This window comes from Pholcus phalangioides, unplaced genomic scaffold, assembly GCF_987345545.1.
Source record: "Pholcus phalangioides strain wild (caught in Gottingen) unplaced genomic scaffold, Ppha-v1.0 ptg000007l_1, whole genome shotgun sequence".
NCBI lineage: Eukaryota > Metazoa > Arthropoda > Arachnida > Araneae > Pholcidae > Pholcus > Pholcus phalangioides.
The window spans coordinates 10,630,263-10,702,351 of NW_028301600.1; the positions used below are offsets into that span (position 1 = coordinate 10,630,263).

The 72,089-nt window shown below is 36.1% G+C and overlaps 2 protein-coding genes across 3 annotated transcripts; one reads left to right on the plus strand and one right to left on the minus strand.

The window, feature by feature from the left end:
• Positions 1 to 11,974: 11,974 nt before the first annotated feature.
• On the plus strand, positions 11,975 to 30,916 carry LOC149084907 (uncharacterized). 2 transcript variants are annotated; one of them, XM_089232641.1, is made up of 6 exons: positions 11,975 to 12,500; positions 21,855 to 22,531; positions 22,670 to 22,833; positions 26,801 to 26,958; positions 27,290 to 27,562; positions 27,887 to 30,916. In XM_089232641.1, the coding sequence occupies exons 1-6, from the start codon at positions 12,356 to 12,358 to the stop codon at positions 27,892 to 27,894; spliced, it is 1,425 nt and encodes a 474-aa protein (XP_089088767.1). In that variant the 5' UTR covers positions 11,975 to 12,355; the 3' UTR covers positions 27,895 to 30,916. The 2 variants fall into 2 exon arrangements, with proteins under 2 accessions (XP_089088767.1, XP_089088766.1); XM_089232640.1 differs by having other exon boundaries at positions 27,290 to 30,916.
• A 15,005-nt stretch (positions 30,917 to 45,921) lies between these two features.
• On the minus strand, positions 45,922 to 53,087 carry Mp20 (muscle-specific protein 20 transgelin). Its single transcript, XM_089232643.1, has 4 exons — positions 52,961 to 53,087; positions 48,779 to 48,903; positions 48,274 to 48,478; positions 45,922 to 46,766 (listed from the first exon to the last, which is right to left on the minus strand). Exons 1-4 carry the CDS (start codon positions 53,009 to 53,011, stop codon positions 46,587 to 46,589), a joined length of 561 nt encoding a protein of 186 aa, XP_089088769.1. The 5' UTR covers positions 53,012 to 53,087; the 3' UTR covers positions 45,922 to 46,586.
• Positions 53,088 to 72,089: the final 19,002 nt, after the last annotated feature.

Consider the following 72,089-nt stretch of genomic DNA (forward strand, 5'->3'; position numbering starts at 1 on the left):
AAAAGTCTCCCATCAATAGCTATTGATGTATTGTAAAGCATTACCAGCAAATTTATTTGATCGCCGATGACCATTGATGATTACCCAAGGAATTTCTTAGTCGACGAATACAATGATGGCATAGATTGGAAAAAGAATACCATTGAATAATGAAAAAATAGGAAAAGAAACGTTGCCTTCTGGTTTGATGGAGTGTGAAGTGTCGCGTGTGTGTGCTATTTTCTAAGAAAAAAGTCTTCTTCTCTTTACCCCTTTTTTCTTTTTAGTGAAAGTCTTCTATTTGCAAATCAATGTCAAGGGCGATTGCATCATTACAAATCGCTGAAAAAGAATAACAACAACAAGTATTACCACTGTCGTAATACTTGCTTTTTTTTTTTGTTATGGAAATTTCCACTGGCTTTTTCAAATTCTAGTCGCGCGCGACGTTGAAACTAAAACATTTTCCAGGTTTTAAAAAAATATATTTTTTTTTTAAATTTTATTTTACCTTGAAATATATTGAGTCATAGTTGTGAAAAATTCGGAGAGATTTTTCAGTATTCCGTCTTTGTAGAATTCGGATGGTTTGAAGACAAACCGGACTTCCCGTTCCTTCTGAGGCTTTCGTCAGCATCACTTCAGTGAGTGATTTTTCACATGAAACATTTTAATGGGAGCGTAACATAATGAAATTGAGAAGATGCAGTGTTTGGTCGGTATGGTGAATGGAATTCGTTTTGGGTGTCAAGAAAAAGTTGGAAACTAATCTCACGCACCGATTACCGATCCATACTGTTTTTCCCCGAATACTTTCAGGAAAAAGTTGCGAACTATTCCTTTAAAAATGTTAAAAATCTCGAGTGGTCAATTCAGAGTTTTGTCCGATATTTCCGTGCCAAGAATTTTTTTTTCGCAGAAAAAAAAAATACTATAAATTTAATAAATAAACTGAAATAAAATATCGATAATATGCTAAAAAATGAATCGCCAGGAGGAGGAGGGATCAGTGTGACATATGAGCCCTATTGGTGTTTTTTAATATGATACATATGTCCTAGTGATATTGTAATAATGATTGAAAATGCCCGCGGGGCGTCATTCTCAGGTTTAAAACTTCCTATAACGGTCAAACATCTAGTTCACATAAAGTATCCTCTCTTTAGACTTCAAGAATATTTCTAAAAAATTTAGCAGTACTATCTTCATTACTCCCCCACGAGCATTAAATCTAACTTTTGATCAGCCATATTAAACACCGTGTAAAAATATATATCAAAAATACATTGATTACGATAAAGACTATACTGAATATTGCGTAAACCTTCTTGTGTATCGCCACATAATTCTTAGCGTTTAATTATATGATAAAATAACATGGCAACAGAGTTGAAGCATGGACCTACAAATAACACTCAGACGTTTCGGCACAACGTAATATATAACCACTATGAAATCGAATCGAGTGGTTGAAGAATATATGTTTATGTGTGGTGTGTGTGTGTCCCACACGATTTAAGATTATATTTCCTACAACCTCCAATTCCCAAGTGCCTTGACATACAATCCACTCCAAACACAGTATATAAAATCTTTAACACAAACATTGACTTGGCTGTATAAAGGACAAGAAACATACATCTGGTAGAAGCCATTGACCCTTCATGGCCCATAGATGGGGAAAAAAAACCCATAAAAAGAACGGGACGAATTGTAAAACGTTCTAAATAACAGACAAGAAATTACGTGACACAAGACCTATCAGTGATATAAATGATAAAAATATTCTCCTACTATCTAAAAGAAAAATGCATATCTAAATGAAACTCTTCAGCTGTTAGGTTCACCGGTTGAATCCTTTATCGTACAACATGAGAAGACATTTTCTCAATCAGGGAGATAATAGACTTGATCGAGGTTAGGGAACTTCCTCACGTGACTGATATCTAGTCACTATATATTTGCGTTTCCCATCCCCTCTTTTATCAGACCAGTTTATTCTACTTCAGTTTCTCTATATCTTCAAGTGAGGATAATGAAAGAAAAAAAAAAACAATCTCTTCAATTCCGAACGATTGAAGACGCTAAAATATCAAAATTAAAAGTCCAATGGCCGTTTGTTGGTCACGAATTTTCAGTGCATCGATCTTTTGAGAGGAAATAAATTTTTCTTTCAACATTTTTCCCTCTCTTCCCTGCACATGCAACGGTAGCGGTTCAGATGCAGTCGGGAGTTTTGCAGTCAAGCAAAAAAATGAGTAATTGCGCTCTTGCCAAATTCTGCCAGAGCTTCACCGTAATAATTTTATTTCTCATTTTCCAGTGAGCTGATCAGATTGAATAGTACAGGGTGATTCTAAATTCATTGGACAAACTTTAGAAAGTGATATAAGACACCTAAAAGTATTTTTTTCATAGAATGTGTGGTAGAGTCAAAGGTGTTTTTAGAGAGTGAACAACAGCACTTCGCCAATACAAATATCATATTTTCCGACGGATTTGCTGCAATGTGCGCTATAAACCATTCGAGGGGTGCATATGCACCTTTGGAATGGATTGAAGTTTGTTTTTTATTAGTGCAAGGACCATCAAGGTTATACTGCGCCAAACAATGATGAAGCGGTATAATGACTTGTGGTAGAATTTGCTTTACCTAGGTTACACAATGAGAAGGCCTACCACATTACAATACCCTGCACCTTCAAATGGTTGATTGCACTTATTGCGTCAGAAAAATATGACATTTACTTTTGGTGAAGTGCTGTTGTGTACTCTCTGAAGACACCCTCTACCGCCTTTGCACTTGCTATTCGACCGCACATTCTATGACCAAAAATGCTTGGCTATGAGTCTGAGACCGTCCATCCCTTCGGGAAAGAGCGCAAACCATCCCAAGATGGTCTTTCTGGGCGGTCAGCTGTCATGTCTGTCTACTATATTATCTCCATGAATTTAGAACCACTCTGTATAAATATATTTGAAAGTAAAAGTTTCCCTCTATGCAACAGCGATTTTCTACGTTTTCACCTCAATGGCATGCCTAAAATATCGCGCTTACTTAAAGATATATCATAAACGTTAACTTATCATATGGTATCAAATAAAATGCTATATAAAAATAAATGTACAAAAATATTTACTTGAGACAACATATAACTATGGACAACATCACGAAAAAAATAAATAGAAAAATTTGAATTGGATTTGGAGTTTTAGCAGAAACAGGGTGATTTTAAGCAGCAACATGGCTTTCTACCTGAAAAAGAAAGTATTCAGTGAGTAGGATAATTAGAGACACAGAAAATGAATCACTTGGATGTGAAGCCAAACAGAGGTATGTCCCGGAGAAAATAAAAGGAGCTGGACACGTCGCTCAAAGACAGGACAATAGATGAACTACGATACATTTGGAATTGGTACCTTTTAAAGGTAAAACTTTTGCTGACTATTCCATAAGCAGTTATTTATTGGAAAACATATTAAATTGATTTCGGGTAAAACGCAAACCTTTCCTTCAGGAATTAAATCTTTGGCGCTCGTACCTAGGAGCTTATAAAGATCTGTAGTCATTAATGGGAGTAGTTAGTGGATTAGCTGAAACTGGCAAGCAGCCTTGATGTTATCTGAAGTTCTAATATTAAATCTGATGTTCATTTATGATTCTTCTCAACAGTTCGTGTTTCCGTATACAGTATTTGTTCTTAACCCTTCCTACGGCATAGCCGAGAAAGAGAGAAACCACTGAATCCCCTGTGTAAAGCGTCACATAATTCTTCATGAAATAGAACATAATTCTCATAAACATAAAGTAAAGATATAAAATAATTATATAAACATAAAGTAAAGATATAAAATAATTATATAAACATAAAGTAAAGATATAAAATAATTATATAAACATAATAAAATTATATACAAACATAGTAAACATAAGTCACGTAAGTCTTCCGATTTTAAGAAGGTGAGATAGAAAAAACACGTTCCTCTGTAAAATCAGCTTTACAAAATATCTTGGCTAGTCATTGCTAAAATAAAAGGCCTTTAAGAAGGCGAGATATCTCGTCAATGGAAGTGAGAGGGTTTAAGTGAGCTGAATTTAGGTTTTGTCATGTAGGTACACTACTTTCTTGTCCTTAACGAAAAATCAGTCCTAAGCCCTTGGTAGTGTTCAGCTGAGAAAGAAAAATTACTTGCGAAATTCTAATTGCCTTATGAAGTTCGGACGAAGAGCTTGCTCTTGGTATATTTCCTGGACCCTGACTTTGTTGGATTTGTATCAATCTTGATGAGTGTAATTTTTGTGTAGAGAGAACTTTGAGAGAGAGGGGGGGGGGATATAATTCATTTACAGGGGTAAAAAAAAAGAAATCAATTTTTTTTTCTCTTGAACAATACGAATTATATCGAATACGTCAATAACAAATCGAGTCTTGATTATTTGATAAGTTTCGAGTTTTTTGAGTATTTTTGTTTTCTAAACTATTATTAATTTATTTTTCGAGCGGGGGGGGGGATATCAAAAATCGATCTCTTTTTCAGTTGCTTATGTAAATTTAAAAACAAAATTGAAATGGAATGATATTGCATATGAAATGGACTTGATAAACAAATGAAAAGGGAGGGCTTTTTTGAAAACGGGTTCCTCGAACTTTGCACTTATATGACGGACGGACGGCCTTAGAATATTGAATGCATCGCTAGAACGATAAAAGGAGGTTCTTCTTTCGGAAAATGCCGCTATGAATGAGAAAATCTCTTGTAAAGAAAGACACAGCCAGAACCGGTTCACCCGTTTTTTCAAAACTTTCGGTCGTTCAACCTCATCCAGATTTTCAGAAAAACGTAATCTTTTAAAAATATATATATATGTATACACACATATTATCGTTATTATCAGAGAACATACACTCGAAGAAGAGAGAGAGAGAGAGAATTTTTCTGATTTTCACTTCATATTTCATCAAATTTATTTCCATTCCTAAATTTCCAGTTCAATGCATTTCATATGATTTCTATCTTTTTCAAACTTCCAATGAACTCCATGAATTGTGATGCTATTACACTGATATTCATTTTTTGGAAATCATTATATTCTTTAATGCATCGAATTTATTTACTTTTTTTGAATACAATATTTTTTGAGTATTTGTGGTTTTTTTTTTTATTGATACTTTTTACTGGTTCGTTTCTGATTTTAGTTCACTTGCCTTTCTTTATACATTACATGGGAAAGTATAAAATACAGTTAAGCGCAACGAGATAGACATAAATGATACAGTTTTGGATTTAACGGCTCATTTATGATGTCATGAATAGATTCTTAGAATTTCCAGCGTCCTCAGAGAGCGTGTGTGTGCATCAAAAAATTCAAACTTTCAAAACTCACGAGAGCTTGTCAGCGCATCTCAAAACTAATAATATTCATCGTTCTCGTGATAATTATAAGATGCGTCCTGGATGAGGTGAAAAAAAACCCATAAATATGATGTGGCCATATTTCATCGATAAAATTATGGAACACTTCCACTCGTGAGCACTAATTATCCCCCCATCATCAGAAAAGAGCACTCACGTAATATTCGACATATGCTCAAAATCAGACCAACAAGACAATTCAATTGAGTGTCAATCAAGACCTAGGTGGTGGCTTAGAATAGGACGCAAAAGCCGATCACTCTCAAATATTTCAGCGAACACTGAGGTGCTCCATGTTGAAAATGCACTGAGTGATTCATAAGATATCACGTTATAAAGCAAATAATATTGAAATTTAATTGAAATAAACTAAAAAATTGAATTGAAACGAAGATGAAATTGATTTATATATGAAACAAAGATAACATTGAGATTTAAAACAAAGATGGCATTGAGATTTAAAACAAAGATGAAATTGATGTAAAACAAAGATGAAATTGATTTAAAACAAAGATGGAATTGATTTAAAACAAAGATGGAATTGATTTAAAACAAAGATGAAATTGATTTAAAACTAGTTGCAATTGATTTAAAACTAGTTGCAATTGATTTAAAACAAAGATGAAATTGATTTAAAACAAAGATGAAATTGATTTAAAACAAAGATGAAATTGATTTAAAACAAAGATGAAATTGATTTAAAACAAAGATGAAATTGATTTAAAACAAAGATGAAATTGATTGAGATAAAATTGAGATAAAAACTGAGATAAAATTGACTGTGGTGGAAGAAATTGATATAAAACTAAAGTAGATGAAATTGATTTAAAATTAAGGTAAAATCGATTTAAAAAACTAAGATGAAATTGATCGTAAACTGAATCGATATTGGTCTAAATCGTTAAATAGTCTAAAAATTAATTATATAAATGTAAATGAGGAAACACGTGGGACATCGCAAAAATTGATTGTTACTAAAGATGTCTGAATACGCTAACCAAGACTAAGAAAATCTCGAACAACAGAAAATAATGCGCCTAATTATAATAAAAAAATTCTTTTTTTTTAATTCAGACCTACTGTAGCATAAGTGTGGAAAAAATCTGCAGTGAATTATAATGTATATTTTATAAAATAATGTTAAATTAATGAGTTTTTTGGAAGAGGCAATTAAATAGAATAATTAATGGTCGATTTATTGTAGCATTGAAGGATTTTATTGGAACTTATATTTAGTTTTATGTATCCATGGTTATATAATGAAAATAGCGAATTCAAATGAGCTTTATTGAAAACACGGGGCGTTTTTATTAAAATGTCAGGCAAGTGACAAGTATGGCAAAAATGTAAAAAATACGAATCGAAAGATTACCTTACCCATAAACAACAGTATACATAACTGATATTAAATGGTTTTGTTGACACTGATTGATTATCGGCAACTGATAATGAACCGATAAATTTTTTTTCTATTATTCGACAGTTCGGTTCATAATTAGTTTTGCGTAGCTTATCAGGTACATGATGCATATTTGTTGTTAGAAAATTATGTAAATTATCCGCATCAAATATTACACTGTAGATAACGAATTCAAATACTGTAATTTTCTGCGTGTGATATGCAAATTTCATTCATCAATAATCTTGAGGAATTAAAAATATTGTTAGCACACGTTTCTGGAAGAAAAAAAAAATTGGCGCGTTTTTCTATTTGCATATATACGACGTACATAAATCTTTGAAAACCTATATTTCACACATGAATAAAATTTTAAAAAATATATTATTTCTATTCCGACTTATCGGGAAAAAAGCGGCAGATAATAAAATGGTCTAATCCACTCTAATATTCCGATGCTTTTTTTTAACGTATAATCCAAGGAATAGGCATTCGAAAATGTGGTAATATTCGTTGAAAAAAAATGGGTACATTTTTTTTACATATTAAAATTTTAAGACGGCAAAAAATGCGAAAATTGGTAACTAACCGATATATATTGTTCTATTTTTCGGCAATATTCTATCAAATAAAAATTCTCCAGTACATGAATCAAGTATACGCTAGAATTCTATTGACCTCATTAGGTGATTATAAATTCTAAAAATCATTGTGCCACACAATGATTTGATCATTGTCACACAATGAATAATTTCAATTTAATTAATATCGAAATCAAAATATTCTAGTTACGTACACACCATGCAAATAACGAAAACAATGTCATTGCATATAATTATTCTGTAAATAAATTTCAATTAAATTCACGTGATATATGATTGAATATTATAAACGAAATCCCGAAAAGACAAATGAAAAACGAGAAAGTAAAATGAAATAGATGGAAAAAATAGAAAGAAAGCGGCAGAGGAAACGAAATGGTTTATAAAAATTCGTACTAATGAATTCGATGTTTTTTTAACGTATAATTCACGGAATAGAAGTAGGAAAATATTTTTATATTCTTTGAAAAAAATGGGGCATTTTTATTAAAATTTTAAGACGCAAAAAAATTCGAAAATTGATAATTTACCGATATATTTTTGTTCTTTTTTTCGGCGATTTTCTAACAAAAAAACTTCTCCAGTGCATTAATCACATATAGCCTACATTAGAGTTCTAGTGGCCTTATGCAGTATCTATAAATGCAGAAAATGGTTATTACAGGGCTGAAAATTAAATTAATATCAAAATATATTAAAATATCCTATTTATCGTTAATGCAAATATCAAAACAAAAACGTCATTATATATGATCATTCTGTGAATATATATACATTTCAATTAAATTCACGTGATATGGATTTAATATTATGACCGAAATCCCCCCAAAGGACAAACTGAAATAAAATAGATGGCCTTGCGTGGAAGTAGAGGCCCATCTTCAAGGTATCGGCAAGAAAATCCGCTATCGTTGCATTGCAAAATAGAGTTTTCGTGGAAATTGTGCAATATTTTGACATCGCTTTTTCTCTATCATCAATCTTAAAAGAAAAAAAAGGTCGAACTTGGTATTTGGCCCAATATTATTTGTTCACTTTCTCTGGCGTATGAGTCGCTTGTTCCACTTTCTCCTTGCTGATCTGGCTTGTTTTCAAGTTGAAGGCCAGTAGAGCAAGCAACAACAATATCCCCGACAGACAAGGCAGTTCCGCTCCAGGAAACAAACCACGTTTTCGAGCTGGTTCGTTTGGTTACTTGTTGTTATATTAAGTCGGAAGGGCGCTAAAAACTATCAAAAAAAAAAAAAAACCTACAGACTCATTTGATGGGTTAAAAATAAATGAAAAAAAAACAAAAAACAAGCTGGAAACGAGTTCTTCCACCGCCATCATTATTATATCCGAGGGAATAACAACCATCCCTCGTATATACTGAATGTGCGCGTGTCACTGCCCGACAGTTTTGAATAGAGAAAAAAGACGAGGAAAAAAATACATATTATGTATGCAAATGAAGGATAGAACAAACCCGGCAGCGAAACGTCGTTCATGCAAGGAAATGTAGTGTGTGTGCTCTCTACTTCTTTCTATATATCTCTTATTATTACTTTTGAATGTTTTTCTCTGATTAGTTGATTTGAGAATTTTAAAATTTCTTAAATTATTTTAAAATGTTGTTTCAATTATCGGGAATATTTTGGGCAGTTAGTTACGACGTATCAGTCGAACAATATGTTCGAAGTTTTAATTAAGTATTAGGCCGGTATTACACTATAAAATAGTTCTATAAAAATTATTTTGTTAAACATATCAAATGCAGGGCGCGGTAGCCCAGGTCGATACATCGATACTCGCCTAAAGTACCAAAGGATGTTTAGAGGTGTCGCGAGTTCGATACCCGGTTTGTTCTTGTCAGAAAACTTTCCTGACACAGGGGTACAACAGAAACGACGACTTGACCGCAGAAAAAATTGCTACCGCAGGGAGTCTCCCATCGTGGGGTTAGCGCACCAACCTCTCGATGAGTATAAAAAACAAGCCTGCCGTTCGGAATTGGCAATAAATTGTAGGTCCCGGTCTAAAAATAATTAGTCCTCATGTGCAGAAAATGACCGTGGTGCGACAAAAATGATCAAACGATCATAACAAATGCAAGTAATAATCTTCTCTGTTTCATTTGCTCGAAAACATTCGCGCAAATGAAAACAGATAAGATTACTAGTTGCATTCGCCCCAAATGTTATAAAATAACTTTTCTAAATCTTTTATAATATAACCCTCCCGGCCTTAGACCAGGGTTGCACTACAAAAGTTTGATAAAAGATCCTTTACAAAACTTCAAAAAAAAGAAACAGCCAATAAGCTTGTTGGTTGCATTTACTCGATGTAACCGATATGAATATTGATTGTTTTTTTCAAGTTTCGCAAAAGTTTGATAAAATCTCTCGTATAAAAGTTAAAAAATCCAACCAATAAAGCTCATAGGTTACATTCGAGCAAATGCAACCGGTAAGCTTATTGGTTGAATTTTTCACGTTTTATAAAAGAAATTTTATAAAACTTTTATAGTGTAATCTCCGCCTAAGGCACATTATTATTATTTTTATTAGTTTATTAATTTCAATTTCAATTTTATACTTTGTCAATCTCGATTTTTTTTTAGTTAGTCAATTTTGATTCGTGTTTTGTAGATTTAGATCCCATTTTTTCTCAATTTCTATTTCATAATTTGTCATTATCAATTTCGTGGTTTCATTGTTTCTGAATTTTAATATAAATCTTTCTCAATTTCAATAATCGATTTACATTTTTGAGGTTTGTTAGTTTACTTCACATTGTGTCAATTTTCTAGGGTGGTCCGTTTCAATTTTATCATAATGTGTCAATTTCAGTTTCATAATGTATCAATTTCAATTTCATATTGTGTCAATTTCAGTGTTATAGTGTGCCAAATTCGATGTTATAGTGTGCCAAATTCAATGTTATAGTGTGTCAAATTCAATGTTATAGTATGTCAATTTCAATTTTATGCTATCTCAGTTTTAATTCAATAGTTTCAAATTTCGATTTTACATTTCATTAATTTTGAACCACAATTGGCAGTTGCAATTTCGTAGTTTCTCAATATCGATTCCATATTTTGTAGATTTCAATTTTATGGATTTTTAATTCAATTCCATAGTTTTTTTTTTCTATTTCATAGTTTGTCAATTTCAGTCTCATTGGGGGAGGGGGGTCAATCTCAATTTTATAGTGCGTCAATTTCAATTGCCTAGTTTACATATTACAATTCCAAATTTTGTCAATTTACATTCAAACTTTTGTATATTTCAGTTCCAAATTTTGTCCATTTCATCAGTTTTGACTTCAAACTTCATTAATTTTGATTCCCTGATTTCTATCGTAAATTGCGACAGTTTCGGTTTTAAATTTCATGAATTGGTGCGTCAATTTCAATCCCCTAGTTTGCATATTACAATTCCAAATTTTGTCGATTTCAATCCCCTAGTTTGCATATTACAATTCCAAATTTTGTCGATTTCAATCCCCTAGTTTGCATATTACAATTCCAAATTTTGTCGATTTCAATCCCTTCATTTGTGGACTGCAATTCCAAATGTTGTCAATTTCAGTTCCAAATTTTGTCAATTTCATCAGTTTTGACTTTAAACTTCATTAATTTTGATTCTCTGATTTCTATCCTAAATTTCGACGGTTCTGATATTAACAATTTCATGAATTTCTCAATCCCACATTTTTTTTTTCTAATTTCCGTTCCATAGTTCTTCAATTTCAGTTCATAATCCACCTATTCCAATATTAGAATCATTAAAATTCAAGTTTCAAATCAGAAAAGACCGCAGTTAATATGCCAAATCCCGTCCAAAATTTAAATAATACGTGTGTGTGTGTCCTATAACTATTTTTTTTTTCAGGTTTCTCATCAAAAAGAAAAAAGATCGATCGTTAATTGGAGCAAATTGACTCATTATGCACGCCAAACTAAATACTTATAATTCCTAACCCACAAAAAAAAATTCGTTTAAATGATGACAAAAAAATCAAATTAGACATTACACAAAGGGGCTTTGACTTCTAAAAGGTCGATAATCACAATAAGATTTCCGCTGGACTGAATAGCTAATAAATATGCAAAGCGAGTATTTCAGTTATTGCATTCCTAATCCCGATAGAGATTTTTCTCATTGAAAGACAGTCGATAAAACTTCATGAGAAAAAAATTCATGAGAGAAAAATGTTTTCGTGTCTCGATGAGACTTGCCATGGTTATGATCAAATCTCAACCAACTAACCAACCATCCGTTGTCTTGAATCCGAACATTTTCTCTTCAAGAAATACAGTTGATATTTTCTGCGCTCACCTGGAGCCGGTTGTTGGCGATTTTTTTTTTTTCCTTTCTGTAATAATTTTTTATATCATGTCGATTTAGTTAAGAGGTAGGCCGCGCGTGCGCAAAAAACCTAGTAACTCTACTAGGCAAAGAAAAAAAACTACCACCACCAACCACATTTTCACGGCCACCTGATTCTCTTTTGAGACTACTTTCTCTATTATAGGTTGTTGCTTTTTTTTTGGTGGTGGCCGGCCACCCTACACTAGTTGTGACGTCACGGATCTTCCTCAACCAGTCACTTTCGCTGGTCGGGATCTCCTCAAACTGCTCTCTCTTACCAGTGGTATACTAGCCCACATTCGCACAATCGCTCCAACGCGTAGGTCGCATCATCTCCAGTCTCTCTCTCTCTCTCTCTTGAGATAGTTTCTATTTTTATATAAATATACGAATCTATTTTCTGGACTTAGAAAAATTTTTTGTATGTGATCATCTTTTTACTATTGATTTTTTTTGTGCTCGCGTGTTTCGTCGTGTGTTTGAAGTTTTTATTATAAATGTGTGTTGATATCAAGAGACTCTAAATTTTTAAGGACTTGAACTTTGAAAAAAATTAGATTGACCAATTTAAGGTCAGAAAAAAAATATATTTTTAAACTTGAATCATGCCGAAAGCTTTTCTCATCCGAAAACGAATTCATTGTAGAACTGGACCGTGTGGCACAGTCACACCGCCACCAAGTCCTGAACAGTCACCGTCAGTATCGTCACAGTCAAAATCTGAAGAAAGACATTCTCCATTATTGACTGGTAAGTTGAATTCGAAAATATTATTTTTTTCGCAGAATTTTTATCATATTTGTTGAAGAAAAACGTGGTAATGATAATAGGATAAAAAATTATTTTACTTATGACTGATAATTTTTAAAAGATTTGTTATTTTCAAAAAGGTTTTAAATGCTTTTATATTCTTATAATAAAGCTTAGATTATTTGACGATTTATATCAATTTCATTTCAGTATTAAAATCGGTCCTGCCAAATTAAATAAATTATCTATATCATTTCAGTGTTCAATCAATTTCACTTAAGTTTTGAATCGATTTCAATTTAGTTTAAAATAAATTTCATCTCACTTCCAAATCAATTTATTTCACTTTTAAATCAATTTCATTTTTGGTTTAGATTAATTTTATTTTTGGTTTAAATGAATTCATCTCACTTTTAGATCAATTTCATCTCTTTTAAATTAATTCCATCTCATTTTTAGATTAATTCCATCTCACTTTTAGATTAATTCCATCTCACTTTTAGATTAATTCCATCTCACTTTTAGATTAATTCCATCTCACTTTTAGATTAATTCCATCTCACTTTTAGATTAATTCCATCTCACTTTTAGATTAATTCCATCTCACTTTTAGATTAATTCCATCTCACTTTTAGATCAATTTCATGTTAGGTTTATATCAATTTCGACTGAGAGTTGCTCTAAAACGTAATATCTTATGAGACATTCAAGCGCGTTCTCCAGGCATCTTTAACCTGGATCATCGCAGTGTTTGCTGAAGTATTTTAAGAGTGCTCGGTTCTTTTTTGTTTCCTATTTCATGACCAGCTCATAATTAATTGACGCTCCATTTGATTGACGCTTTGATTGACGTCTATGGTGGTATGAGTTTGCGCATATGACAGTTATCTTGAGATTGCTTTTTTTCTGATGATGGGCATAATTAGTGCTCACGGTTAGAAAAAGGTTGAAGACCTTCTGTATAGTTTATATCTGGTGTTTTTCAATTAGCTCTTGTGCCTTAATCAAATACCTTGAACAGAGTTTTGCGATGTTTGAGTTCGCGCGGAACTCTTGATGGCTACGTGTGTTCGAGGAATCTAAACAAATATAAATATTTTTCTAATATAGATATTTTTATTGCAACACGAATGAAAATTTTTATAGCTGTTCATGTAGGTTAGAAAATTATGACGTTAGGAACTAAGGATAGTAAAAGTTATAGCCACTTCTTTTTCTAAAATGCATCTCATAGGCCCTTTTTAGAAAAACTCTGTGGACCCACGGGGATATTTTCGAAAACGGCTGATCTATACAAAATCGAACTTTAGATATATTTAGACCGAATGTTTAGATATCGGTCAAAAATAAATAGGTACGTTTTAGTTCGATATTTGACCGATCACATGGGTATGACATTGACATGAACGAAAGTTTGTTTGGCGCTTTGATGCGAGTTGATGTCCTTTTTCCCTTCAAGGGCTCGGCTTGTTTTTCCTGATTGGTCTATGAAGAGTCTTCCTCATACCTTAGAATATATAGATTGCGCAACGGAATTTGCGTCACACATTATCTTTTTAACCAAATCATTATGCTATCATGTCTACCGTTGGATTTCTTGTCTTGAGGTTTGACGCAACTCTAAAAAAACCGCTTTTTCTTCATGCATTTACGAATTTTGCGAGTCATGAAATATTTGTTTGAGAAGTAATTGTTTTTTAAATTTTTTTAGCCTAGATCTTAACGATTAGGATTAACAAGAATCGTGTTGTTATTATTATTATTATATGCAAATCAGATACAAAACAAAGAGCAAAATGAAAAATAATGGAAAAGAAAGCGAAAAGAACGGTCAAGTTCAAAACCAAGGCCACGTTATGAAATATCATGTTGGTGTGTTTATTATTATTATTCTTATTATCTATCTCTTAAACTTGTCAGAACTGTTGTAATTCTGCGGTTAGGACGTTGTATTATTTTTTTTATTTTTTAAACAGGATGTCCGATGTCATTCCTTGTTGATGAAATTTTCTAATAATTTTATAATTATGTTTTTGTCCTCAAGTTTGGTCGAAAAAACATTCTACTACGCCATTGTAGATTCTATCCTTCAGAAAAAAAAATATCGTCTTCTGTAATAATGCTTACAGGATGGGCAATGATTTAGGACATATCTAGATGAATCGGAAACAAACTCATTGTTGAATTATGGTCAGTACTTAAGTCCCACCGAGAAAAGAAAATGTCCACTTCCGTCCGTTGGACATTTGGTATATTCATTGTAGTTGTTCGGTCATTCTTATATGACGACTTGCGTTGTATAAGAGACAGGAAACGTTGAGGAGGTATCTGAAAAGAGTTGGACAAGAGTCACATGGAGGGGGACCATGAGAATTGTTGGGGATTGGGAAATTGTGTACAGAGCGTAGGTGCTGCTGCTACTGGGTCTAGGTACCGTGAGAATACGTAATCGATGGTACCAGGGGGGAAGGATCGTGTGAAAAACGTTTCTCTTCAGTAAGAGTGAAGTTCATGTTATTGTTGTCCAATGTCAAGGTAACTCAAGGAAAAGCCTCCCCCACCCCCAGTCTTCGAAGAACGACCCTATTTCTAGGTCATGAACTTGATTTTCCTTGGGATTTACTGACCGTCCTTTTCATAACGTATCGCCTTTCGTTCAGTACCTGCTTTCCTGGATTAGTTTCCCAGACAAATGTGGGACAGTGAAAGTTTTTTCACAGGAGGGTTGAATTGGTTGGTTGGTTTATGAACGGATAGCGTTCGTTATTGTTCAACTTCCAACGTCTGCATACATATTCTTAGTACCTTTTTCCTGTACGTTCATATTTTGTCCAACATTTTCTGAGGATATGTTATTACTGGTCCATGACGACGAACGAATTCGTCGTTTTGAATCTCTGAAGAGAGGGCGTTACCATTTCACTCAACCGAGTAGCCGTACGGACGGACGATCATATCAGATTTGGACATGAAATTAATATACACATGTTACATCATATTTACGAGTATCAAGTTATACTGGTGATATGATTTTTCCATCAAATGCGGCTGGGACATCGATAATTTTTGGTCAATTTTTTTCCTGAATCGTTTTTACACAATATCAATGTTATCAAGACCAAACTTTAGCAAGTGCGTATAGTCACATCTAATAAATAATGTGTCTGGTTTGAAAGATGTCCCCTCAAAGAAGCTATAGGCCACAAAACGAGATTCAAATAAATTGAATATATATTTTTACTTATCGGCAGCTTAAAATTTCATCAATTTATAGATATTTCAAATTAACAATGCCATATTGTCTTTTTAACTAACGCACATGTGGAGAAGGACCCGCAAGCCATTGTGACTTCTAGTGAGTCTCCTACATTGGTTTTCCAGTAAATACCAAAAAATAATACGGTAATAAGTTTTATCCGTAGTCCTCCACAGGCCTTATCAGCCTCTTCCTAGTAAAAGCATGTGATTCAAAGCTCAAAGTACAAACTTTTAGTGGAGGTAGAAAACACAAGAATGCCAAACAGAATCACAGGAATGTATGGCCGGAAATCTCAACCTGATCAGCTGGAGGATGAACGAAAATGTAGAAATGACAAGCCAATAATAGGTGGAAAAACTCTTTATTTAGCGATACTTTACACGAGGACAGTACACGATACGTTTCACAAGTGCTTAAAATTCTTACCATCCACATCGCAAGAATCTCCGTCGCATATGCAAAAGTTCGAGAAATACCGGGTATTGCGTGTATAACTGTGGATGGTAAGAATTTTAAGCACTTGTTTTGTGAAACGTAACGTGTACTGTCCTCGTGTAAAGTATCGCTAAATAAAGAGTTTTTTCCATCCATTATTGGCTTGTCATTTCTGCATCTTCTTTTATCCTCCAGCTGATCAGGTTACTCAGGTGCCCGAGTGGCATGGTGGTAAGATGCTCGTCTACCATCGTGAAGGTTGTTGTAAGGGCACCGGGTTCGAACCCAAGGGAGGATATAGATAAGATATTTTCCCAAACGAACTCGAGGCGACCACCGATAGACAGCACTTTCACTTCCAACCTATCTCACTAATGGCAGTAAATAGCGATATGGCCAGAGTTGGTGTTTGGTGAAGTAGCTGATCAGGTTGGGGTTTCCGGTCATACATTCCTACGTGATCCTGTTTTGTTTTCGTGTTTCTACCTCCCCTAAAAGATGGTACGCTGAGTTTTGAATCACCCTGTATACAGATATTGCAACTAGAGTGCCGCCAAAAAAAAAAATTCCGCACCCGGCTGCAAAATACCAAATGGTCTTTGACAATTTTTAGACCGAGATTTTGAACTTGAAAACGGATATAAGATGACATATAATTACGTGATCTTAGTTTATTAATTGCTCGAAAAATATAATCTGATGCGATCAAAACACTGCGTAAAGTTGTTATTTCAATATCACTCGGCTGATCATGTTGGATCGAAGGAAAATACAGGAAATCGGGATCATAAATACGGGTCATTGTAAATTCTTCCTGAAAATGTCGCGAATTGCCGGTGAAACTGCCAAATATTGCTTATAAATGACCCTCAACGAGAAACATGCAGCAAATCTGCTAAAATTTATTTCGCAAGGGAAAAAAAATTAACATGACAAATATGCGAGATTAATATTTATTGTCATATTCATAACAGAATTTATAAATTATGAAAATTACCTTCACCTCCGATTCTAGCAAAGATTATAAATTGAAGAAAACTTTGTTTTAAAAAATTAGACATTATTCTCAAGAAAAAAGTCGGGAAGGCAATTTACATGAATGTTCCGCATACGGAACACGTCAATCTTCAAGTCGGAACGTCGTACATGTAATATATAATTATTATATTAGCATTTGGCATGATAGAACGACAGACAAGCATCGCCTTAATAGGCTGAGCTCTAATTTAAAAAAAAATGGAGAAAACGCCGTATAAATACAAGAAAAAACCGGCAAAAAAATTCATCGCTATATCCGAGGTCGTCGCATTTTCATCGACGTTATAGGCAAGATTCATTAACATTATTCTCTATGGAAATCAGCCGGGACCACTAATTATTGATGTTACAACCGAGGTGTCGTGAAAACCGAGTTTGACTGTATTTTTGCGTCTAAGATTTTTTTTAAGAAGAACCATCGGAATTGATGGATTCCATACACGTACTTTGCCCTGTTTTTTTTTTGTTCCTTTTGTGTACAGTGGCACTTGCCAAATAGGGCAAGATTCGGAGGATGTAGGTAAGCTCACCACATCGAAAAAGGTGAAGGTGCAAAAGATTTTGAATAGCCCAGGAAAAGAAAGACCAAAAAGAAAAATTTCCCCCAACTTATTTCTTATTCTATATTATTCCCTCTCACCCTCAGAGAAAGTCTCAAAGTACAGCCAGTGACTTTGAATTCAATGTCTCGGAAAGTGATCGTTTTGAGTGTTCACAAATGATTCTCAGTCGCCGATTCCCCCCAATTTCAATAGGACATGGTATTAGTAATGGCATTGGAAGAAATACTTTAGATCTCTCTCGCAATAATTTATGGCCAAGGAGGGTTTAGTATGTCAAGGAAGGAAAGTAGTATTCTCTAACTTTAACAAACGACCAGAAATCCAAGATGGTCAAGCTCTGTTTCGGTCCAACGTGGGATGTAAATGGGAACATCGGGCTGACCAGTGACATAAGGACATAAATCAGACATATGCTACTAGTGTCGGTACACGGACCTTGGTACTTCAATGTGTCGTTACAAACGAGATCGTTTCAGAAATCCGATGCCGTAAATGACCCGTTTCCGTTTCTTTAAGAGCGGTCGTGTATTTTATACTATTCAGGGGTCTGTCCAGTCGAACTTTGGGTCCGGAAAACGGACCCTTCACAAAATTCCGGATCTGAAAAAAAGGACCTTTCACCCATTTTTCAAAATACAAATTAACGAAACTATAAATTTGGCATTTCATTTCCTTTCTGATGAATGAACTAGATCAAGGTTGCTCAACCTTTCGGAGATGGCGGGTCACTTCATTGGCTAGAAAACGAGTCGCGGGCTACTTGAGTGATCTGTACATGTGCCGCGGGTGATTTTAGTGATCCGCAAATATTCCGCAGGTCACCTGAGTGATCTTTAAATGTGCCGCTTTGTTCATTTTTACAAAATTAAGTTTTCTCCTTAATTATTAAAGCCGAGGCCCATATCAGATGACTCCGAGGGCCGCATTTAGCCAGCGAAACATAGATTGAACATGTATGAACTAGATTATGGGGCTTCCCAGAAAAAACTACTTACTTTCCACAAAATTAATGACCATTTTCACAAAAACAAAGAAAAATGTTTCACAAACACTGAAACTTACAAAATAGTCTGACCAGACCCCTACTATCATTGTTGGATGATTCGAAACTAACCAGCAATCTGTTGTCTGGTTGCGGATCACCAAATCAAAAATGTCTTCAACATTATTCGAGAATCTTCTTTAAAATTAAGTTATCGTGATGCAATCAGTTGTGGTCATCTTTACCACGATCTATTTTAAACACTAGGTTTTCGGCAAAAAAAAAACAGGTTGGATATAGCATATATAACATGTTGTGCAATCTTCTGATAATCTTCTAGATGCCGTTATTTTTCCCATTGAGCTGGTTCCTTCGATAACTCGTTTAACTTGCTGTTTCCTCGTTAGCTCCCTTCTTTTTAAATGGAAAAAACCATCACTTTCACTTTATACTTTTTCTTACTGTCAAGTCATTAGGGACCGTGTAAGAATTGAAAAACATTTTTTAGTCATTTTTTCGTTTTATTCGTCCAATTTCTAAATACGAACTGATGATCAGTTATGGTTATTGGTAGGTGGTGATACTCAAACTACTATATTACAAGGTGTTTGAAAAACAAAGTGGTTTTCATATAGAATAAATATTTTTTTAAATATATTACATTACTCTACACTAGGTCGTCTTATTGTATTCGGTGGTCTTTTGGAGCTTTTTTGCAACTTGTGGGAACGTTTCTCTTACCTGACATTGATTCGAAGAGCAAAGAATAAATAAAATATTAAAGCAATTTTAATTGAGAAAAATAATAGAAAATTTTTTGGAATGTGGTGTGAAGGAGACGAGAAGGAAGGGCTATTTAATCGTATTAGCTCACCCATTAAGATATCTCTGGATGCACAGTACGTTTTGAGTATTACAAGATTGTCAGTTCAGCTTGATAGTCTTCCGATGACCATTTCCCAGACATCATCCGCAAAATAAAATAAAAACAATCAACTAAACATTCGATTCGACAAACGTTGAAAAATCTGCTATGAAGACTGTAAAATTGGTGATTTAATCTAAAATTCTGCCAAGCTTCGCAAGATTTGCGCATGTCAAATTCGTTGGCACTTGCAGACAACATTACTGTTTCTAATACCAGACAGCTACGTACTTAAATAACAAATTAAATATGCACCTTGATTTATTAATTAAAATGGATGTACCCATAGTGTGTAATTAGAGGCTAATTGGCTAATTCATTGCTGAGTCCGATCATGGTTTGAAACTTTTTTAAACATTTCCTCAGTCTCCGTTACGGAAAATAGGCTGGTTCTTGTCCAGGACTTTTGCGATTTTACATGGATAAGTCTTTAATCATTTTTAGGGAAAAGAAAAGCGATGGGGGAGAATCTCGTCCCGTAATTGCCACTAAATTTGACGTATCTGGATGTTCCACTACCACAAAACCGAGAGTAGAAACAAAACAGAAAGTCATTGTCAAGAACTAAGAGACCTGTAAGAAAACAAATGCGAGTAAACCAGACAATCCCCCCCGTAGGTTTGAGGTGACGAGCGGAATCTCTCATTCAGCTCTCGGAAGGTGACCTGTTATTACATATATAAAAAAAAGGAAAAAAAAAAGCAAGCCCCGAGCAAAAAAAAACAGAAAAGAAAGCAGCAAACGTCGCGGAAAGTTTTGAAGCAAAAAGAATGAAAACAGTAGTATGAGTGTTTGTGTTGTAACGGATTACGTGTTTGAATTGCTTCTTTCTGTTCAAGGAAGCTGTGGCTCTTTGCCAACTAAACAAAAACAAAAAATTATTTCAAGACGACGGACGCGGTATAAGAGACATAAAAGAAATCGACTAAATGCGTCGTAAAATTCTTTGTGGGATTCGCCACGAGGCAGGATGATACGCTGTTTAATGCGTACATCATAACAATGAGAACACATAACAATGAATATAACGATACGAGAAAAAATTTCCATACTTTTCCTCGCCGTCCGACTATACTCGCAATTGTTATAGTATATTTCTTGGAAATAAAATTCACACTATTTCTGTAGCCCCCTTGTCTACAGAAACGATTTCGCGAAAGAAAAAAAGTACCGTTTTTTTTTCTTATCCTTACAATTAATGGTAGGGAGGGATTGAAAAGTGAGAAGAAAAGAATTATTAGTGACTAATCACGATGTGATGAAGAATACGCAGTTTCCTTAATAGTTATGCAAAGAAGTGTCCGCGTGAAAACGCACCTGCATCGTGCAATCCAGCGCGCTTGTGTCATACATAGCAGGTTGTTGCACAACCAACCCTTTGCCAGAGGGAATTCGCCTACTCTTTTTTGCATTTTTTTTTTTTTTTAATGTTGAATTTCCCAAATCCACCACGTCCTTGGCCATGACTGGTGGGGTTAGAAACTAAGGCGTTACTTGCTGGCACACATAACCGCTGATTTCGGAAACGTTTTCAATTTTTGTCTTTTCTTCTGCCTCTTTTTTGCGAGTTCTGTTCAAGAAAAAGTGAGAAAAAGAAAGGACTGATTATCATTCAACAAAGTTTTTCTTATAAAGGTGACCTTTATCAAGGGTGAACTTGGATTCCCGTAATTAATCAGATGGCACAACGTGTTTGTAACATGACGCTTTTTCTAGATTTCCTAGCCATTTTGCTTTTATTTTTTACTTACTTCATTCATTTCTGTTGTTTTCAATCTGGTTTGGAAATCAAACTTAATGTGAGGCCGTTTCAGAGCTGAAAAGAAATATTTCTGTGATGAAATTGCTTTTCCTCTAACGTGGAAGTTTTTTTTTTTTTATTTATGGTCTTGTCTGAAAATTTTTAGACGTATTATAATATGACTTTATAAGTCGTATATGTTTCTTAATTTCTGTTTCAATTCATTGTGTCAGCTGTGTCCACCTCAGCAAAGTCGGTTGTGAATGTTACGGCTCTTGTGTCTCTAAGGATAGTCGGTAAAATTTTCTGAGTGATGAATCGAATGCGTAAGTGTCGTTTCTCAGAAGTTATTGATGTCTTTCCGATGAGGTTCTGGTTATATGATTTTGAAATTGTTTATTTTCCTTACAGACTTACCACCTAAAGTTCGATGGAGAGAAACAAACCAAAAACTAATGTCGAGAGCTGATAGTGTTCAAGATGAAGTGACTTCCAGCCCACCGATCTCACCCGATCGTCTCCAGACAACGACGCCTGTATTCTTAGAGAGATGCCGTAGTTTCCTGCAAGGTCCAAACTCTTTTAGGGAAAGCGGACCATCGTCACCAGAAGGAGACGATACCGCGTACGAACAGCAATCATCCAGCTCAACACCTCCGTTGCTTCATCCATCAAATTTTCAGCCAGCTTATCTGGCAGTTTCTGTGATTCAGACTGTAGTTACTCAAGACCAGCCACTTGATTATCATAAACCCAGGCCTGATGAACAAAAAAATTATCATTATCGGGATGCGGATGACGAAGACGATGAAAGAACGCCTGTCACACCCCAACACAGTCCGTTGGATCATCATCAACAACTACAGTTGCAGTTTCAACAAATGCATCACCGTCAGAATTTTCAACCTCAAATGTCGGACCATGAAGACACTCATATGGATCCATACAGATTCGATACGAGGCCACTATCTCCAACGGACAGTGACAGCAATTCATCTAGATCTCCGGACAGTGTTGGGGACGAAAGAGGAGAGAAGATGTCCATGATTCCATCTCTGCCTGTCCGATTGGCACTACTTCAGCAGAGGGTTAGTATATATTAATTATATTTAATATTGCCCTAATATTTATCGGATTCAGTGCCAAACTTTTTGAACTACTTTAAGACGCACGATTTTTTATTGATAACTAATTATTCAGCTAACAACTGGTTCTCATTCTTCTAGTTTGGACTTCCAAACGATATACCGTTCGAATTCGTCAACGGTGGTCATGGTATCAAAAATCCTCTTCCACAAAGAAATTCTAGGCATTCGTCCAGTCCAGATATTGCTCCTCTTTCGAATTCTTGTTCCGAACTTCTACAGGTAGCTGATACGGAACCAGGAAGGTAAATATTCTATGAATGACTTTACTACTAATTTTTTTAAAACACAATTTCGAACTACCATTTTAAAACCATGGCTCAATGGGCTAGTCAGATGATATTCCCGTAGTACACAATTATTCATTTTGCAAAACTATAAAGGTAAGTTGTAAGTTTAGAATATTACAGTTATATACTGGATATCATACGCATACGGGAAATTCAGAAAATTCGTTGAAATGTTTAAGTAAGTGCATGTATATTTTTTAATAATCAAGTCTTTTGTGGATTTTGTACGTATTACATGGTGGAATTTTATGACATCGGAGAAGAAGCCCCTGAAGGGCACAGGTTTTTTTATTCTTGTTTAAAACTATCCATCTATCCAAGCTTATCTTTTTTTATCTATTAACTTATTTTGTCACGTTATGCAAATCGCCTTGATTGAGCTATTGTTTGTTTTACGTTTAACCTCTTCTTCGTTGCTGTAAAAAGCTATGAAACTGTGTCAGAGTCAACAAAGAGCTCGCAAGAAAGCCAATTTTAATTTTTTTTTTCTTTCCATGCCTCTCACCAAGAGGGCAACAACTTTCTTGCAATAGTGATACTGGCGAAGACTTTGAGAATTTCGAACTCATGAAAACTTGGAAGGTCTAATAGTGGGATGTATTTGGTCTAGCTACCGTTCCCATTGACGCTTAGAACTCGTCGCCTGTATAGCTTCAAAAAAATTCATGTACTGTAGTCAGTGGCGGATTAAAGTCGGTCGGGGCCCCGGGCGCAAAGGAAAATATTGGATTATTGGACCCCCTAAATTAGAAAAAAGTGTGAAGTTTGTGTTTTTTTTGGGCCCTTTAGAAGTCAGCCCCTGGCACGTGCCCGATGCGCCCGCCGTTAAATCCGCCTCTGACTGTAGCGATGCAATTGATTAATATGCTTATATACAAGGTCGATCAAATTGTTTGTCGACAAGACTATCTTTGCAACTGTTGACTTTAAAAAGAACGCTTTCAGTTATAAATTTCACTGACATGCGCTGTCTTGAAATGTCGTTAATTTTTTAGGGGTCGCATATATAAAGAATAAAGAAATTGGCGTTTTATACAGTCCCCATGTGTGCTAAAACTTCAAATTAGTGAAATACAGAAACTCCAAAAAGTCATTTGCAAAAAAGTCCATATTTTTAAATGCAATATTTATGGAGGTATAAAAAATTAAAAATTACTATGTTTTGGCGGCTTATAACTGTATTTAGTATGAAAATCTTTATTTTAGGCACTGAACACAAAAATGAACAGTTTTTCTCAACTGAAACAGAACCGCTCAACTATTGTTTAACTTATTTAGCTAGATTTTTTTTGTATATTTAAAAGATTCGTTTTTCATTGCTCACTGTGTCAGATACTTCTCAACCCTCTTGAACAAAATTCATAAAGAAAGTAATTAGTCAACCTTTTTTAAGCACCAGGAACTGAAATTGAAAAAAAAAAAGTAGCAAGATGTAAAATCTCTCTACGAAAGATAGCAAAATGTAGAAAACGTTGGTAACTGCAACTTCAAACGCATGAGAAACGCAAATGAAAAAGGCGTTTCGTTCTTATTAAAATTTTTAAATTACAGCGGAAAAACTATTTCCTTTCTTTTTTTCTCAGTCACAATGACAATTTCATTTTTTACCCCACTCTCAATCATAAATGCTTAAAAATTCAAAGCCGGATATCTCCGTAAATATTACGTTTAAAAATATTGAATTTTTTTTTTTGTTAATGACATTTTGGAGCAGGTTCTACGTTTCACTTACTGGAGGTTTTAACTAGGGTTACCAGATTCGAAAACTGAAAAAAGTGGACGCCTGCATGCATACCTTTTGAGAAAGTAACTTTTTCCAATTTGTACAAAAGATGGCGCTACTATACTCACCAAAGGAAAAAAAAACCGGCCATCACAATAATTTTTCCCAACTAAAACAGAACCGCAAAAAAAGAACAACGCGATCCGTCTCCCTTCGTTTATAATAAACTGTTACCACCGTGGTCAGTTCTATTTCTTTTCCTGGAGCATGTCGAGAGGTTTTCTTTGGCCAACAACCTTGTCTTTTGTTACATTTAGTGGCATTTCTGAAAGCCATCGTAAACTTGTTACGGGTCATTCAAGTGTTACGTCAGCATCGATTGGAGGGTTTGGATGTGCTGAATTTTTATGATAATGGGATAGGGGTTTGAATGATGCTTACGTCTCATCCACCACTCTATGTGAAAATATGAACCAATCTTAGTGGCATCTTTATTGGGTTTGAAAAAAACGAGAGAACTTTTCCCTAGTTTGTGGGCACCTGAACTAATATTCCCCCATTAATAAGTCATCTGTAGAGCCACTGTAGTGATCTCTAAATGTTCCGTGGATTCTTTTAGTGATCTAGAAATATCCCCGGCGCCCACTTAAGTGCTCTAGAAATGTGTTGCGGGCCACTTAAGGGCTCTCGGAATGTGCCACGCGTCACTGTAGAACTGCACTGCGAGTCGCTCAAGTGCTCTAAAACTGTGCTACATGTCACTTAAGGCATCTCTGAATAAGCCACGGGCCAGACGTTTATTCTAGAACCACAGTGTTCTGGAACTGTGTCACGGGTCAGTTAAGTGATTTTTGAATGTGCCACGGGCTTATTTGAGTGATCCCAAAAATGTGCCACGGGACGCTTAAATGCTCTGGAATTGTGCCACGGGTCACTTAAGCGATCTGTAAATGCGCCGCTTGAATCTTAAATTAATATAAAATTAGGATTGAGGTGGCTGGTCACATCAGATAACTCTGATAGCCACATTTGTCCCTCAGATCATGAGTTCAGCATATATGGCTTAGAGGGTGGGTCGCAATGAATTTTTTGAAGAGAAATTTTGAGTTCTTGGCCTTCAAATAGAATTGAAATTGAGAAATTTCTTATAATAACATATGTAAAGGTATTTTCTTCTAATATTAAAATTTTTATTTTAAATATTTTTTGCATAAAAAATGAATTTTTGATCATCTGCTGATCACACCATAGGAATCACCATTGAGTGTTGTTTGCATCTTATTTCTGAATGGAAGAGCTAACACCTCCTCCCTCCCGACATCAGTATAGTACACGGTATTATATGTTGGTGAGCAAACGAATGGTATTCTCAAAATGGGGATGTTGCGGTTTTTTTATCTTCCAGGACTGTTTTTCGGGCTGTTTTTTCCATATTATCCTGGAGCAATCTTCTGGGCTATGGTTAGAATAGAATCTGTCTTGTTTGGAAGGTAGCAACATGGGTTCTTGTATTCTGTGAATTTCGACAGCGATTGGTCAAAGTGTGTAAAAATGTGTGGGAAAACACGCAAATACTCACATGTCTATGAAGAGATACATATTTCTCAATTTCAGAGTGAAAAAAAATTCTGAAAACCTGAAAAGGAGGACAAAAGGGCGATTTTTCCAAAACGTAGGAGAACGCTTGAAATTACATGAAAAAGGAGGACGTCGGTCAACCCTAGTTTTAACGCATATGGGGACTTTTAAAAGTTAGATTTTTTTTATATATGATGCCAAAAAATTGGCATTTTAAGAAACCACGTGTTATTTCAAACTTTTTGTAATTGGAAGTATACAGTGCTTGTTTAAAATGGTCAACAGTTGCAAAAATAGTCCTGTGGACAAACGATTGTACTGCCAAAAATATTTCGAATACAACTTTACTACATTTTTTTTTAAATTCTGTTTATTGTTACCGCTCTTTTTCCCCTAAGTTCAGCAATGAAAATATATATTTCAGCTGCGGGACAGCTTGTTATCGTTATAGTATGCATTATGCATGAGCTCTAAATTTTCGAAATTTGTAGTAGTATTTAAGAAAAAAAATTCACATCTTTCTTGCAGATAAGCAGTATTTATGGCAGAATGAAAAGTGCTCGTATAATATAGAAGGTATCTGTGCACGCGTTTTTAATTTTTAAAAATCCTTTATTTTAGGCTGAGCTGTCGAGTTTGTGGAAAGACGTTTGGCCTTCAAAGACTGTTGAACAGACATATGAAGTGTCATAGTGACATGAAAAGGTATCTCTGTACATTCTGTGGCAAAGGCTTTAATGATACGTTTGACTTGAAGCGACATACAAGGACGCATACAGGTAAGACAATGAAAAACTTCAATTACATGTTCAGGCTTTCCCAAATTGTTTGCTTAGTGGATATCGCTGCAACCATTAACTTTACATACTTTCAATTGCATTTTTTTTTTTTTTGAATGACGTGCAGTTGGTTAAAATGTCAAATTTTCTGAGGGTTGTGTATACAAAAAGTTGACTTTTTATACCGAAACCGTAGGCTCTGCAAATAATTTGGGACAGCCTGTACAATAAACATTAAATATATATTTTTATCAAAAATGTGTAGAATTATACAATATCAATTTAGAAAAAGTCAATTAATTATTCTTCGTTGTTTTTTTTCTCCCTGTAGGTGTGCGCCCGTATAAATGCAATATGTGTGAAAAGTCATTCACCCAAAGATGTTCTTTGGAATCTCACACTTTGAAAGTACATGGTATTCAACACCAGTACGCTTACAAGGAACGGAGAACGAAGGTATACGTTTGCGAAGAATGCGGACACACCACCACAGAGCCGGAAGTTCATTACCTGCATTTGAAACAGAACCATCCGTACAGCCCGGCATTGCTCAAGTTCTATGACAAACGGCATTTCAAGTTTTCTGATGGATCATTTCCACTGGGTTTGTTGCGAGTTCATGCTTAATGAACTTTGATGATTTATCCGACACATTCTAGTTCTCATCTTCATTCGAAGAAACGCGTTCGTTTCTGAAAATTTCATCTGTTACGTTAAGATGATATGTCATGGACAATTGAAACGATTTAATGTCTTTCTTATATGTATGTGCATATTATATAGTTCTTGCATCGACCGATGCGATGCGACAACGAGCAATAATGATTGATTGAGTGTTTTCGTATTAATGCTGTTATAGCTTGAAAAGAATCACATGTTTAATGATTCATTTCAAAATTTTTGAAATTCTAAATTCGATTCTTTGCAGACTGTTAACTCCACTTTACGCTGGTCTCGCAAAGCATGTGAAAAAAGGATGACTTAGGCTGATTTGAGTGTAGGTTTACACGTAACTTATCGAGTTCTACAACTGTGCGTTTATTGATGCTGCTCAACTGACATTATTCTGAAATATGGTTTTGTTTTTTGGTGTACATATTATGTAAAAATATGAGAAAAAAAAGTACAAACTAACGTGCTTTCGTTTTATGTTTGATGTCCTTATGTCTTAGTATTGTAATAAGTTTAAAGAAGATTAGTGTGTTCACATGCCATACAGAAAACCACTTCTCAAATATTTGTTTAAATTAACCATGAAAATGATCGATCGATTCTCAACTCTGACGAATTGTTCTGGAAACGAAAAGGTTCTACTATTGTTGCTTCAGCAGCCAGTCATCCGTAGTTATGTAATTTATAATACTTCAAAGTAATTGCTGTTATTCAAATGAGAAGGCATACAGTAGTGGGTTTTAGAGTTCTCATTATTTAGATGATGGCTCAAGAATTTAATTATGCATAGTTGTCACTTGATGTTGATTACGAACGCAATAATCCATCAATTACTCTTACTTTATTGAGTATTATTAACATCATGAAAGGAGAAGAACAAATCTAAAATGGCATTTACGGTTGTGCGATGGAATCAAAAGCACATAATGACATTGTTATTAGCGTTGACAATGATATCACGTCTAATCGGAAAATGTTTCTACAGCAATAAATAATTCACGCTTTTTTATTCCGGGTTTCCTTAGAGGGTTATGTAAATAATCTTGCTTACGATATATTATTTAAGACGCCATTGCTTAATAGCATTCATATATTGAACTATATATTGCTACAACTCATTTACTGTCACTGACCGAAAAGTCGAGAATATGATACAAAAGATAAATCTTATTACCGTTAACCAAATTACTACATTTCTAATTTCCGATGATGATTATCCAATGAGAACTGATTTTGTTCGGAACGATTACCTTCCTGGAGAAGTTATCAATCTCTTGGCGACGTAAAAAGTCGCCAAATTCACTTCTTTGCTCCAACTATGTTGTCTCGCTCGTTACAAGCGTCACTGACAGTAAAAGGGTCAAAAATTAAAGCAATATTCGCGGTAAATATTCCATTTCTTATTTAAGAAAATTATTTTCTGCTCTATGTACGTCTTGAAAAGCTTTTGTAAATTTTGCTATTTTTTTGGTTCAACTTTATAATGGCTATAATCAAAGCTGTTAAAATATTTTATTTATAACTTGTACTGTTTATTTCAGAATTTTCATCCATTCCATTTTTATTGTTATTTTTACATCCGATTTAAAAAGAAGAGGAAAAAAAAGTACTGAAGTTAATTTCACGAATAAATGTAAATAGCTTCATCTTATTAGCAATTGTTATCAGTTTCATTATTTTCATGGCTGTTTTTTTGCTTCATTTTCATCGTGTGCAGGCACTATTGTTTTATTTTTCCCTCCATTTTGACAAACCTTGGCCAGTTTTTTTCAATTGTTTTTTATCCCTTGTTCTTACTTTTTTTTTACATGTTAGTACTCGTTTCAATGGCTTTTGAAACTGAATTCGCTCAAATTTATTTGTACCAATCATTTTTAAAGTACTTGAGCTTTTTATTATTATTTTATTTGTTCTATTTTAGTTATTTTGTGTTTGTTCGTATGGGTTTTGTGTATTTTCTGTTTCAAGATATGATCAAAGCTGAAATGATGGGTTTTCATTTTTATATTTTCTATCTTAGAAACCGCTTTCGAGCACTCAATCAAAGATACTGTACTTATTCCACAGCACTAAAAAAAATTACGCAAATTTTTTTTTTTAATTTTGCTGTTACACTGCCGATGTATTATCGAAAAAATAATACATTTAAAAATTAAAAAGAGTTTTTATATTCTAAATGAAATCAGATATATTTATGCAATTTGGATGAAATTTTTAAAGAAAAATAAGAGAAGTATAATTTTGTACATTGTTGTATTATTATATCTAATATTTATACTTTTAACTGCACTGTGATTTTTGTGAAGAAAAATGATTAAAAAAAAAAACATTAGTTTGTAGGAAAAAGAGAGATTATATATTTTTTTATGAATTTTGATGTATATTATATGAATTTTCGAGAGAGAAATACAAAATATTAGATTATTAGATGAATTGTGAATACAATTTTCCCCGTGATACTTAAAGTACTCGATAATATTATTTTTATATCAAGTGGAAATATTTTATTCTTATTGAAAGAAATTTTTGAAAGGGAAATTCCTAAAATTCCTACAAAATCAAAAAAAAAATTTCCACTTATTTTTTGCACTGAAATTGATTATTAAATAATGTAAATATGTATGAAAAATTATATGTTATATAGAAATACTATATTGATATTTATGAGAATATATATTTGATATATCAAAAAGTTTTCAAAATTATTTTTTTTTTACAAAAATCAATCAAAATCAAGATCAAAATTTTCCTCAACACATCAAAAATTTTTCAAAATTATTTTTCTTACAAAAAACGATCAAAATTTTAAATGATTACTTCATTCCCTTAGCATTCAATACAGTTTAAGATTGTTTTACACAAGAATCAAAATTTATATGTAATTTTTAAATATTTATTTACATATATATATATGTTTGCTGTTCGGTTTTTTTGTAACAGTGTATAACTGTTGTAATTACAGCGATATTGTAATACAGCAATACATTGTAATAATATGATTTGTGTTTAAATTAAGTGGAGTTATCAAATGAGAGAAAATCAATGAAATATATATATTTATATTTATATATATATTAAAAATATAATTATTAATTTTTGGAAGATGTTCTAATTATATCCATTCCTAGAGCTATCAAGTCTACGCAATACATTCCGGCTTGGTTATATCTGAACTTGTGTGTGTTTATTGTGAAGCACAAAAAACAAAATGGTGACTTTAGGCTGGACCTGTATATATATTAAAAAAAGTATTTTTTTTTCTCCCAATAAAATATGATATTTTCAATTTTGTATGCGAGTGACTTTTGTTCGAAATTTTATGGTGTTAACTGCTTACAAGCCTATACCAATCGTCAATATTATTGAAATTTATAAGTTGAGATTTATTAAAATTCATGAAAACTTAGTGGGTCTTAACCAGGGATCCTTGGAGAGGTTTCGGGATGGTCCGTGATCGTGGATGAGAAAACAGTGAACTTACTGCTTTTGGATTATTACATTCTGAGAACGAAGTGACACCTTGGTATTACAATACTCTGCGGACCAAGAAAAAATATCGTTGTAGAGGGGTTATCGTTACATCGAGAGTTAGCATTATCATCAGGCGCCACCAAATTTATGCTGCTGTCGGCATGGCTTCTGAATTGACGTTGTAGTACCACGATAAAGTGCATTTATTGGTATATGTGTTACGGTAAATGTGATAAATGCAGTAATAACTGGTTATTATGTATAATTGCCGAGCATTTTGATAAGCCTGATAAATTCCCTAAATTTATCCCTTTATCCGGCGATTATGCATAATACTAAGCGTCATTGGTAAATTTGATAAAATTTTCCTAAACTAATAACTTTTACAGGAAATTATGTACACAGGCATCATTTATAAACTTAATAAGAACTAAAAAAGTTACCACCGGCGGTTATGCATAATACCCAAGCATCAAGTCGTTAATAAACATGATGAATCGTACTATATGATATACTATACATGATAATTGATACATGCGTTGTATCATTTATCGGGGTACGATCGTAAAATTCGTTATCATTATATCGGGGTCTACTTCACCAAACTCCATCTCTGGCAATATCGCTATATTGCAATTTACTGCCATTAGTGAGATGGGTTGGAAGTGAAGGCGCTGTCTATCGGTGGTCGCCTTGAGTTCGTTAGGGAAAATATCTTATCTATATCCTCCCTTGGGTTCGAACCCGGGACCCTGACAACAACCTTCACGATGGTAGACGAGCATCTTACCACCATGCCACTCGGGCCCAAAAAATCCTAGCAGAGTGTGGTTATCGGGGGTCTGACTACATGCATAATCACAGACAAAGGCGATGAATTTCGAGTATTTATCAAATTTACCAACGATACTTGGTTATTATGCATAATCACCGGGTAAAAGTGATAATTTTTTTTAGTATTTATCAACTTTACCAACGACGCTAGTATTATATATATTCGCCGGTAAAAGTGATAAATTTATCAAACTTACCAAGACGATTAATAAGTATGCATTATTAAGTATAATGACCGAATTATAACGGTAACGAATTTATATTTATTCGTAGCAAAAAAAATTCTAATTGATAAGTTTACGAATAAAATTCAGTTACTTGTTCCACCCCTGTTTCTTGCACATCACTTTTGTGTACTAAATGTGAAGAACATCGTTGTAATAGTTTCGGAATATCCTAAAAAAAATATCGTTTCGGAGGGATGAATCGTTATACCTAGCGCCGTTGTAACGAGATTTAACTGTATTATTCTAGGAAGGTGTCCGTGGCTTTTATCTCATTAGCAGTAAAGGCCCATGTAACACAAAACATTAAAAACCCATGAATTAATACTGATTGGCAGGTGACAGGACTGATAATACAGGGACGCAAAATACAGTATTAGGGGCCGTAAAAAGTTGGATTAAAATACATTGACTTTGATCGTTTAAGCTTTTAGAAACCACGGCCCAAAACCAACAGCACAAACAACGCAATCAAATTCACGACCCATCGGTCGGTTTTTAATTTAAAAATTCTTATTAATTATTTCTGTTTATCAAAATGCTTAGTTTCCACAATTAGTTGAATCACTCCGTGGGCCGCCCGAGCCCAGGGCCCCGAATTTTTCAGCATATCTGTGCATTCCGTAATAATAGAATGCCATTTCGGATGCCGATTTCTCCCCAAAAATAGTCTATACATAAAATCGTAGCTCAACAGAGGTCCCCAAAAACCTCTGAGTCACAACCCAGGACAACGAAATCGTTAAAAGGCCCCTGAATCCAGTGATGCTACCGATAATACTTTTACTAGAATACGTTTTTTGAGGTAACGGAAGTAAGGTGCTTTGCATCAGTCCGGGGTTGTGAGCGGTTCTATCTATCTATCTACCGATAATACTGTATATCCCTTGACCTCAAATACCCTTACCAGATAAAATTTTGGTACTGTAGAGGTCGTATTGTAATATTGACCCCTACACACACAAAGAAGTCAAATTTCGCCGTGTTTAAATGTAAAAACATGATAAACTGCAGGGCTGTAATGTAACTAGGGAGGAGGCAACTGCCCCGGGCGAAAAAATTTAGGGGGCGGCATTTTTAGGTGGGAACAAAGAACACCATTACAAAATTATCGAATTTTAAAGATCCGGGGGCGGCTGCATCCTGTTTGACCGGGCGGCAAAAATCCTAGATACGGCCCTGAGGCCCAATTAAACGGCCTAAGAAACGACTAGATTAATCTTAACGCTTAGTCCGTGGTTCGAAAATAGCGACACTTGAATTAGATTGTGGGGGTGGCAAAATAATGTTTGCTCCGGGCGGCAAAAACCCTAGTTACGGCCCTGTCAACTGGAACATTTAAAAATCTAAGATATTCTAATACAGTAACTGTTTAGGAACAAAAGATTTGATCTCATCAACAGGGACAAAGATTTTGATGACCCGGGGTCAAAACTTTTCTGCTTCTGCGAAAAATGTTATCAGCGAAACACCGGGACTGCCCTGACCACACGCGGGAACCTGAGCGAAAATAATAGCGGGACCAGGAGCGCCTTAATCATTTCTGTGCCCCATTAGTATCGATTTTAAATATTTTGTGGAGAAGAGAATCGGAGCATCCAAAAACTTATGCATTATTATAGAATATAAAGAAATGCTGAAAAATTACCATACGAAAAAAAATTTTTTAACCCAATTAAATGTTAAGTAACATGAAAAGTAAGGAAAATTTTGAATTTATGAAAATTTATAACTGAAGGAAATTTGGAATTGATGAATGAAATAACTCCTAAACCAATGGAAATTAGGACCTAATGAAAGGAATAATTCATGAATTAATGTAAAATATCAGAATTGATGGTGACTCCAGCATTAATGAAAGAAATAGTTTAAGAATTGTTTTGAAGTGTTCAATAAATTTTATTCTCCCCGTTATGCCCATAACTAGAAACTAAAATGCATGTGGTCACTCATGACAAACATCTATTTTTGTACTCATCCTATGATTTTTTTGTATTATTTTATTTATGTGAATATTTTTTTTTCCTTTATTTTCTCACTGCGCCCCGATGCGACCACGCAGTCAGTGTCACTCGAGGTTTGCGAAAACTTTACCCCCGACATTTTGCCCTAGTACGTTTCGTCCCCGTTACATTTCGCCTGCCTTAGCCGCATGAGTGACCACATGAGTCACTGACTTAATCACTCACATGGCCACTCGCTCATACAGACACTCACTTGGTCATTCAGATGGTCATTTACTCAACCGCATAGTCACTCACAATAACGTACTCATACGATCACTCATACGGTCACTCACTTGGTCACTCATGAAGTCATTAACAATTACTTACCCATACAGTCACTCACTTGGTCACTCATACAGTCACGAACTCTCACTTACTCATATGGTCACTCACTTCATCATTCATGTGGTCATTTACTCAACCATACACTCACGAACTCTCTTTTAATCATACAGTCACTCACTCATACAGTCAATCGCACACTCACTCGATCACTCATACAGTCATTTGCTCACTGCACACTAACCCCCTTATATGGTCACTCACACAGTCAGTAACTCCTACAGTCACGAATTCTCACTTACTCATACGGTCGCTCACTTGATCATTCGCACGGTCACTCACTCGTACAGTCAATCGCATATTCACTTGATCACTCATACAGTCACTCACTCACTCATACGGTTACTAACTCACTTATATGGTCACTCACTCGGTCACCCATACGTTCAGGGCAGACGAAATGTCGGGGGGAGAGAAATGTTTGAGGCGAAATTACCGGATCCTGTCGCTCAACCCTAAGTGCGGCTACGGGAAACACTTGTTGGAATTGCTCATTACAAACACAGGGCCGGATCTTGAATCAGACGAACTACGCTTCCGCAGAAGGCGCAAACTGAATGGGGCCGATTTTTTCGGGCACCAACTGAAAGGGGGCGATGTTTTAGGGCGCCAACTGATGAGGAGGGCGATTTTTTATCACCAAAATATCATTCGCTTACACTTGAAAATGTCCAGGACCTGCCCTGATTACAAAATGAAATGAAGTGTGTGTTGTAGAAAATATTGAAAAAAATTATTAAAAAAATCAACAAAGCTCTTCGATGGTTTTAGAGACCCTAATTTCGTCCGGGGCCTGATCAACTCACGGACAAATTAATACATCATGAGCGGTTAGGGCCGTAACTAGGCTGGGGGCAACCGTAGTGCCCCGAGCCGAATGGTGGCCTTAAAAAGGATATACACTTATTTTGCATAATAACAACCCTTTCAAGAAGCGTCCCAAAGGAAAAGTCTGCCCCGGAGCTCCGAAAAGGCACACTACGGCCCTGTGAGCAGTGTTGGCTGCTATAAAAAAATCAACCCAGCAGAATATTTTCACAAACCATCAAGAAACATGTGTGACTATTAGTTATATATTTAGTTAGGCCCAACAGGATCGGAACTAGAGGGGGCGGGGGGCAACTGCCCCCGGGCGGAATGATTTGGGGGAGAGGCAGTTTAGGTGGGAATAAAGAACACCGATACCAAATTATCGAATTTTAAAGTTGTGGGGGCAGCTGAATCATGTTTGCCCGGGCGGCAAAAATTCTACTTACGGCCCTAAGGCGCAATTAAACGGCCTGAAAAATGACCAGATTAATCATAGCGCTCAGTCCGTTATTCGAAAATAGCGGCCGTCGAATTAGAATATAGTGCTGCCATCTAGTGAGGATAGTTTGAACTAAATATAGTCTAGATAGTCTGATTATTGGGGGGTGAGGAATGAAAATTGTGTGGAGCGTTTGTTTTGTTGTGAAATATATACAAGCTTAATTTTCTGAATTAATTCATAAATTCTGAAATTTCTTTAATTCTGGAATTATTTCTTTCATAAATTCAAAATTTTCATCAAATTCTGGAATTATTTCTTTCATAAATTCCGAGAATTTCCATTATTTTGCTAGAATTTTTTATTTCTCTCTTTCATTAATTATTTTTCTTTCACTTTTCATTGGTGCTGGAATTTTTTTTCACAAATTCTGAATTTTCATTATCGCTGGAATTATTTCTTTCATAAATTCTGAATTTCAATTGGTGTCTCTCATAAAAATTCTTAATTTTCATTGGTTACCAGAATTATTTTTCTCATCATTTTTTCTTATTTTCAATCCGTCTATTATAAATTTTCATTTGTTCTCAGATGATTTCTTTCATCAGAACCGAATTTCTATCAATTTTGGGCTTATTAATTTCATTAATTTAAAATTTTCTTCTGTTCGGAATTTCCTTAATTTTTGTACTAATTTACTTGTGTCTATATTTCTTTGCAAGGATAATTTTCATCATTCTGAATAATGTATAAAGTTTTGGATGCCTATTCTCTTTCCCACAAAAAATATGAGATCGGGGCTAAGGGATCCCGAAATTATAAAGAAGCTTCTGGTTCCACTATTGTTTTCGCACCGGGCCCTGCATCTGATAAGGGTGGCCCTGTGCACTCTAATGCTCCAACAACAATACAGATAATATAGAGCAGTTTCGCAACCGCCAGGCCCTGACATCAGTTAAATGGGCCGTAAGTGGGCCATTTTGAATCATTTTCACCCATTTATTTCCCATTAATTGTAAGTATGCCCGGGGCCTTCCAATCGCGAAAAGAAATCAACCGGTCCGCGGGCTTCCAAACGTTGAGAATCGTTGATATAGAGACACTTCGTCATCTATCTATAAAAATTCGCCGCTATTAAAACCTATCCCACGGATGTGAAATGTGTCCCGTTGAACCCAGTCCTTATATAAGCCCAGTGTATTATAAAACCCAGTGTTTCTAGAATCGTTCGTCGCGGCTCCTAGAGGTGTTGAGGACCCGGGCGCAGAAGAAAATATTTGGCCCCCTAAATTAGAAAAGAGTGTAAAGTTGATGGTGGTTTTCGGTGCAATTCAGAAGTCGGGGCCCCAGGGCGCGCCTTGTGCGCTCGCCGTTAAATCCGCCTCTGCCTATTTATGCTTTGAAGTGGTTCTTTCATAAGTGAAAATATCTACTAAACTACTGTATTTTCAAGACCCACAGATGAACCATGGATTAGGCAAGGAAGCCGCGGGTGACAAAAGTTTTCAAGAGCCACTGCCTTAGCCCATCATCAATCGTTGGTGTCCCAAGAGGGAAGAGCCATGGACCCCACAAGGGTGAGTCTGACAAGGCTCCAGCCCCGGGACGATTCTCATCACTTTTTGTTTTTTCCCGATATAAATTCATCATGAAAGGGCCGGTGAAAGTCTGGTCTGGGGGCCCATAAAAGGTCTCGGCTTAGGGGCCCTGCTTAAGCATGTGACCATGGGAAAAGCTTAGGCAATTTTGTCCCTTGCTCTGAAACGAAGTAGGTTTATGTAGATGTGAAGAAGTATCATTCTGTGGGGATTTCCCAGAAATTTTGCAGTAGTGTTGGGCACGAAAGGCATGGTAACTATTACCATTTTGTTAAATTCTAGACCTTGTAAGTGAGACATTATGATATCTGCAAAGGATATCGGCCATATATAAATAAATGAGGGGGCTGTTCTTATCTGCGATACCCTTTTAAGGGGAAAAGGAGCAGAGGAGATCTCTTGGGGGATATGGTCGGAAACTCAACATGAAGTTGATGAAAAATAACACATGAGAGTTTGGATCAGAGCAGAGAATTGATACTCACCATGATTCAGGTATTTAGTATATAATTAAAAAAGTTTAACTCGTCGTAAATGCTGGCTGTATTTACTACTTCACTTAGCATCACCTGATGATCACCAAAGAAGTTCCTTCTAGGGATAAAGAATGCAGGGCAACGTCCTATATCATAGTTTCCCAAACTTCTTGTTCCATCGCCCACCAACTCAAGCGAACCCATTGTATCCTATGTTATACCCGTAGCTTCTATCGCCCCCTGGATCATTCCACCACCCACAAGGGGACGATATTGCCCACTTTGGGAAACACTCCTACTTAGTGAAGTTGAGTTTCTTCTCCGCACACAGGGCAGATAGAAGAATCTGTACAGCCACAGTTGCGTAGATGTTTCGCTAGGTTAGTATGACCAGTAGATGATTTTTGTAACCTTTCTAATCTGTCTCTTATTCAGTGAAATAAGTTTTTTGGCAATATTCGGTTGGTCTTCGGTTAGCCGCTGTGGTGGTCGAGTGGTTATAGTGCCGGACTCGTGATGCGAGGATCCGGGTTCGAACCCCACAGTGGTGGTCGGCTGAAGTTGGTTTTCTGTGGTTCCCAACTTCAAGGCGCAAATGCGAGCCGATCTCCCCGTTAAAAAGTCTCGCCACAGAGAGCAACAGTCCTACAACGGTAAATCATTCAACCATAACACGTCACTCATAGTTAGAAAAACTGGGGGCAGATGACAGCACTACACATAACAAGCATTACACAGAAACAAACTTTACGTCAGGTTGCACTACACGTACACGCACATTCCCGCATGTACCGATTCGTTGGGGGGTTCCGCGGGAAGGGGGTTGCATGTGTGGTGTAGCAGTAGTGGGTAGGGCCTCCAAAAAATGGCTCGGGGATCCATGATGTTCTTAAGTCAGCCACCTCGTTGGGCAATTTGCCTGTTGTATTTGTATTTGTCTCCCAAGGCCAGTTTGGCTTGTCCGCAGTCCTACCTTGAATTCCATTGCCGATAATATTTATTTTCTATCCATTGTTTGACATCTCCTTTTTATCGTTGACATGGAAACAGGATAGAAAGGTTCAGGTCCAGATGGCTTCATATTCGCTGCCTCTTTGTTCTTATTTAGACTGTCACTATTTTATTTAGAATGAAATTAATTACGGAAGGAAGCAGAGCAGGTTGGAGAAGGGGTCACTTTTAAAATCCTTGCGAAAAGGAGAAGGTCGCAAGTGCGGTCGCACTTGAAAAAAGTTTCGTAACCACTGAATTAATGGCTCTGAATCTTTTGCTAGCCCCGGCTTTCTCGGCTGTGTCATCGTTTGTCCACGGCTTCAGAATATTCCATAAAAGAACCACTTCAGAGCTAATAAACGGGCCCACGCCCATGCCTCCCCCCCCCCACATCATGCAGTCCCCAGGTCAGAATTTTCACGGAGCCCTCCGTACTAAGTTTATAATATGAAAAAAACAAAAAATGATGAGTGTCGTCCCGGCCCTGCGAGCTGTAACTATGTCAGCCCCACTTTTGGGGAGGCCAAGCACACATCAATATCACCGGCTCATCCCCGCCCCGCCAGCTCCCCGACAAAGATTGGTGATGCCACTAGAAGCCTTGATTCACACTTTGAGAACCACTACCTAGGGCGTCAGCATAGATGGGGGGGGGGGAGATGGTTTCCGATTTGCTGACTTTTAATGACAAGGGAGACGGGGGGGGGAATGTTCCGCGGGTAACTTGAGTGATGCAGAACCACACTGGGGGCCGCTTAAGTGCTCTAAAACTGTGCCACATGTCACTCAAGGGAGTGTTTAAGTGTTCCGGAACTGTGTCGGGGTTACTTAAGTGATCTTTGAATGTGAAAGTGATCTTTGAGGCCTACTTTAGTGATCTCAAAATGTGCCACGGGCCACTTAAATGCTTGGAATTGTGCCACGGGTCATTTAAGCGATTTGTAAACGTGCCGCCTAGTTCATTTTTACAAAATTAGGTTTGGGAGGCAAGCCGCATCAGATAACCTTCAGGGCCATATTTGGTCTGCTGGTCACAAGGGTTTACCATATAAGGCTTAAAGGGTGGGTCGCAATGAATTTCTTAGAGAAATTTTGAGATCTTACACTTCAAATAGCAGTGAAATTAACAGAAATTGATTATAATAACCATATAAAGGTATTTTCTTTCGAAATTGTAATTTTTTTTTTTTAAATTTTGGCATTAAAAAATTTTTTTTTTCGTCTGTGGGGGAGGGAGGTGCACGAGCCCCCTATCCCCCCCTCCCGCGTACGTTTCTGATCCTACCAATATGCGCTAGGAGGTAGGGGGTAGTGTTGACGAAATTTTGCTGACGGAGGGGAGGGGGGGGGTCAAAAATGGCTAAAAATTTGCTGACGTAATACTTGAACGGCCCTCTACCTTAGCAATTGACACCCCCCCCCCCACGTCTTATTTAGAGTCACTAATTAAGAGCAAATCCCTTTTACTTGTTGAATGATTTTTTTTTTTTTTCAGGAAATTCGTAGTGAACGAATAAGGTGAGTTTCCGGAACCATTGGCTAAAGTGAGCCTCTCTCTTATCCTGATTCTATGCAGGGTCTTCGCAACACTATGAAGGCCCCAGACTAAATGGTTTGCTCCGTACTTAACTGCAAATAACACAGCTCACATATTTATTCTCGAAAGTCATAGGTCATAGCACCAGATCTCATCATATAGGCCATCTATGGTATGAGCCTCCCCCCCGGGTCATGCCCGCATGGACTCATGCATCAACCTTTTGCTGCCCTGTGTCGAGGTGGACTCGACATAGGACCTCTTCAGGAAACAACGGTACTTCATTGTTACAACGGCGCCTTACAATAATAAGACCCCTGGGAATTCGGCTTCTTAACAGATTTCATATAAGCTATACGAAAACCGCAATGAGACGAGATAAACATTCAGGGACCTTCCTCATTGCGGGGGGGGGGAGGCACTGCAAAATACGAACTGTACCAACACAGTACCGAAAAACCTCTGGACCTCTAAGGGTTAAGATAGCGCTGGTTCTATAATCAAATCTGCTGGATTCTGATTGAGAAAATAAGTCACATTTTTTCCCACTATATTCCCATAAAAGCTCCACATCTGAACTTTTTCACAGCTCTGTGACCTTCTAAAGCCCCTATCATAGCTCCCCTTTTTACCCGTGAACCCCTTAGAATGTCCCAGGACCACAACGGGGCCACATGGCCCCAGGTTGAGAACCACTGAACAACACATTATTGTACAGCAGGAATGCTCAATCTGTTGATGAGCACAGGCAACACCTTCTAGAGCAGGTGTTCTCTGCTCTAGAAGGTATTGGCACAGGCCACACTCAAGTGATTTTATGATTGTTCTGGCCACAAATGTGAATTATGTAGTTCATAAACATTAGGTATTGACTATGTATAAAAGTACACAGCATATCGTCATTTTTATTATTATGTTACACCCATGGTATAAAAGTAAATTTCTAAGATTGTTCAAGATTTGATTTTTTTGGTGAGTACAGTAGAACTTGCTGAATTGGAGTTTTCTGGGTGACTTAATAAAGGGATGGAAATTTCTTTCAGGAAAAAAATAGTTGCAAATATCGCCACCAGATGGCGTATTAATTTAAAAATATTTCGCGACGTCACGCATCAGCTGTTATAAAACCTAGAAACATTGGCGGAGATGCAAGACGGAGCTCTTCCGCACATTGCGGGGAGTGTGTTAAAAATATTCTCAAGACATTTTACGGAATAACGTGTCATTAGCCGGCACTTTACTAATGTTCGGCTTCCCCAGGCCTCAATCCATGCGATTTATGGCCTGGGGCGTTTGAGACATCCGGTTAATTCGTAACCACCCATAGAATTTTACCTGATCTTGAATACAGCGTTTCACGGCCCGTTTATATTATTTTCTACATTAGAAAAATGTTCCCAATCACATTGATTTAGCCCTCTCAGCGGCATTGACGAGATATCTCGCCTACTTTAAGGAGCATTGGCAAGCCCAGATATTTCGTAAATTGACAATCGAAGTAGCAATTTTTTCTACTCCTGATCTGTTAGTATTTTTTTTCAAAGTAAGTGTGTGTCTATGTGGATCTCTATTTTTTTTCTGCTGGTGATCGTTCAGCATCTATTCAAAGTGCATTTCAGTATTGTGTGTTTCAATCGAAATTTTTTTTCTGCTTGTGATCGTTTAATATTTTGAAAGAGCGGTTTATTTTTTTCAAAATGAGTGATCAGCCTTGTTCAATCTGACACCGTGGTCTTTATGCCAAATCTGCTACGGTCAAGTTTTCTGCCTATAACAAAATCTTTCATTCAAAACAATGCCTTGATAGTTATGATCAGCAAACCACATCAGAAGGTACTCGCTTGAAATGTAAGTGCTCTAAAAAAAATTCGTAAGTGACTATCCCTCCGGACATTCGGGGTGATTGCCAAGGTGCATTAATCTGTTCTCTAGATTGCCATGTTCAATATTAGATCTCAAGTAATTTATTTTCTGAAACTCAATCGAACGCTTCTCGGGTTTTCTCGATCTGCGCCGCAAACGTTCTGCAACAAACAAATTTGGGTTTGAACGTCGGTCTGCACGATATAATTCACCAGATAAATCGAAAATTGGATGTTATCGAAATTTTGAAGACCGACATCGACCATGTGAAATCATTTATTGCATCTATGGATTCAAAATACGATTTATTGATTGGAAAATTCAGTTCCCTTGAGGGTGAAAACGCACGGCTAAGTGATAGGGTTTCGAGGCTTGAGAATAACGCGAGTTGTGGCCATCATGATGATCTTCTCTTTATGAAAAATGAAGAAGCGCGTGACATCACCGACTTGCAGCAATACAATAAACGTAATAACGTCTAGATATTGAACGTCCTCATCACCGTTAATGAAAATTGCTCCGAGATCTTGGGTCATCTCGCCCAGTGTGTCTCTCTCGATATTGGCGAGAATGATATTGAGGCTGCACATCGCGTTCCCACATATCGTAGTGACGTTTACCCTCCCATCGTGGTCAAGTTTTTCCAGTGAGCCAATTTTCTTGCTGTAGTTATATCTTTACGGCCGACTGCCAGAAAGTTCAAACGCGATCACTCCTGGAATTTCCTGTGGACTACAAATAGTGTAATTAAGCTGCGGAAAGACGATTCATCTGAAATCATAATTGTGGATGATCTCGAGACATTGAAGAATATTTAGTATTAGTGGCGTGGGGGATTTCCGATTTCTACGGACAATTCCAGACTGAGTACAATACTTTTCCTAAATTGTTTTCTTTACGTGAGTGTGCATCGAATCTAATAATTCTATCCAGAAATACATTTATAACTCTTCATTTCAATATCCAATCCATTTCCAGTAAGATATATAATTAACAATATCATTAATGATTTTTCCAAAGCGTTCCCGGTATAATTTGCTTTTCCAAGACTTGACTTCAGCCCGGAAATAAGGTTAATATCAATGATTATCATGGTTTTTATGTAATCGTGAACGATTTAATGCCAACCACAGTGGTGCTGGAATCTTTGTTTCGAGCAATCTAATTCTTTCGATATAAATAATTTTACTCCCTCTTGCCCAACTTTGAAAATCCTTGTTATATAAAATGAATATCACATTATTGCATCTATTTATCACCCACTTCAAACTGGCATTAATTTATTATTTGGTCATATTAGTAAGATCTTCAACTATATGCATTGCACTTCAACAAACCAGTATCTTGATGATTTCAATGTTAACATTGCCCATCTCGAATGAAGCTAACCACCTTATTGATAACTTGGCTTGTCATGGAATGTCAAATACCATCACTAAACCAACTCGTATAACACTTAACTCCTCCACTTGTTTAGACTTATGTATAACTAACTGTAAGACCATGAAATCGGCGTTTTGTTTTAACCTATCTGCGATCATCTACATATTTTTGTTTCATCTGTTGTGGATCGGAAAAGTTGTTCAAACCCCCCCCCCCCCAATAGCATAAAAATCCGCTTTTTAAAAAAATCAAACATTCAATTATTTAAGCATAAACTGAGTACCCTTGATTGGTCCTATCTTTATCGCGAAACAAATGTAAACATGAGTTATAGCTGATTTTTGTCCATGTGTAGCGAGTTATAAACTGCTTTCCATTTCATATCCTTCTAACAGACGATGACAGAAAACCTTAGATGACTCACGATATTCAATCTAACATAAATGAGAGGAATAGAACACGCGATGACTGGAATACTTTTAAAACGTAGTAGTCATATCGTTGAAGTAGTCTTTCTTCCGATTTTCAGCAGAAATTAGAATAATTAATAAATTCTGCAAAATTAGAATAATAGGAAAACGTGTTATTCATTGTGGGGAGAATCATCTTCACAAAATATCTGGGCTTGTTATTGCTAAAATAAACACCTTTTAAGAAGGCTAAATATCCCTTCGATGCCGGTGAAAGGGTTAAACGACATAATTTGCATAAATACAAATATAAATTGTCAACTTTTTGAATGAAATGCAATCTATTTAAATTCGTTGCAAGTTTTTTCCAGGATTTTGCTGTAGTACGTTTCGATATGAACAATTTTTTATAATTTGTCGGGAAAAATTTTTGTGTCCCGTGTTTTCCAATATTCGTTTCGATAAATTATGTTTACCATATCTTTATAACTTCGTAATACAGTAGAACCTCATTATAACGGACAGTAACAAAATTGTAATATTAATAAAGGGTGCTCATTTTTATCTTACGAGCGTTACATTTCCATGCATAATTAAATATCGATCGTTATGTTTTGCGTAAAGATGGATGCTCTGCATGACTCGTACTGTTCGCCAGCCAGAAAAATTAAGACTAATGCATATTGTATACGTACACATCTTTTCAATTCAACCTTTGTGTGGAAGGCTATTTTATTTGATATACAGGGTATCCATAATTAAAGAACCCTATTTCAAAGCTGCCTACAGCCGAAACCAGTCATTGGAAAATTGTGAAATTTTTCGGATTACTTAATAAAGGAATGGGAATTTCTTTGAATGAAAAAAAAAGAGCCACCAGAGGGCGTATTATTTTAAATACATGTAAATGCTTTTTCACATCACGCAGCAGCTGTTATAAAACCTTGAAACATTCGCGGAGATAAAATACGACACATTGCGGGTATGGGGGGGGGGGGTGTTAAGAATATTCTTAAAAGACATTTTACACAGAAGAACGTGTTATCAGCCGGCACTTCACTAAGGTACGGCCTCCCTGATCGCCAGACCTCAATCAATGCGATTTTTGGCTTTCGGGGCATTTGAAACATTTGGTAAGTCGTGTGACACAACCCAAGTACTTCACATTATCTTAAAGACAACGTTTCACGGCATATGTTCAACATTTCCAATCGCACACTTCGCTTAACTGTAAAACATGCTATCTTTCAGATGGTAGCTGAAAATGGTGACTACAAGCGGTAAACTTGAAAGCCTGGGTGCATGATGATGTTGTCAGTTCATATATACACGTATACATCAGATTAGTCGGCTCCGACGTTGACGGGAGACAATGAATCTCCACCCATGCTGGTGGCGATATTTGGAACTAATTGGGTTTTTTCCGGGAAAAAAATTCCCATCCCTTTATTAAGTCATCCACAAAATTTCATAATTTTCTGCTGGCTGGTTTTGGCTGTAGGCAGCTTTGAAATAGGGTTCCTTAATTACGGATACCCTATATAATAGACACTTTACAGCTATAATTATTGCACTGTAATAGATGTACACCTTGTTGCATCACAACCCTATAAGAATTATCAAGTATAAACTGGACTTTCATTAAAACAGACAACCTTTAGCGTCTATTAGTCCGTTATAATGACGTTTTAGTGTATTGCTAATATTATCCCGAAATTTTACGAAAGTTATGATAAAGAAAATATCAAAGCATCTCTTATCAAAAGTTTGAACTGGTACTATAGAAAATTTTTTGAAGCAAATAAACTAAACAGGCAGATAAAAAAAATACAATAATTTCAAAATATTTCATAAATGTATGTAGGCTGTTCTCTGAATCTGGAATACGAACACGATAATAAGAACTTGCTTTAAAATCAACCACTTTATTTTTTTTCCTCGATAGTTTCCAGTTTACAATCCCGAGATACAAAGGCAACAATACTTTCTCTGACCAATCGTCAGAATTCAAGTACATGACTCTCATTCGCAAAGTACAGCTTTATAACAAGTGTATATAACTGTATTATTCAGTTGTTTTCCCATAAATAAGTTAGTTTTATATGACAGATTTTGCGCAACCATTATATACAGAGATATAAATTTATGAATGAACTAAAAGAACGCGAATAGAGGGAAGATACTAAGATTGTAAAAATTTTATGAAATATACTTTTTCATTAATAAGGGATAATTGCGATGGAAAAATTGAAAAATAATCGGATTTGTGTTTCCTAAGATGCCTAAGAAGAACAGGTTAAATTCATTAGTGATTAATTATAGACGTTTGGAAATTGGAAAAAAATAATTAAAAAGCTTTTCACGGCTAAGACTAATGAAATAATAACTCATTAAAAATTGTCTCGTTTTTTTCATCTAAAATTTAACTAATCAATGATAAGCAGGGGGGATGTAGGTGGTCCTATTTCAAACATGGCGAAGGAAATAAATCAGTAAGGTACATTACTATTGGTTATATAACAACTTGATAGAATAACATCTTTTTCATGCCGGTATCGAATTTCGAAAGTTTACATGTGCCTGTTGACACCCATGTACATTCCAGTTTGGTTTGCTCCCTTGTTTGTACCATACTGAAGATTGATGATACCTTCTCCTGCTCTCAGTTGCTCTTCAGTAAATTCTCTCTTGTTTTCTTCGGCAGGCTTGGGTCCGAGGCATGGACCTCTGTAGTCGGGATGCGTATAGCACTAGAACGAAAATATTCGATATTTTTATGATGCAGACACACATGTATAATACAGCAATTGTTAAACTACGTAATTAGTACTGATTTCAATCTTGTCGGAAGTCATAAATGAGAATTCTCGTTTTATGCGTTTTAATGCAGATCTTGGTGATTTCAGTGTTTTGATATCAGATGTATTGTGACTTCGTGAGGTCTCAGCCAGTTTCATCTGTTGCCAGTGGACTATCTGGAAACTTGTAGTTTTATAATAGATAGATTGCAGTTTCAATATCCGTGTGCGCTTTTTCCCGAGCACCGAGGAGAAGTACAGGGTGGCCGAGAAGTGTATATATATATATATATATATATATATGACACATTTTAAAAAAATGAGGCAATTGGCAATTGACATAAAATGGTGCGCGGTTTGCACTAAAATATTTATTATGGCTTTGATTTTTTTTTTTGATAAATTACAACAAATTTCACTCGCTGTAAAACGAAAAACTCAACATGACACATAAAATGCAACACTAACCGTGCACAAATAATGCTTATGATAATTTGTGTTGCATGAAACTATCACATTTTAATGAATGCCCTTTTTAGCTCGGTCTACATCTAAACGGGTGAAAGAGCGCTCATGTTGAAATAAGGTAGTTTTATGTAACGCAAATTGTCATGAACATTAATTATGCACTGTTTGTGTTGTATTTTATGTGTTATGTTGAGTTTTGCACTTTACAGCGCCACCTGTGAGTGAAATTCACTTTTTTAATTTATAAAAAAAAGCTGTAGTTCATAATAAGTATTTTAGTGCAAACCGCACCTTTTTGTGCAACTGATTGATTTGTTATAAACTTTTAAAATGTATCCACGACTTCTCGTTCACCCTCTTTAATAACCTGTATAACCAACCATCCTACCTTTTCTGCATTCTAACGACACCACGGGATAGAATTTTTTTTTTTTAATTAGCGCTTTCAAAATTATTTATTTTTAATTAAAATTACATAAAATCCATTTGATGTAATTCAATAACATTGAGTTGGTATCATAGCCATTAGAAGAATCAAATTGGCGATAAAATTTTCTAGGGAGGCGCGCCTTCGTGCCCTCTTCAGAAGCCAATTCTGATGACTAGCCCACAAAATTACCTATTGACTTGAAGAGTAAATTAGCCCGCGTAAGGAAGGACAAGCGTTTAGTATTTGTATCAACTTATCATTTGAAAAAGTGTAAATGCAGTAGTTTATAAAAGCTAATCTTTAAAAATTGATTATAAAGTGATACTGATTCACTAAATGAGCTTCAAAAACCATAATGACCATAGTTTGCTATTTTGATTGTCACTCATAAACGTTTGATCACTATTCATTTTAATGCTTTAACATTTAACAGCTTGAATTAGTGCGCTAAAAGAACTTAAATTCTTGCCCGTTTTAATCAACTTTTCTGAACGTACATGCAACTCTGTAATAGCAAAATACAAGTAGACACAACTCTCGTCAAAAAAAAAAAAAACTTACAGCACGGCCCAGAGCCATAAGGCATTGGGTAACTTGGGGGATGTTTCTCCTTTCCCATAAATCAACAGTTTGGAAGACATCGATTTCAGGAACACCCCATTTCTTGGCAGCTTCTTGGAAGCGATTGATGTTCTCCATCATCTTGAACTGTCCTCCAGAAGTATTGATTTTCTGTATGCATCCGGGCATCAGTTTGTTCATCAGGCTGGAAAAAATTATCGATATTCATTTTTCATAAATTTTTATTAGAACGTAATAAAATATTTATATTTTTTTTAATTCGATGAAAGAGCTCTTGAACAGTAATTTCCTTAGCCGTAGCAAAAATATAGAATGTCGCAAAATTAATTTTAAAATCTGATTTCAACTTGGATCCATGTAAAAATGAAAATAAAATGTTATTTTCAAAAATTAATTTACTGAAAAATTTTATAAACATGTCCATTGAATCGAAATTGGATTTTATATTATAAAGAAAGATAATGTTTAACATTATTATGCGTACTTGCAGAGGATAACGCCATCTCGTAATACTTCATCATATGTTCCAGGAGGTAATTTCTGGCCTAAAATTTGCTCAATCCATGCAGCAACTTGTTCTTCAAGCTGGGGATCTCTTTTACCAGCAAGCTATTTTAAAATGGAAATACAGATATTTATTTCTCTTTCGTAAAAGTTATTATAAAGCTGCTGTCAAGATGATGATAAAAAGTTATTGATCCGTTATGCGCATGTGCGCTCAAAGTGTTAGGCAATGGGACTAAATAAAAACAAACCCGGTAAGGATGGTAATTGGATCAGCCTTTCGAGTTAGTGGGTGAAATTTTTCAAAAATCTAAAAAGAAAAAAAAACTGGCAAGAGGTTGCACTTTGCAGAATAGAGACGTCACTATTTGCTACTGAAAATAAACGTTGGTTCCGCCTACACCGATGGCTGGGTCCTCCATTTTTATGTCACGTGCCATACCCCAGCCACTACACATTCTTTTGCTGTCATTTTTTTTTCTGTATTTTGTCTATGCTGTTGAGAGGTATGCTACTCTCTTAAGAAGTCGTCTTTTCTTTCAAGAGAGGTGACAGAGAAATACTAAAAATAAATGTGCTCTCCAAATTTTCCTCAGCAGTGACAGAGATTGAGAAAATGCATATAAAGCTTCAACTGCTCACTGAGATATAAAAGCTCCATTTGGAATATGTTTGTCAAACCATATAACCTATTTCCTGCAAATTGGAAAAGAATTAATTCTTGGATCCCAAAAAATATAAAATTTTAAGGAAGCATATTAAGGGGGTTGGTGCACGCAAATTTTTCAAAAAAAACATTTTCTAATTTTTCAGTTTTCAAATACTATGATATTTTTTGTTTCTAACTACATCCAAAAGTTTTTATTCTACCTGTACTAAAAATATTTTAATATAAACTGCTGGCAGGCATTATATATGCTAATGTTTTCCACTAAAATGCTCTTATTTCAAAACTAAGTTTTTTTTAGATAAGGAACATTTTTTCGAACACCAGTCATTCAAATATCTTGAAACTTTGTGTGTCTTTCAATATTATGGTGTTACATACTTTTAGCATGAGGATTTTTCATTAAAATTACTTTAAAAAAAATTTGCGACACAAAATATGGGTAAATTTTAGTGATTTTTGAAAATGTTGCATGTTGAAATTAAAGTTCCAGAAAAAAACCAACAATTTTAAAATCCTAAATGCTCCTGTTATATTGTATAAAAATATCCATAGTATATGGGAAAAAAATTGAGTGCCTATAAAATGAATAGAAAAATTTTTAATGTTCCTTAAAGGAAGGAGATTTTTCCTATAGGGAGGCTAAGTTCATGCACCAACCCCTTTAAGCACCATAGTATATTTCATTAAAGCAAAATGGCTGTGATGTAAAAATACGGAATTAGCACAAGAGTTAGAATAATTATAAAGGAAGTTCGACAACTTTTTATCGAACTTTTATATTTCATGAGACTACCCACATCTCTGAGATAAGTTTGAAATAGAATTACCTTTAAGATTGATATGTTTCAGACAAAAGTTATACATTTAGATAAAGATCTATAATTCCATAAAATGTGCTTTTGTGTGTGTGTGCTAGTTTCCGAAGGTCTTACCATTGTTGGAATTCAATACACAATTATTATACAATCAAGTGTATCGAGTGCAGAGCTGCACTTACCAGACTTGGGGCCTGATGTAAAAATTTTCACTAGACCACTTCACGGGACGAAATATTTTTCGCTAATTTCTAATTTATTTAGATTTTCATAAACATTTTCATGGTGGCAGCGCAGCTATCCGGACAAATCGAAATCAATAGAAATTTTTTCCATTTCTATTACCGTAAGATTGAGGTCCCGGTGTGTCCACACCTGTCACACACACACCCCTAAGGGTGACTTTGATCGAGTATCTGATTTGAAAACCCCTCTGAAATACCTAAATAGACTCATTGTCAAAAAAACACTTAGCTGTAGAAAAGTAATTCCCATTGTCATTTGTCTGAGTAATTTTATTTAAAGGTTTCGTCCCAATATTACGCAATGTTTTGTGAATCTATTGAAATCTTGGCAACAAGCTGAAATGTTCTCAGAGTTGGACTCGTAACAGTTGGCTCGCTTCTACGGGTTTTATTTTTCAGCAATAAATCTCTCTTCCAATTGGACTCTTTTTATATGAACTGTTTAAATAATTGCTCTCCTATAAGAATTACCAAATGGTGATTGTCATGACATAATCCGCAATTTAAATTTGAAAAAAAAAAACCATTTACATATATTTACTCTTTCTTCACCAATAACTTATAATAATCAATTGTGATTGAGGTTTTTTGTGTGTTACTTCCAAAGTCTTTGACACATATCACTAAACCAATTGGTCCTTACAATAAAATCTTATCTATATAATAGTTTTATAATGGTTTTTCGAAGATTTTAATTCATAAAATTCTTTAACATTGATCAAAATGTTGTTTCATTATCCATGTCTGATTGACGCATGTGAAACTTTTTGACACATAAAACGGGACCTGTTTTGTGTAACATTGATCGGGGATTTGTTTTTCATCTTGATCAAATCCTGGCATCACACTTTATTAGTATCTTTATATCGTGCCCCCTTATGCCAGAAACATGAATATGCAAATTTTCACTTTTTTTGGTTTATCATCTAGTTGGGGGAATCACTTATTTTGCTATCTAAGTTTTAGCCAGAAACACGAATATGCATACCCTATTGAAACATGTTACGAAAATAATATTCATAGAGTACCATTCAAACGTCATTTCCCAAGTTTTTGAAATTTACACATTCGTGTTTCCGGGATAACGGGGACAATATCATCCGCATTCGCTACATATTTACGTCTCATCCTCTGGTTACAAGATCATCGAAATTAATCTGTTCCATTCGGTTATTATCCTGCTGGACTGGTGATTTTATTAATTATATCAAGTATTTAAACATTTGATCATTTTTGTCACACCACGGTCATTTTCTGCACACGAGGGCTAATTTTAGACCGGGACCTACAATTTATTGCCGATTCCGAACGGCAGGCTTGTTTTTTATACTCATCCAGAGGTTGGTGCGCTAACCCCTTGATGGGGGGGACTCCCTGCGGTAGCAATTTTTTCTGCGGTCACGTCGCCGTTTGTGTTGTACCCCTGTGTCAGGAAAGTTTTCTGACGAGGAAGAACCGGGTATCGAACTCGCGACACCTCTGAACATCCTTTGGTACTTTAGGCGAGTATCTTTTCGACCTGGGCTACCGCGCCCCAGTATTTAAACTATTCTAAATTTCAAAGTAAGTAATTTTCAAAGTAAGAAAACAATCGTTGGCGTAAAAAATCAATCCTTTGACACACAAAATTATTTCTATAGACTATTTGATAGCTCTAAAACCCATTATGAAAGTAAAACTTCAACTGTCAAATTCTGAATTGTCACCTTGACCGGAAGAACTCTCGCAATAAAAAAATCGAAATACTTAATGTTACAAATACATCTGATGGAAACGGAGTGAAAAGAAACTTATATAACAATCGGTAAAATTCACAAAATACATATTTTATATTAGAGTATTTCAAAATCGATATTAATACGTTTCTATATATATAGCTTTCTCTTTCAATTAAAAAAAAAATTACCAATTCACAATTTTTAATGACCTGTAAGGAAAATCTTCGAGCTACAAGTCTATTTTAATTAAATAAATTTGTTACTAATTAATAATATGTTAATAAGTTCTTACATACCAGATCTGGTAAATTTTTTCAACATATTTGAAAAACAAAGAATCTTTTAAACATACCACAGTGACAAATAACGAAGATGTGGACTTGAATCTTTTTAACTTATCTTGTAAATCTTTACCTGTTACATAGCTGGAATCCAATGCATGCATAATTTTTAGATGTCATTGTTCCTTAATACTATCTGAGTGTACAGTAACAGGTGTTTAAATTAAATAGAAAAGGTGTAAGGAAATACTAATTCACCTTACCGGCGCTATGAATCTGTGAAAGTTCCATGACCATAAGTATTATCAATATCTGTTGTAATAAATTTTATGCGATATCGTAAAGAATAAATACTTAAGTTGTGGAAAATGGAACCAATATTGGAATTTGAGATAAATAAATATGAGAGAATATTGAAATAAAGTGCATTTACCTTGTTAGCGACTTGAGCGCTGAGTCCGAACGAGGGTCCCCGATTTGCCATTGGTAAGCTTTTTTGCGCGTAAGTGGTTGAAAAGCGTGAGGGAAATCAAAAATGCTTCTTGACAACACTAAGTTCTAGAGCGAAATGTGACGTTTGAAAAACTGTGTTTGCCAAAAATACTCGTATCCTCCCTCTCTCTCTCTACCGTGGGTCAGCTATTGGGCTGACGAACCAGCAACTGCATTGGAGGCGCACACGTGAGCCAACTAGGAACCCAAAATAGGCAACACTTTAGGAGAGGCTCTCATCTTACCTGCGGGGGTGGCATTACTTATTCTCCTACTTCTTCCCTCAAGAACAGACCTCTACTGATGCATGACTAATAGCTGTACCTTAATTAAGTCTATGGGGTTCGAAATGAAGTCACACATACGGTTGATATCTAAATTTTCCAAGAAGTAAGTTCACTTGCCAACATGGCAATCCTCATCCGTCAAACTTATCATGCTTTTCTAATTCGCGTTACTTTTCATCCGCTGTCTGCGTGTGATGATAGTCATCATTTACGGATGATATTTCCTTGGAATGTTATTCGTCGACACTGTTTTCACTTCATAAAGCAAACATATCTTTTGTCCTGGCACGTGACGCGTCATAGCGTGAAATACGGCTTTCGAAAAGTAGCGACGCTAGCCAAGTAGACTTTCCCACGTTTTTGTTTCTTTTTAAAGTAAATAAAAAAGCTCATCAAAGAAGACCTCGTGTTGCAGAGAAGAACACACATCGTTCCTCTCGTGTTTATTTACAGACACACGCTATCCAGGAAATGCAAACCGAGTATTCCCAAGGAGCGAATAAATCTTCGTAGTATGGTTACTATGTTCAAGAGTGTCCCCCCCCCCCCAAACGATAATTAATAAAAGAAGCTAAGTAGAAATAAGATTGCCTATTTTTTTTTCACAATTTTGTGCATTGTATTAGGTCGTCCCGAAAGTTCCGGGTGTTTTCTCGCGAGTTTTTTTTAGCAAAGAAAAGATATTTCTAGACTCAAGACTTATTATATCTGTCTCAAAGTCATGCATGCTCACCCCATGGCCCGCGGGCCAAATGTGGTCCTCGGATTCATATTATGTGGCCTGCCACCTCAAACCTTTTTTTACATTAAAAATGAACTAAGCGGCACATTTACAGATGACAAGGGACCAGCGACACATTCCCAGATCGTTTGAATAAATCGCGACACATTCCCAGATCGTTTGAATAAATCGCGACACATTCCCAGATCATTTGAATAACAAGTGGCACATTCCGAGATCACATGAATGACCCCGGGACATATTTACAGATCACTTGAGTAACCCGCGACAGTTATAGAGCACTAAAGCGGCTCGTGGTGCAACTTCACATCACTCAAGCAACTGGCGACGCATTTACGGATCACCTAAGTGACCTACGGTACATTTACAGATTCCTTGAGTTAAGTGACCCGCAACATTTTTACAGATCACTTGAATGACCTGCGCACAGCTTCGGGCACTTTCAAATTTCAGTTCTTGAACAATTTAATCAATGAAGTGTGTGTGTGGGTGGCAGAAAATTAATTTATCTGACTTTTGACAGTCTGCATGAACGAATGGATTTCCCACGTAATGAATTTTAAACGGAGCAAAAAATAAACGAAAGAGAGATGTTTGCACCATTATGTTGACCAGATGGTGGTACGTCTGGTCAACATGATGATGTGATACGGAGTGGAATTTGTTTTTAATCACCTAAGAAAAAGAGAATGTTAAAAATGAGTCTTTTTCGTGCCGTCTTAAACACGTTACGCACTAAATATCGATCCATGTGCAGTATGTCCGGCTAGTTTACTGAAATAGAAATTCTACCAATTATCGAGTGGTCAATTTTGGGTTTTTTTTTATTTCTGTCTTCAACAATATTGAACAGCTTACGTATAAATATTCAAAATACACCAACTACGATAAAAAGCTAAATTACACGTTTCAATAGACTTCCAACTTCCTCGTGTTGTCACACAAAAAAAAATGCACATTTTATTATGATAAAAAACAAAATGGGTATCACCATTATTGATCTTTCATTTATTGTGGTATTACACTTGAGGCGTTCATACGTGATTAGGACTAGAAGCAGCGGTTTGAATTGCGTAGTTTTGTGATTGGATGATAGTCATAGCGGGTCACACACACACATGCATATGTCTTATGGTTAATTTTCGCTACGTACCGTAAACTGGGGTTACTTGAACCTAAGACAAACTATTCACCCATATAGCATTTAAACCAATAATGATCCCCTTTGGGGGTTGCATTTTGAGAAATCCCGTCTTCATGGGTGTTTACATTATGAAATATTGTAAGTTGTGATAAGTAATGATTTCCCCATACATGGCCCCTACACGGGTAGGACTGACAGGGCCCGAGACGATTGTCATTTTTTTTTCACAGTATAAATTAACTTACTTTCTTTCAAATCAAGAAAAACTCTAGTCTATCGCCATGGGCAATTTACTACTGATTGAGTTGTGCCGGAAGTGTCAGTATGTGTACCTAACAGTCTGAGTGCGTTTATAGTGTTGTCGTGAGTTTTTAGTGGTGCGGTATATACTGTATATTACAAATTCTGAGTGAAGTTTGCTGCTTGAATATTTGTGCTGTTGTAGACCCGTTGCTCTCTGTAGCGAGATTTTTTAACTGGGAGATAGGCTCGCATTCGCACCTCGAAGTTGGGAACCACAGAAAACAAACTTCAGCCGACCACCACTGCGGGGGCGGTGGTGTTTGAACCACGACCTCCTATATAGGAGGTTTGAACATGGATCCTCGCAATGCGAGGCCGTCACTCTGACCACTCCACCACCACAACGGCGCTATAAATTAACTATAGAGGGGCTTGTCAAAAGTCTCAGCCTAGAGGCCCTGCTCTAAGATACAGGGGGTATGGTCCCATATAGACTTCGAACCGCTTTATGACCCCCTTAGAGGTTCAAATTTAAAAAGTCTCTCCTTAATGAGTTTTCTCATCATAAAATAAAACAACTGACTAAATTTCATATTTATAGCTTCAGCGATTTCGGCTCATCGATGAGACTCCATATAACCTTTTGAACCCCCTTTAGGGGCTGAATTCTGAAAAATCCATTTTCAGTGAGTCTCTACATTAAAAATAAAAATACTGATCAACTTTCAAAAATTTTCATATTTGTCATGCCTCTGTATAACCTTTAAATCTTCCCTGGTGACCCTTTTAGGGGTGAAAATTTCGAGAAACTCTTCTATAGTGAGTGTTTGCATGATGAGATGGAACTACTGACCAAATTTTATATTTGTAGCTTCACCGATTTCGGCTCAGCGTGACTTCTCTATGTAACCTCTGAATCCCCCCCCCATCCCTTAGGGATCGACTTTCTAAAAACCCCTTCTTAGTGAGTCTTTGCGTCATGAAATAAAACTACTGACCCAATTTCATGTCATAGCTTCAGCGATTTTGGCTCGGCGATGATGAATCAGTCAGTGAATCAATCAGTCAGGACATGTTTTATATGTGTAGACGATTGTATCCACGATTGTTCACAACATTTAGCAGAGAAAGTTAATAAAATATATGCTTTATACAAAATAACAAATACATAACAAGAAATTTAAAATTACATATTGTTCCGCATAATGTGTCTCACAAGCACTCGAGAGGGCAAAGCACGAAGCAATTTGAAGGACAACACGGATTTATTTTACAAAATAGTTATGTACACGTATTCGCGAGCAGACATTTGCCTATACACGTTAAACAGAGAGCCCTGAAAGCTTGTCTTTCTCTCTCTCAACTCCTTAGTTTCGCTTTGGCAGCATTTTTATACAGCTATAGAAAAAACGAGAAACTTCTCCACCATTCTCCCGAGATTCCATTCTTTCCTTTCAGAAAATTTCTCTCTGCGGTATGACCAAGGTTTCTAGAATATATATGACATCGTCAAATCATCGGAGTTGTTGCCAAACTCGCCAATTCTGTCGCTAATTTGGCGAGATTTGCAGAGAAATGCCCATTTTTACATAAGATAATGACTATTTACAGGCAAAAAATGGCATAATAAATGATAAAGTAGGACTATTTGCATAATTTTCGTAACAATATATAGGGTGGTTTCATAATTTCTCTTGCCTTGCCACATTTTACTGGCGAATCGTTGATCCTAGAGGCATACTTCCAATTAGAAACGGTAACTAAATAACGTGTAAAACCCAGATTTGCCATTAATGTTGCAAAGAGTTGTATAGTTATCAAAATATAAAAATTATATATAACTTTCCATACGGACACCCTATCCTCAAAAACCCTATTGGAAAGTTGTTGCCATGTCTTTCCTGAGACCAATAAAAAAAGTTTTCACCTTTTGAAGTGCAACATTGGATGAGATATTCGAATTCAAAGATCGGAGAAAAGTTGGGAAAGAACAGCAAAAACTAACGGACAATGCTTCTTTTCCTCGTTTATGTTGTTCTTTCGCAACTTTTCTCCGTTTTGAATTCAAATATCGTCGCCGATATTGCACATAGAAACGTGGAATTTTTTCGTTGGCCTCAGGAGAGACGGCAAAAACTTTTTAATTGGGTTTTCGAGGACACTGTCCGTATAAAAAACGCATTCTTATATTTTGATAACTATACAAACCCTTGAAACATGAATGGCGCAGGGCCGCAACTAGGGGGAGCAGGTGGATCTCGCGGGCGCTGTACCAGAAGGGGCGAAAATTTCATTCTCCAACCTTACCTTCAACATTACAAGGGGGCGCCAAAATGCGCACTTGCCCCGGGTGACAAAGCATCTAGTTGCGGCCCTGGAATGGCGTACACGTTATTTAGATACTTTTCGAATGGGAAGAATGCCTTTAGTATCAATGGTTCACCAGTAATGGGGAATTATGAAATAATCCCCTGTAGATTAATGAAATTTAAATAATTGAAGCCGATATATATTAAATTTCGAACACTTTACTTTTCGTTCTAGATTCAAGAACATTATTTCTTCAAGAATATTTTATAGAACATACATTATTTATTCGATTTCTATAGAGTAGATCCAATTGTACATTCCGAAATTAATATTGATTTTGAAATTGTATGAGATGTATTCAGAGCCACCCTTAGGGGTGTACGACAGGTGTGGCCACACCTGGCTCGCACTTTGTAAGGCACCGCACTCACGGTAAATTATTGGAGGTTTTCACTAATTCTGAAATTATTCAATGCATCAATTGTATTTTCGTCAATTCTGAATTTTCATTAGTTCTAGAATTCTTTCAATTATTTTTAACTCATTAAGTCTAAAATATTCAAAATATATGTATTTTCGAGAATTTTTTTTTCTTTCATTAGTTTAAAAACTAGTAATAGTTGATAGAATTAAGTTACAGTCAAACCTCTCTTTCTCGAAAACCGAAAATAATCATTGCATTTTCTTTACTAAATCAATGAATTTTCACCTCTCTGTCTCGAAGTCATTTTCGAAAAACTATCTCGTAGGCCAAGCCCGATGATGGTAAAAAGAAAACACGAAAATATTCCTTTTCTGGTCCTAGTAGCCGAGAGCCCTGTATAATTATTATGGTAGTGTATTGTATTCCTTTTCTTGCTTTTCTCTGGAGGTGAAAGGAACTGATAAGAAAGGATTATTCGTATTACAGCCAATTATGTTGATGGATCTTGTCGATCATAGGCGGATACTGTGATTGACGGACGGGTGGATGCCATGTGTGGATGGCTTATTCAGCATGGCAAAAAGTCAGCCAAGAGATAATTCAAAGTTGCTTCAAGAAAACTACGGGTTTTGAACCAATCATCTGAGTGATGAAGGAATCAGATCTGGCAAACCAACTCGAATTTCAACAAATCTCTGAAGAATGTTGAAAATGGAATTTCAGAACATTAGGGCATTACTAAAAAAAACACGTGAAAAAAAATTCAAATGTATTTGCATATATAGTGTGATTGAACATTGATTGCGTAACTTAACTGATAAATTTCATCAGTGTGTAGTAAAATATAGTACGGTATTTTTTAGTTTATAATCAACCGAATTTTTCGCCATTTTTTGGAGTGCTTTTCCTTGCTTACAAAAAAAAAAATCAATTTCTTCGAAAACTCTATCTCGAAATTTTTTTCGGTCCCGTCAGATTCGAGATAGAGAGGTTTCACTGTAAATGAAAATTAGTTTACCTTCATTGCTGAATTTCTATCAATTTTTTGTGTTAATTTACATTCAATCGTGTTTTTTTATGGTATTTCAATTTTTTTTATGGCATTTCAAAGTATTCCCGTATATTCTTAAATAATAGATGCCGATTTCCCTCCCCACAAAATATATGAAATCGGAGCAAAGGGGAGAGCCTAAACATTTTTTGTGCCCCGAAGTTGGAGACGCACAGAGCCCCGCGTCTGGAAAGGGCGGCCCTGGATGTTATATGTAGTAATTTTTACCTGAAGCTAAGTAAAAATTGTAAGTGAAACCGTTTCCTACCCCCTCCCCTTTTCTTTCTGCCATTAGTGTCTTCAAATTGCTTACCAAGTTACGAAACCACGGTTTTAAATCTTTATCTAATATGATCCTGTTAATTTTCTAGTTTATTCTTAATCAAGGAAACATTTTCTGGATATTATGCTGAGGTGAACTCGGAAAGAAAAGTCATCTTGTCTCCACCGGGACTCGAAGTCAAGCCCTCTTGCATACAGGGCAAGCATGCTACCATCTACACCACTGGAGACACGACCTTGCCTTCCTTATTTCACGCACTGTGGCGTGAATCGCTCAAGTAGAGGCATTAATAGCCTCTCTTAACTTCATGAATTGGCCCCCAGGTGGGACCGTTTAGAGAGATAGATGGCTTTTTCTCAGCCCAAGATATCAAGGAAACATTCTATTTTCCGGATATTATGCTGAGGTGAACTCGGAAAGAAAAATCATCTTGTCTCCGCCGGGAGTCGAACGCAGATCCCACCTGAGGGCCAATTCCTGAAGTTAAGAGAGGCTACTAATGTCTCTACTTCAGTGCCTCACGCCACGGTGCGTGAAATATGGAAAGCAAGGTCGTGTCTCCAGTGGTGTAGATGGTAGCATGCTTGCCCGGTATGCAAGAGAGCCTGGGTTCAAGTCCCGGCGGAGACGAGATGACTTTTCTTTCCGAGTTCACCTCAGCATAATATCCAGAAAATAAAATATTTCCTTGATATCTTGGGCTGAGAAAAAGCCATCTATCTCGTTATTCTTGATTTTAATTTTAGTTTCGGAAATTAAAATCAATTAAAATAATTCATTCTAAAAACATCAAAAATATAACCATTCCTGTAATTAACTTAAAAATACACGTGAATTCTGTGTTCGTCAACTGATTAATTTTATATGTTTATATTTAAATATGTATATGTATATATATTTTCTTTGTTCAGTTGAAATCGTATATACTTGTGTAAAAGCCGAACCCCCCCCCCCACTTCAGGACCACCAAAACTGCAGTAAATTGAAAACCCGTGTATAAGCCGACCCCAAAAAATCCGTGCATTTCAGAGAAAGGAAATTCTTATATTTTCATGCAAAATGAATAGCTCACGGAAATTTACAATAGAAAATGGTTCAAACTTTTTAATCCGTTTCTTCCAAGTCTCCAAGCTCATGGTAATCCATCAGATCATCATAGGGGGTGCGGCATCTTCGTTTTTATCTTCATCTGGGCTGTCATCGCCATTGTCATTTTCAAAGAGGATATCATCTTCAGTTCCGTCCATCGCATTGCTGATGCAACACTTTTTGAATGATCGGATGACAATATCGGTGGAAACAGAATTCCCCGCCTCGTGTATCCATTGACTCACTAGGCCAATGTCAGGTTTCTTCAAGGCACCACTTCTTGTAGTTTCTTTATCATCGGAACTCATCCATTCGATCCACAAATTCCTCAAATAGTCTTTGGAGGCTTGTTGATGCTCACATCTAAAGGCTGTACAATCAACGTTAGCCACCACCAACCAATGATGTTTTCGATTTCTTTGCCTCGGCTTTGACATTATCGATTCTGTGGGGTTTGAACATATCCCACACCAATAATGCCGGTTTCTCGAACACTGCTTTGACATTATCGATTCTGTGGGGTTTGAACATATCCCACACCAATAATGCCGGTTTCTCGAACACTGCTACAAAAATGACTACTGATTGCGGGGGTCGATATTTTCTCATCCAAAACTGACTCGAGTATAAGCCGACCCCCCACTTGAGGAACGAATTTTTCCACAAAAAAATCTCGGCTTATACACGAGCATATACGGTATATAATTTTATATATATATATATATATATATATATATATATATTATATATATTATATATATATATTATATATATTATATTATATATATATATTATATATATATATATATATTATATATATATATATGTATATATATATATATATATATATATAACTTTATTAAAATATTAACCAATTAGTACTGTAACAAGGCTGTTGTATAATTCAATTAACTCTTTAACTTATAGTCCTTCCAGTGGGTCAATATAAGTCCCTTGGTGTCACGGAGTGTCTATCATCGTAATGTTAGTTTTTTGTGGAGTTCTATTGTTTTGTGTTTTTCTAAGTTTGATTGTATGTTTTATTTGTTGTGTTCAGTTCAATAAAAAAAAATCAGTGCTGGTAATGACCTCGCATTTCACAGATTTGTTACTCGGGCATCAATTTATAGCAAACTCAGACAGGTAGGTCCCCATACTGAAATACATCGGGTCTGCCAAGATATAAAAGTGCCTTGAAGTGTTTTCGATTGCTAGTTCCGTGTAACCACGTAGAACATTATGAACACAGACAGCGAGTCTGCGGTTCACTAAAGTCTTGTACTCATGCCAAGCTAGGTCAGTCAAGTTTTCCGACGAGTGGGTGAGAACTATATATAAAAGTAAATGAGGTTCCCGAAATGGCTCTTCCGTCTTGGTTCACGGATGAAAAATCTTTTCTCTTTAAGTGATTGGCGATTGCTCCTTCTCACCTGCTCTCAACAGTAAAAAAAATCGACTCGCATGATATACACTGAAGTGCCAGAAAAACTGTACAGATGAGTGTTTGCAAATAAATGAGGAATGCAATCAATTAACATAACTCATGCGGTCAGCAGCGACTATAAAAGACAACAGGTAGCTATACGGAAGTTGTTAGATCGGGTTTTACTGCTCAAATTTCAGCTTATCACGGTTCAAGTGACTTTGAACGTGGTTTAATAGTAGGCGCTCATGAGATGGGTCACAGCATTTCCGAGGCAGAGATGAAATTTAGACATTTTGTGCACAATGATTGCAAGAGCGTACCTTGAATATAAAGAATCTGGAAAAACATCAAATCTCCGACAAAGGTGAGGTTGGAAAAAAGACCCTGAAGGAATTTGACCAACGACGGTTGACAAGAATCGTTTCACGAGATGGACTGTTGGCAACTGGAAACACGTTGCCTAGTCTGACTAGTCGTGTTTTCAGTTTTATCGGATTGGACGTATCGGGTATGGAGAAAACCCCATAAAACCATGGCACCAAACCCAGAGTGCACATAGGTTTATTGTCATGTGCGCTGGACTAGAATGAGATCTAAATTCTCCTTTTAACGACGCATTTAAAACTACAGGGTGGGGGAAGGGATGCATACTTTCCCCGGCCAAAAATGTGTTTGTTTAGTTGCGGCTCTGGGTAGCGGTCGTCCAGCCCTGACAGCCCTTCCATTGTGGTTCCATGCGAAAAGATATTGTAGCCTCCTAGGCTGTGTTTTTTGGCGGGCCCAAATGACAGGTTTTTCACGGGGGCCCCTCTATATGTTTATTACCATAATATAGCAGTTCATAGTTTGATAGTTGTTTTCGCGTGCTAATGTAAATCTGGCGTGCATCGGACTGCCTCCCGAGAGCGCTGGATCGGGAAAAACCATTTTAGAGGGCCACAAAATATTTAAGCCCATCCCTGACATAAACAGACGAACGTTTACAGCTGAGCAACCGGGACATAGACCCGTGATACTTGTGCTATTTAGTAGATTGATATAAAAATTAAAAATTCGTTCGTGGTGGCCCACGTTTGGTTTGGTAGAATGTAACGTTCAACCAAATATATATCACCAATTGTCACCAAACGGACCGAATTAGCACCCAGCTACAATATAACATAACATAATTTATTTGTCCCATCAATTTCACTAATACTATACAAATTAGAGTTTACAATTAAATTACATATTTTACAATATTTGAAGTTAATACAGCGTGTTTCTCAACCTTCTTGTTCCCAAGGTCCATTAAAATGTATGAAATATTTCGACGGACCACTGTGTGTAATGTTACTAAATGACCCGTGTTTTACGGGACATTCCTGTATTTTTTGTATTTAAAAGGCCCGAAAAACCCAAACTTCACACTTTTTTATAATTTAAGAGGCCCAATATTTTCTTTTGCGCCCGGTGCCTTGACCGATTTCAATCCACTACTGAATAGGGTTGTTAATAAATGGAATAGCTTATCCCCGAAGGTAGTAAATTCTAACACTATTGACACGTTTGAAAAGAAATATAACATGTGTTGGGGTAAATCGAGAAGCTATCCATACTTAAATAAGACAACCATAAATATTTTTTATGTGTGGGCATTGTATTGTATTTATCACGTATATATAGATATTAGTTATAATTGCATTTTTAATTGGGTTGCTGAATGAATGAACGCCAGGGTCTCCGCCACTGGACTTATCCCGTTGCCGAGATCTCTTCCAGCCCAGCTTCGTGGCAGTCTGGAACAAAGTGAGTGCACCTAACAGTCTGAGTGTGTAGCCAGTGTTGCGTCTGATATTTCAGTGCTGCCATCTATGCTTCAAATTGTGAGTGAAGTGTAATGATTGAATATTTGTAACGTTGTAGGCCTGTTGCTCTCTGTGGCGAGACTTTTTAACGGGGAGATCGGCTCGCATTCACGCCTTGAAGTTGGGAACCACAGAAAACCAACTTCAGCCGACCACCACTGTGGCGCCGGTGGGGTTCGAACCCGGATCCTCGCGATGCGAGTTTAATTGGGTTGCTGTATTTTAGAGAATTATGACATAAATATTTGTTATGGGTATCTTTTTCTCAGCCACCTCGTTGGGCATTTTACCTGTTGTAGCCTTGTATTTATATCAGAATATGATAAAATTATAAATATTCATCTCACATATTTATTCACATTCAACGGGTTTTATTTTCATGGGAACTGTATTTCGATTGCAATTTACTGTGATTTCCAATAGTCCCCCCCCCCCCCTTTTACCTCCACTTCCTTCATAATTTTTCAGCACTTTTAGCAATAATTGTTGATTTTGTCAACTTATAATAACGTTTTTGGCGACGCTTCCTGTAATTTGTCGTATTCATATCCCATTTCTTTACAATACAATACTTTATTACTGAGAATGTGGAATACAGAGAAAAGCGAGGGGGGGGGGATTACCAAGAAGCCAAATGGCTCTTACTGGCAATCACAAATTTCAATTTGGTATGAATCATGTAACCATATAAATAAATAAAAAGATTAACACAACGTGTGAACAGAAAGGAAAAAAAAACTAAACACAATCTGAATTGATATGGTGGCCGCAGGCATATGGTGATAATATTCAGATTGCAGGGAAAAAAAAAAGGAAAGTTCATTTATATAATGTAAAGGAGGTCCAAATGTAGTAAGGGAAAAGAAGGAAGTTATAGGAGAGGGAAATATTTATATATATTTTTTTTTTCATTGAAAACAGGTAGCATTTTATTTTTTTTTAAAGGCTAACAATGAAGCATTATTGTTAAGCAGTTGATTAGGCTACATTGGAGAAAATGCAACCGATAGCCTTATTGGTTGAATTTTTCAAGTTTTATAAATGAAATTTTATGAAACTTTTATAGTGTAATTCTGACCTTACGCAGAGTTATAGAATTTAGGAACAAGATATGAAAAATGTTTCTTACCAATCGTTTTATAGATTCTAGCTAGTAAATAGGTGGAATTGATTCTTGTAAAAGAACGGAAGGTGTTCAGAGGTAAAAAATGTTGTTTCTTAAATAAAATAGCTGTTGATTTGAAGAAATAGAGATGTCGAAGTGGCAATATATTTAGAGAATGGAAAAATTGTAGTGAGGAAGCACTATAATCGTTAGTTAATCAGTCTAATTATTCTTTTGTGCAAAGTGATCAAACGATATAAGTTAGTAATGTAATCACTGCCCCAGGCGATTAGACCACTGAGTAGTTGAGAGTGAAAAAATTAGAACAAAACTAAAAGGAAAGAGGAATTGACATAAGATTTGAGGTAAAAAAAATTTACAATAAATAACTAAGTTTGCTGTGAAGTTTTGTGATGTGAGAATTCCATCTAAGGTTAGAGTCAACATAAACACCAAGATATTTGATAGAATGTACTTGTTCAAGAGGATTACAATGACAATCGTTAAGGGAGCTGTTAGAATCATGGAAAACAATATTAATATTATGTGGAGGGTTATTAAGTAATGAAAAATAGATAAATTTAGTTTTGGATACACTAGTGGTTAATTTATTAGCTGAAAACCAGTTTTACACTTTAATTAAGTCTTGATTAATCGTGTTAGTCAACGTTTGGTCGTCTTTAGCGCTATAAATAATGACTATCATCAGTAAATGTAATGTTACCAACAATGTTAAGGTTACAAAAATCATTAATGAAAATGAGGAATAATAAGGGGCCAAGAACAGAGCCACAGAGCCTTGAGGGGCACCATTAATACTTTTCATAATATTGCTATATTTATTACCACATTTAACAAATTGGTATTTACTATGAAGGTAAGATCGTAAAAGTTTAAGAGGATATAACCTCTTATACCACAGAAACTAATTTTTTCAATCAAGATTTCATGAGAGACGCTATCGAAAGCTTTTCTAATATCGAAGAAAATAGCAACTGTTTTGTAAGATTTATCAATATTGGTGTAGACAGTTGAAGTAAAATCTAGAAGAGCGGATTCTGTGTTTTTGTTAGGTAGAAATCCATGTTGTTAGATTTATGTAAAAAAGGGAAAAGTCGAGTTTTTATTATGGTTTCAAACAGCTTGGAAACAGAACTAAGAATTGAAATAGGTCCGTAGTTACTGAGGTCGTTAGAATCACCGGATTTATAAATTGCAATAAGTGATGCAAATTTCAAAATATCCGGGAAAACGCCTTCCGAAATGCGAGAATTGATAAGAGTAGACATAGTGGAGACTGCGCAATAAAGGAGAATTTTTAAAATAGAAGAGTTTAGAATACCAGAGGAATCCGTATTTTTCCTAAATGAAATGTGATCACCAGGTGTTGAAATTTTTTCGTTAATATTCATTTTTACAGCGATTTCTAGATGCCCTACTTCAGTAATTTCAGCGATAATTGGCAATTTTATTGAAAATTTTATGTTTTCGCAACAATTAGCGATATATCGTATATGGGATCGCCATTTCCCGATGAAATATGGTCACCTAAAATATGAAGGTCTAGTTTTTTTCATCTGAACCCAAGAAAATGTTTTTAATTTCTGTTTCACAATTGAATAATTTTTCATTCAATTAGAATTAAATTATCATGCCTGCCCACGGACCACCTGTGCTCCGCGCACCATAGGTTGAGAAACGCTGAGTTATAATAGATATCGATAACCTATTTCAGCAAAGGAAAGAGCTATGAATTCAGAATTGAACAACAGTAATGTTTGTTTTCGTGATCAAAGTGACATAAAAAGGGCTTATTCGAATCAAAACGACGAAACGGCCAGAAAAAATATAAAAAGAAATAAACTATAGTGTTAGAAACAGGACCTAGCAAAAAAGCATCGATAAAAATGCTCATTTCAATGTTTCCTTGATATGTTGGGCGTGGAAAAAAGCCGTTTATGTCTCTACCGTCCCATCTGGGGGCCATTTCCTGACGTCAAGAGAGGCTACTAATACCTACTTCAGCACCTCGCCACAGTGCAAGAAATAGGGAAAGCAGGGTCGTGTCTCCAGTGGTGTAGATGGTAGCATGCTTGCCCTATATGCAAGAGGGCTTCGGTTCGAGTCCACGTCGAGACCAGATGATTTTTTTTCCGAGTTCACCTCGGCATAATATCCAGAAATAAATGTTTCCTTCATCGATAAAAAATTTTGAGTGGTCTCGCTTGTATGAAATTTTCCCCGAAATGAATCCAAGCTCATAATTACCCATGCACACATTAAAAATTTTATGGCATGCATATTTTAATAGAATCCAGATATTTTGAGCATTTTCATTAGCTAGCGGCATGATGAGATGATGAGAATCGGGAGGATTCCTGGAATTTATGCGGCTTTCACAACTTGCATCTCAAAAAAAACAAAAACCAACAACTACAGAATATTCTTATGACTCACATGGGAAGCGACTCATTTGCGGTGATGCGCACCAAAATGAATCTTCTAAAACAGACACTAATGCTGAAGAACTGTCACTTGTTAAGATCTATAGCCCTCGGAAAAAAGAGTGAGAAAGAAGGACGAGGTGTAAAAGCTAAAAAGAGGAAAACAAGTCTTGTCGCAACTGCAAGTCCGTAAATAACAGAGCAGTTGTACCATAAGCGTCATTACATATTGACAGCGCGATTTTTTTTTTTTTTTCATTTTTGGTACGAAAAGTGTCAGTACTAACCATGAGAGATGTTTTGCAGCAATTTCTACACTTTGAATAAAGGTGCTGGTATAGCGTATAATTGTGCACCGTCAGAAAAGAAAGCCTAACATATTGGAAACATTTTGTTTTTAACCGGGGGCCCCCCCAACTAAATACTTTTTCACCAGGGGCAAGCACACATTTTGGCGCCCCCGTGTAATGCAAAATGAGCAGTTAACGAGTGAATTTGATGTCTCTTCTAGTCCGGGGCACCACTACCTCCTACTCCCACGCCCCTAATTCCGGCCCTGGTTTTTAATATTGAAGAATTTTATAAAGAACGAAGTAGCATAGGATGATATAATTATACCTCAGAACCATACTATCAGTTTCGATCACCCCTCCCAAGAGTCTTCAAGCAAACATTGTTCCGGTTGCCTCATTTTTTTTTTCTTTATAAATCCTTAATTTTTTTTTTATTCTTTTCAAATTTCCTTTCGCTGAAATTTGTGCACCCTAGGAAGGGTGACCTTGAGTTTTCTTATAGTGGTAAGGTCTTGAGAGAATAACAGAAGCCATAGCCGGAGGAGGGTCAGCTGTATTCTCGCCAAAGATAGGTTCACGCTGCCTTGTCGGTGCAACTCACCCATACATACGCGTAGCGCCCCATGTGTAATTTTCTGCGAGCTAGAGGGGCAAACGTACACCTTTCAGTTTTCTTGGTAACGCACAATGAAGCACAAGGTTTCGAATAAGATGATTCTAGCTATTCTTTCCCCCCCCCTCCTTGTTTTGGCTTCGGTCCTTGAACATGAAAGCTTGAGGTGGACCAAAAAATGACAGGATCTTCGAAAAAAGCTACTTACGGGGTAAGTGAAATTTTTTTTTTTTTAAGTTTTAAAATATCTTGGTGAAGAAAATAAATTCTACAACTGTTGTACGACATCTGGAGTTTTCCCAAGGAATGAAGCTGCATTCTCTTGCGGATTCCCTGATAATGACATGAACAGGGGCCCAGAGGAACATTTGTGATTTTGCCGCTTGCGGGCTACACGAAAAAATTTTGCCACCTTTGCCCAATTCTAGTATTAAGTCTCTTGACAACTCTTTCCTCGAATTTGCAACCCTGTGCAATAACCCGCTTGGCCTCCCTCCACTCCTGCAAGTACACCTGTGATTCTAAGACACTCTTTTGGTCACTCCCATGCTCACACACTCATTTAGTCATTCACATTTTTGCGCATTGTTCTGATCACTCACATGCTTGCACATGCTCTAGGTCACTTTTTCATTGCTCACTGAGATGGTTCCTTGCTGGGTTACTCTTTTTATCATTTACACATGCTCTAGGTTATTCTTATGGTCATTCAAAAGCTTGCACATGCTCTAGGTCACTCACTGACCAGTCGCTCGTTCTGTAGGTCGTTCTTTTGGTCATGCACATGCTTGCACAAACTCTAGGTCACTATTTTGGTCATTCACAAGTTTGTACATGCTCTAGATAACTTTTTTGGTCATTGAAATACACTTCCACACTCTCTAGGTCACGCTTTTGGTCATTTACATGCTTGCACGACACACTAGGTAACTTTTTTGCTCTCACGAACTTGCAAATTCTCTAGATCACTTTTTGGTCACTCACTGATCTAGCCTCTAGCTGTCTAGGCAGAGGTGAATTTATTTAGGGTTATACAAAGTTTGCGCTCTTCTCCCAATTTCTTGGCCAATCATTCTTCAAATTTGACGCCCCTCTGAACATGCCACCCTGGGCTATGACCCGCTAAGCTCCCATATAGATACGCCACTGCAGTGCCCTCACAGGGTGAGGCTAACTGGGCTTCTCATCGTTTTTTTATTTTTAAGTTTACAAATTCACTACAGTGGGGCCGAAGAATACGAAAAATCTGAGTAAACCACCACCTCTACCCCCCCCCCCCAAAAAATTTCCCTAGCTCTTGATCCCTGCTTCAGAAGATGGGCTTTTTGAACATAGCCTCTCTATGATATCTGAAAATATAGGCCACGGCCAAATCCAATAATTTGAAGCATTTATAATTTGAAATCTTTCAGGTGCAAATATATAAGTACCTAGATTAAACGTTGGAAGTGAATCCCGCTTACATTTCTTCAAAAACCGTCATGAAAACGTTGTAAGCGGAAAAACGCTTTACGGGAAATGTCAGAGTATTAGTGAAAGATTGGATCACGAAAATGAATCGTACTAAGCGGGAAAAGGTTCTAAGAGCAGTGCCGCGACCAGATGCTTGGTCAGCATATTGCCCCCCCCCTCGTAATGGGGAAAGGAAGTAAAAGGGTGAAATACGCCCCCGGTCCAATGCCAGGGCACGAAACCCGCTTACCCTCACAACTTTTGGGGCCCTGAGGAACACTGTAAGCGGAATCCACTGTATAAAACCTGTGCTCAGATGGCAAAATGTCACTTTCCCAAAAATTTGAGGTGTTCGTATTCCCAAGTCTCGTTCATCAAAATTTTGGAAGGTCGGAAAATTTCGTCTTTCTCTTTCAGTTCATGAGAAAACAACGGAGGCAAATTGCAATAAGTCAAAAAGTCACAGTATCACATTTTGGCAAAATAATGTTGACAAATTTGCCATTGTGAAATTTTTTAAAAATGACTTGTGACATTTTGCCATCTGAGCACAGAAATATTGTATGGTGTCGGATGTTCTGCGGGAATTAAATTTAACCACGAGAGGAATCTTTTCAGACAAAAAAAATTAAAATTAATATTTTGCACTTGTTAATCATAATAAATTATTTGAAAATGCAAATCACTCCATTTTGCATGAAAGTAAGCTTTTGTTATTTAACGTATCTGTGGCGGAAAGACGTAAATTTGAGTAGGTATTTGACAACCATAGTCTTCACAAAATTGAAACAGAAATTTATTTTAACCCTCTAAACGGTGAAGACTCATTTCTGAGTCCGAAGACAACTACCGTTATTTCGGTCCGAACTCATAAATGCGTTCGTCAGGAACCAGTTCTTTCCCCCGTCTCATTGTACGGTTAGTGACAGGTAGCGTGTCGTATTTATTTGCGACCGAAACTGCAGGAGGCAGCTAAGTGACGATGATGGGATATATGCAGCAGCACCTAGAGATAGAAGGTCTATGCACTGTTTGCCATAAACGTTATTCAGACTAGCTAGCAAGTTTACCACATTTTGAAATACAGCATCCTATTTCTTATTTCGGCGTAGAATCTTCCTGATTGTCTCACAAATACCGTGTAGTGATTGGATGTGGGATATAGAAATCGCCAATTCTGAGCCCGATCATTTCTTTTCCTCACAACGATGATGCTGGTACGAGCAGGGATTTTTTCCCCCTGAATATTCTGAGAGAAAATGGACTACTTACTGACGTCACAAGCAGACTGTGAAGGCCCCCATCTCTAGGAGGTGCTGATCTAGGTCCTCTCATCTCTTTCCGTTCTCAGGCATTTTCGTGTTGATCTTTGGCCATCTGCGAATTTCCCTTTTCAGCAAGACCAGGAAATGAAGATGGGAGAATCACAGTACGTGTAACAGCGCCCAAGTTCAAAAAATTTTGTATTTCAAATTCGTTTAAAAAGTGCAAAGGGAAGTTTGTTTTGAAAGAGGGATGCGCTCGAGATACACATGCTAAAAAATAAGTTTAAAAAAATAATAAACTTTATTTTTTTACTGCAGATTTTACACTTCTCGTGTAATCTATAGCTTTTTTATTCCTGATTTAATAGGGTGTTTTCAAAAATTGACTAGCAAAAATAAATTTTCAAACATATATAGATGGCGCATAAATTCAAGTTGAAAAATCGACTTTTTTAACAATAATGTGGCCCATAACAACTTCATAAAATTAATTTCATTATTGGTGCATAAAATTTGCAAATGTGGATTAGGAGAAACACTACAATATTTTATCAAAGTAGGGAAATTCGCATCTGCGTATTATAATACGCTGAAAAATACGGTACATTTATCTTACAAGGAAAATTCCATTTCTCTTCTCTCTGAAGCACTTCTTCATAACTTTTATTTATTTCTTTTTTATTCATCTAAACTGAAGAAAAAATCCAAGTTCATGTGTGACTTGATTTATTTATTTAGAAATTTTTTTCACTCTTTTTTCTTTTCTTTTTTTAAGAATAGCACTGAATTTCCATTGAAGCGCATTCAGCAACTACGCCAGTCAAGTTAACCTCTTCACCTGTAAGCCAAAACTGGGTATTAAAAAATTTGATTTTTGTTTATTGTATGTCAAAATGTCCCTTAAAAAAAAGTATCTTTTTTTTTAAAAAACTTAATTAATTATATATAATTGGGGTCGATATTCTTACTAGGATCGTTGGAGTTAGGTACACATATGTGTGCCTAATCTTCACTTGTAGATCTTCACTTGAAAAAAGAATCATTACAAACCA

Bases quoted from the DNA above. Each gene is read 5' to 3' on its own strand.
- Mp20 (XM_089232643.1), bottom strand. From the start codon at position 53,011: ATGGCAAATCGGGGACCCTCGTTCGGACTCAGCGCTCAAGTCGCTAAC. The intron at 48,904-52,960 runs GTAAATGCACTT...ATTTTAAAATAG, and splicing joins GCGCTCAAGTCGCTAACAAG to CTTGCTGGTAAAAGAGATCC. The intron at 46,767-48,273 runs GTAAGTTTTTTT...TTTTCGTTCTAG, and splicing joins TTATGGCTCTGGGCCGTGCT to TGCTATACGCATCCCGACTA.
- LOC149084907 (XM_089232640.1), top strand. From the start codon at position 12,356: ATGCCGAAAGCTTTTCTCATCCGAAAACGAATTCATTGTAGAACTGGA. The intron at 12,501-21,854 runs GTAAGTTGAATT...TTTTCCTTACAG, and splicing joins ACATTCTCCATTATTGACTG to ACTTACCACCTAAAGTTCGA. The intron at 26,959-27,289 runs GTAAGACAATGA...TTCTCCCTGTAG, and splicing joins ACATACAAGGACGCATACAG to GTGTGCGCCCGTATAAATGC.